The sequence below is a fragment of the Vicia villosa genome, linkage group LG3 (genome assembly GCF_029867415.1).
Source record: "Vicia villosa cultivar HV-30 ecotype Madison, WI linkage group LG3, Vvil1.0, whole genome shotgun sequence".
Taxonomy (NCBI): domain Eukaryota; kingdom Viridiplantae; phylum Streptophyta; class Magnoliopsida; order Fabales; family Fabaceae; genus Vicia; species Vicia villosa.
Genome location: NC_081182.1, coordinates 53,946,204 through 54,004,511, shown reverse-complemented (window position 1 = coordinate 54,004,511; position 58,308 = coordinate 53,946,204). Strand labels below are relative to the sequence as shown.

General features: G+C 33.5%; 5 protein-coding genes across 7 annotated transcripts; 4 read left to right on the top strand and 1 right to left on the bottom strand.

The window, feature by feature from the left end:
* The first annotated feature begins 8,670 nt into the window (after nucleotides 1-8,670).
* Nucleotides 8,671-10,239, top strand: LOC131661460 (calcium-dependent lipid-binding protein-like). Of its 2 annotated transcripts, XM_058931006.1 has the most exons (4): nucleotides 8,671-9,005; nucleotides 9,202-9,282; nucleotides 9,379-9,464; nucleotides 9,681-10,239. In XM_058931006.1, exons 1-4 carry the CDS (start codon nucleotides 8,913-8,915, stop codon nucleotides 9,685-9,687), a joined length of 267 nt encoding a protein of 88 aa, XP_058786989.1. In that variant the 5' UTR covers nucleotides 8,671-8,912; the 3' UTR covers nucleotides 9,688-10,239. The 2 variants fall into 2 exon arrangements, 1 of the variants encoding a protein (XP_058786989.1); XR_009301185.1 differs by lacking the exon at nucleotides 9,681-10,239 and having other exon boundaries at nucleotides 9,202-9,296; nucleotides 9,379-9,671.
* A 1,185-nt stretch (nucleotides 10,240-11,424) lies between these two features.
* Nucleotides 11,425-12,933, top strand: LOC131661459 (uncharacterized). The gene is made up of 3 exons (XM_058931005.1): nucleotides 11,425-12,221; nucleotides 12,286-12,396; nucleotides 12,548-12,933. The coding sequence occupies exons 1-3, from the start codon at nucleotides 11,697-11,699 to the stop codon at nucleotides 12,701-12,703; spliced, it is 792 nt and encodes a 263-aa protein (XP_058786988.1). The 5' UTR covers nucleotides 11,425-11,696; the 3' UTR covers nucleotides 12,704-12,933.
* Nucleotides 12,934-15,658: 2,725 nt separating this feature from the next.
* On the top strand, nucleotides 15,659-21,544 carry LOC131661457 (uncharacterized). Its single transcript, XM_058931004.1, has 14 exons — nucleotides 15,659-15,955; nucleotides 16,041-16,101; nucleotides 16,512-16,654; nucleotides 17,485-17,586; nucleotides 18,546-18,596; nucleotides 18,680-18,771; nucleotides 18,863-18,944; nucleotides 19,027-19,119; nucleotides 19,240-19,304; nucleotides 19,590-19,602; nucleotides 19,685-19,765; nucleotides 20,052-20,160; nucleotides 20,237-20,369; nucleotides 20,878-21,544. The coding sequence occupies exons 1-13, from the start codon at nucleotides 15,764-15,766 to the stop codon at nucleotides 20,335-20,337; spliced, it is 1,185 nt and encodes a 394-aa protein (XP_058786987.1). The 5' UTR covers nucleotides 15,659-15,763; the 3' UTR covers nucleotides 20,338-20,369; nucleotides 20,878-21,544.
* Nucleotides 21,545-31,419: 9,875 nt separating this feature from the next.
* Nucleotides 31,420-32,651, top strand: LOC131655753 (EPIDERMAL PATTERNING FACTOR-like protein 1). The gene is made up of 2 exons (XM_058925561.1): nucleotides 31,420-32,031; nucleotides 32,205-32,651. Exons 1-2 carry the CDS (start codon nucleotides 31,888-31,890, stop codon nucleotides 32,460-32,462), a joined length of 402 nt encoding a protein of 133 aa, XP_058781544.1. The 5' UTR covers nucleotides 31,420-31,887; the 3' UTR covers nucleotides 32,463-32,651.
* Nucleotides 32,652-45,586: 12,935 nt separating this feature from the next.
* LOC131661456 (chaperone protein dnaJ A6, chloroplastic-like) lies at nucleotides 45,587-51,519 on the bottom strand. 2 transcript variants are annotated; one of them, XM_058931003.1, is made up of 8 exons: nucleotides 51,355-51,519; nucleotides 50,930-51,069; nucleotides 48,822-48,957; nucleotides 48,610-48,667; nucleotides 47,226-47,268; nucleotides 46,856-46,904; nucleotides 46,688-46,771; nucleotides 45,587-46,600 (listed from the first exon to the last, which is right to left on the bottom strand). In XM_058931003.1, the coding sequence occupies exons 2-8, from the start codon at nucleotides 51,034-51,036 to the stop codon at nucleotides 45,758-45,760; spliced, it is 1,320 nt and encodes a 439-aa protein (XP_058786986.1). In that variant the 5' UTR covers nucleotides 51,037-51,069; nucleotides 51,355-51,519; the 3' UTR covers nucleotides 45,587-45,757. The 2 variants fall into 2 exon arrangements, with proteins under 2 accessions (XP_058786986.1, XP_058786985.1); XM_058931002.1 differs by having other exon boundaries at nucleotides 50,930-51,073; nucleotides 51,355-51,518.
* Nucleotides 51,520-58,308: the final 6,789 nt, after the last annotated feature.

Below are 58,308 nucleotides of genomic sequence, written 5' to 3'. Positions count from 1 at the left end.
AAAGAGCACCAAAGGAGGGAAGACATAACTCCGTATAAATTTTCTCTAGTTTTTCTCCATCCTACCATCTTTTTATAAACTATTTCTCAATATACCATTCTTTCCCCACATTTTTCTAACCTACCATATTTTCAAAAAAAAAAAAATTATAAGAGAAGGTCCGTCCAATGCTTTGGCGGACCTATTTTATTTTTAATTTTTTGTTTAATACCTGCGGAATTTCCTGTGGATTTTACCTGTAGATTTTTCTGCGAAATTTCATGCAAAAATGTACTCTTATAGAATTACCTGCGGATTTTGCAAAAAATATAATTTTTCTAATTGAGTTTTAAAAATATTCGTATGTAAATTTGCAGGAAATTCCAAAAAAAAAAAATTCTGTAGAAAAATCTGCAGAAAAATAAAGTATAATAGAAAGATATAAAATAGGTGGGTCCACCTTTATAATATTATTTTTTTTATTTGAAAAGATGGCATTTTGGTATTTATGGGGAAATGAATGGTAGTTTGGTATTTAAATTAAAAAAAATGGTATATTTGAGAAAGCTCCAAATTTTCTCTCCCTCATCTATCTTTCTTCTCACTTATTTTATTGATACCAAACATAGTGTTAGTGTCACATTTTGTATAGTCCAAAATATAAATGTGTTTTGTGTTCTGAATAACACAATTGCATTTGGAAATACAAGTTTTATTTTAAATAATGTTTTAATTTGACATTTCAGACTAAGACATTACAAACTCTAGAGCTTCTCATATTATTCTTCATATGTAAAATAAATATTTGAGCAACTAAAATTTATGTGAGTTTGTAATTCTTGTTGTTTAGGTTAATTACATATGTTGCATGCACGTTTATTCAAAATTATTCATCTCCTTTTTGAAATAAAGCATATTAATTTGTTGAGTCCTTCTCTTACTTTTTTTTAGTCGTAGATACTCTTACTATATAGTTTTAGTTTTAGTTGATGCTTTTAATAAATACATTTGGATTTATTTTTTAAAATAAAATTATGATGTTATATTTGTCTAAGTAGAAGGTCCCACGTCATCCTACGATCAGTCAATTTGGCGAACATTTATTTAGTTATAAAGTTTGTCGCCGCCACACTACCATAACTAATTTGGTTCCTTCGTAATTTCAATTTTGTTAGAAAGTGGTAGGCATTGAGATAAGCATGTAGGGTACGCAGGGGTCTTGTGATGAATTCGGGGTAAATTATTGTGACTGGTAAAAAGAGATTCGTGGTTGGGTGTTTGGTAGTTGTATTATTGTTGGGTAGCTTGTGTGAATGAGTGTTGGTTATAGTGGGTGGTGAATGGTGTTTGTAGTTGTGTGTATGATGTAGATGGGATAAATTTTGGATTTTGTTCTTGGATGTTGTAGGGGGTTGTGTTAAAGATGGGTTTTGTTGATGATATTGTTGGCTTGGGGTATAAGGGGGTGTGTTGGGATGAAAGGTTGTTGGGTGTTAAAGTCATGTTGTTAGGTGTTAAGGTTATGTTGTTAGGTGATAAGAATATGTTGTTGAGTGTAAGTGCTTGTTGATGGTCGGGTGTGTTGGAAGTTTGAAGGTGTTAAGGTTATGTCGTTAGGTGTTAAGGTTATGTTGTTTAGCGGAAGCATACAAAATACAATGCCTCTTGTAAACAATGATCCTTCAACCAAGGTGAGCGTTTTGTATTCTTTCTGAATACAAATTCACTCTATCACACAAAAAACATGAATTGTAAGGAATAAAGTAATTGAACAAGTATACAGTAGTTGGGAGAATTCTTACAATGAACTTCCACATTACTTGTTAGCACTTAAGAAATTTGTTCTCGGTACAGTGGTAGAAATGCAAACACTACCCATATATACAGATGACGACACTATTATTGATGGGAAACAAATATTCCACCGGCTTTCGGCATCTAAACATGCATTAAAGGCTTTGCATACTACAAATATATACTTCAAATTGATGGAGCCTGGTTATACGGTAAGTAGAGGGGGGCTACTCATAGCGGTAACACAAGATGACAACAATAATATTTTCCCAGTTGTGTTTGCCCTTGTGGAAGGTGAGACGACTCATGTGTTAGGGAGTTTGGGAGAGTCGGAAGCACCAATGGGACTAAAGTCCCAGGACCACAAGAGAGGCAGACACGACATCTCAACCCAAAACCTTAAGGTGATAGGTAACTGGGTCATCTATCTTATAAATCCAATATTCCACCCATTCATAAGCAATGTGGAACTCTAATCACTGACTTTTGCACCCAACATTCCCCCCAAAGTGTGAGTTCCCCACATCCTATAATAGGACTCTACATAGGATCCAAATCCCGCATCCTCATAAAGCCGAACTACGACTCTGATACCACTGTTGGAGAGTCCGGGTGAGTCAAAAGCACCAACGGTGTCTACCTCTCTTGTGGTCCTAGAGCATTAGTCCTATTGGTGCTTCCGACTCTCCCAGACTCCCGAACAATCGTATCAGAGCCTTGGTGTGGTGGGGTATAAATTTTAGTATGCTATGTGGTTGCAATTTTGTCTAATCTTCCACATTAAAAAAGAAATTTTATACTCTATGTTGGTTGGGAAAATTTTGGTTTGCTGCAGGAAATGTTTTTGTTGCAATGTCAAGTTTTTCAAGTGTAGTGAAGATTGACTTAGAGAAATTTAAGGAAGAATTATTTTTGCCTTGTGGAAAGTTCAAGTCAAATATGTGTTAACACAATCAATATTATACAAGTTGCAAGATTATGTTGGTGGTCGAAGAGCTTCCTGCTAACAAGGAAGTTGCACCAAAAGATTTCAACCTAGTTTTTGACATGTGAAATTCTGGGAGTGGTTTAGCTTTAAGTGATATTTGTTCTTCATGATAAAGTATATGATTGTCTGTGATGACAATGTAAAATTATTGAAGTGGTTTATCTTCAAGTGAAATATATTCTTCATGAGAGAGTATGATAGTTTTTAAAACTATGATTGTCGGTGAAGACAATGTGAAAATTCTTGAAGTGATGTAGCTTCAAGTGACTATACTCTTTATAGTGGAGTATGATTGTTAGTGAAGACAATGAAATTTAATGTAATATTTCCAATCAAAGTAGAGATTGTTGCATTGAAGAAGTCCCATATTGCTTAGTTTTGTGAAGGAAGAGGGAGTCTAAGGCTATATATACTATTCAAGTTTTTTCTTACAAGATGTACCGGTCAAAAGCACTTTAAGATTATATTTGACTTTCTTTGTTATTTTATGCTCTTGTATTAGAGTATTGTGAGATGTAGTTAAATATTTTTTGGAGGGTACGGGTGTATTGGGGCCTTGGGGTAGTTGAGGGTAGTCTATGTGTTGTAACAATTTTCACATAGGGTTATTCTCTGGTTGTCATTTGACAACGGTCGTGGTTTTTTCTCCAGTTTTGGATTTTCCACGTTAATTTCTTGTGTTGCTATTTTATTTTACTCCCTATGTTTGTTATTTTCCCAACATGATGGTTAGGGGTTCTTTCTACAGAACTTGAAAAGGCACGTTGCTTCTCAACTTGACCTATGTTTGATTTCAAACAGGCTTACATCAATTAAAAGTGCATACAATAATCCATATAATGGTTGGCATAATCCACCATTTATGCATGTCTACTGTATCAGACACATTGCGCAAAAATTCATGAGAGAAATCAAGGGCAGAAACCTCTGAAGAAAAGTTATTGACATGGGTAAGTTTTTGTATGCTAACATTATATCTTAGTCAATAACATATTATTACATTAATCCATTTTTTTTATTAAATATAGGATATGCTTTAAACCGACCAACATTTTACCATCACCAAAATGAAATTGGCTTGGCTAATGGTGATGCTTTAAAGTGGTTAGATAATATTCTAATACAAAAACGGACGAGGGCATTTGACGAGGTCGGCATTGGGGTCACATGACAACGAACCTCGTCGAGTCAATGAAACCAGTCTTAAAAGGCACTCATAATCCATCTATTTCAGCATTGGGAAGTGCAACATATAATATGATGTGATCACTATTTAAATAAAAGAGTTCACAATGGAGTACAGTGTTGAAATCTGGGCAAACTTTTACAAAAAATTACATGAAGATGATGAAAGAAAAAACAACAAAATCCAACACACATGAGGTATCAATATTTGACTACGAGCATAACATTTTCAGTGTGAAGGAGACGATGGACCACAATGAGGGGACACCTATGGCACGTTACAAGGTCAACCTATTAAATGGTTTGTGCAACGGCGAATATTTTCAAGCATATTGTATTCCTTGTTCACATGTTATTGTTGCATGTTCCACGGTGCGCCAAGATGCCTATGCTCTTTTGTCAAACGTTTACAAGGTCGTAAATCTATTTGGGATTTACAACACAAGCTTTCCAGTGCTACCATACGATGAATATTTGCCATAATCCAATAATACGATGGAATAAGAAAGACCACCCAGTGAGCACACAAATTAGAACAGAAATGGGCGCGAGTGATAAGTTGAAGAGAAAATGTGGATTATGTCATCTTCCTGATCACAACTGACCCCGGTGTCCCATTGCTAGAAGTAGTAATAATGAAGTTTTTATTTTATTGTTAAGTATAAATATCAGATTACCATCAAGCTTTTCATTTCTTTGAAACATTTCTAGTTAGTTATTTTTCTCGTCAATAAATGTCATTTTTATAAACACAAAGATCTTTTGCATTTGATATAAATAACAAGAATTTAGATAACACAAAATGAACAACAACAAGTCTAAAAAAATAACACATACAACATATAGCAAAACAGATAAAAAATACTTAACCACAACATTCTAATTGATTATAACAATCAAACTAATATCATTTGGTCCAAACATCATTTACCTAACATCCTTATCATTTCTAACTCGCATTCTCCCACACTGGGCATCATATCTTTCAATACTTCTAATTTTTGTGCCATCATGTATCTCTCCGTCTAAACAACGAATCAAGTTCATTTGTAGTTGCTCCAAACTTTGGATGTTCCAAAAAAAACATCTCCATTAGAGGATCGTCTCTCAAATAAATTGCATTCCCTTTGCGGCGGTGAATCATGTTAGAACGAGTGAAGAAAAAATATTAGAAGAAATTGAGAAGAGATGTGAAAAAATGGATCACATTCATACCTCTATTTGTATCAGATTCATCACGTGAGAGTGAGTATATTATTATTCCAATGTTAATTACCACAACTAATATGTATATATGTTAATAATTTTTTTGTTTGTTTAAGCATTGTGAACAATAAAATAAATGGAAAAGAAATTAATCAAGTGAAGATCAATACTGACAAAAAGATTGGAATTGTCCCGTTGAAACAAAACAATTGGTATGGATATATAGATTAAAATTAATTTTTTCAAAATTAATAACTGCCTTAAAAAAAATTAATCACCGTTTATGATACGAATACAAATGATAAAAATAAAAAATATGCGTTCTTGTTTTTGCCCGTAATAACATTTTAATATTATTTTTTTTTACAATTGAAATTTAAAAGATGAGATTTAATAAAAAGGTAAGTATTTTTATATGATATAAATTATATATCCTAATATTATTTTTATTGATTGATTCTAAGATTATAATTTAGTAAAATTAAGTAAATAAAGAGATTATGAAACGCTATTTATCAATCTGACATATAAACAAATTCACATATCTTACTATAACTAACTGCAAGAAAGTAATATAAAATTGGTAGATAAATGAAATGAGGGTAGAAAATTAAGTTTGATATCAATTTCATTAAATGCTTGATATTTGACCACTTAAAACATGATGACACTCCATTGCACATTTCCTTGCTTAAAGATTTCTTCACATTTATCCGTTTATGTTCTCAAAAAATTCAATGTAATTAAATGGTTGAAAAATACACTTTATTATTATATTCTTACACCAGACCAACGCATCTAAATAATCAATGACATATTTATATTCTTCCCAAAAAATATTAATAAACCCTATTTATATTTTAATGTATTTAGTTGATAATTTTTATTAATTAATTAATTAATTTGTGAAAATATATTTTTCATGTTTAATTTCTTCAAACCCAAGTTATATGGTTTCAGCTCCTATAGGTTCAGAGACTATAGATTCATCCATCACATAAAGTATTGTGCATCAGTTCCATTAATTTCATTAGATAAGATGATTGATTTATTTATTTATGATGACAAAGGCACACACCTTACATTCGTCTTCCAAAAGCCATTCATGAGATATAAATGTTGCTGCATTTTGTTACTAATAACAAAAAGTCAGTTTCACACAACACAAACTGTATAACAAAAACTACAAAAAAAATTAATATAAACTTAGAAACAGTCCTACATAAATATACTTTATACCACCTATACAACATAATTAAGTCCTTCATATTCAAAAGCTTCTTGGCTTTTATTCAACAATACTCTCTTAAAAGTTATTTATTTGCCAACAAGTTCTTCATATGGGAATATGGGTAACTTTTTGTTAAGATCAAAACACAATTGCGCATACATAATGTTGGTTCAAGCACTACCTTTTTATATATGAGTGAAATAACTCCCTGCAATTGCAATGAAAAAACTTTATCAAATATTAGTGAAATAACTCCATGAAATTACAAATAAAAATAGTTTAGAATACAACTAATAGGTCATATTCCTGCAAGTATTCTTCCCTGAAGTCCAGCAGCTAAACCCATTTTGGGCATTAAGTGCAATCCTTTTGATGTGCCTATAGCTAAAAGGGTTCCATATTCTTTATCATGGAAATTTAATGTGAATACGCTGAATGCAACCTTATTATCCTGAAGTTCGAAAAGACAAGTTGTATTTCTTGTTCTTGGATCAAGAACACTAAATTCTTAAAATTCTACGAAACCAGTAATTATTTACTACCTTTCTAATATCACACCAAAAATATTCCAGCAGACTCATAAAAACTTTCAAATAGGCCCTATTAACTTCGTGAATTAAACTAAAATTGCAAGCCAAATTGAAAAACTTTCAAATATGCGACTTTTAGGTACACTTACAAAATCACTGCAGACACAAAATAAGTTGGTGTTATTGTTGTTGTTATCGTTGCCGAAATTGTCGCTGCCACTCGCTATTATATGCATCCATCAGACCAACTGTTAGCCAGCAGCCAGTGTTGTTATTGTCGCTGCCGAAGTTATCGCTTCCATCACTTGAACCTCCGACGATTTCATTGAATAGAAAACTGGACACTACAGTGTGAAAAATTAAAATGCCACGGAAAATAATGGAGAGTATTAAGTCCTACATAATAAAAAAGATTAATCATAACAATAATGTGCTTTTGATGTTACTCCCAACTATATGAAGATTATTTCTCAACTTCTAGTTGGAATTCTCTCCAAATTTCGTAACAACAAATGACTCTTGAATAACCTAAAAATAAAACCATAAATCATTAAAATCAAACACATAGAGTCCAATCTAAAAGAAGCAAGAATGAAAAGTAGAGTTGCAGCAAACTTCATAAAAGAACATTATCGTTCATTAGTTTTACTACATTCACATTTATAACAGAAAATCAATCTAAAAACATAAATTCTCACATAGGATAGCTTGATGAAGCAGATCCACTTGTTTCTTCTCATAAACATCATTTCTTCTGCGTTATCACAAAACAAAACCAATAAATCAAAAATAAAACAGCATATTCCATCATATTCTCTAAAACCCTAACTATACGAAACTTCATACCAAATGTCCAAAACCCTTACGAAAAATGACTCAAACACCAACGTCTGAAGATGAAACCCTAAAATTGAAGTTAAAACCCAAAAACAACAAACATACCTCTTTGTCGTGCATAATCATCTCGAAGTGCTCTTTGGTCTTCGATAAAACTGTCTATTTGTGATGGATTTTGATAGCAATTTTCTAGAGTTTCTTGGTTTCATTGATTTCCTTCAATTTCTCAAAAGGTCTAGCCATAGTGAAGTTAAAAGCAGAATATTTTTGGAAGAGAAGTTTGTTGTGGGATGGAAAAGTCAAGCAGTTATGGACAGAAACTGAGATCTATAAAACAAGTTGAGAGAGATGATAGGATTGTGTGGGAAGGAACAGAAAATTGGAAATGACAAGAGAGGGTGACGTGTAAAATCGTTCATGTCTGCAGAAAAGCAGACTTTTGGCAAAAAAAAAATTAGGGTTTTAAAAAATATTGGGGAAGAGAAGAAAAATGGTAGCAGTAACAATACCTATTTGGATGCAATTTGTCTTGAAGAGATGAAAAGTGACATGCGAAAAAGAAAATAGTATTTTACAAGGGAATTGAATTTTATTTAATATTTGATTGGAAGAAATTAGTAAAAAACATTATTTATCTCTAAAATATTAATTTAGACTTAGATAAAGAAAATTATTACTAGTTAATCGGCATTGTTGAAAACAGGTCAACAAGGCATCTACTATCTACCCATTAATAAGAGATTGCCCAAACTGTCTATTTTGCCCTTTTCTTATAATTTCTTTACCCATACAAAAGGTTATTCATGTAATTAACAAAATAAAAAATAGCACATGCCAAATGTTGTGTTCTCATTGGTCAGTTATTTCAATTGTTGTACTTGCATAACCCATTTCACTCCAACCTCTTCGACACCATTTTCATCTGTCACTACATTTTCATTCTCTCTCTTCCATTTTCTCTCGTCTCCCCTCTCTTCTCCATTAAACCCTAGCCGCCGTCGGCCCTTTCTCCGGCCACCACCACCTTAATGAAAATATTAAGCCCATTTTCATATTCCCCATCTCACGGGTGTCACAAGGAAGCAGTTGGATTCTTATTTCGAGCGATCTCGCCGTTGACCGTCGCCTCTCCTTCTCTGATACTCGCAAAACAACCGCATCAATGGCAAAGCAGATCCACGAGATCAAGGAATTTCTTTTGACGGCGCGTAGAAAGGACGCGAGATCTGTGAAAATCAAGAGGAATAAGGATGTGGTACTGAAGTTAAAGATTCATTGCTCGAAGTATTTGTACACGATGTGTGTGTTTAATACTAATATACTTGAGTTTCTTAATCTGCTGCTTATAGTTTTGTTTGTGAAATCTTTGAATTGAATTATGAATTACTTGGGACACTACTATTTGATTATCAGTCTTGGACTTACTGACTTTCCCATTAACATTTATTCAGCCAAAGCCTCGGGTTGATTACACTCTGAAGGAAGTTTGTGGAAGTTTGCCGGCACTTCCTAGAATTTCATATATGATTGATGTAGGTTCTAATCTGTAAGTTGGCCTCTTTTGAACTAATACTCATTTTTTTACTAATACTCATAATCCACACTAAGATTTACCCATCATTTAATAGGATACTATGAACTCAATTGTTACTGATATGCTCCAATGGCCTCAAAGGATTGTTGTGCCACTTGGTGGTATTCTTGTGAAAACTAGGTAATGTGAATTTTAATTTGTCTCTTAGTTATATATCTTCTTGAATCTAGATCAAAACATATCTAAGTTTTTTAAGTTGTTCCAATGGCCTCATAGGATTGTTGTTCCATTTTTTTTGTCACTAACTTGCAGATCTACGATTGTTAGAGACATGGACATGAGTTTACTTATTTCATGTTACTAAAAGTTTGTTAATTTATTTTTGTTATTTTGTAGGTTGTAAAAGTTTCATATCTGCTGAGCTATTTACAGGTTCAATGGCAGAACCCTTTAGGTAGTTTAAGTTTTGTGATATTTCGAGAACTTTATTATACACACAGAAGCGGCTTATATGGATTGATTTTTGTTTTTCTTAATCTTCTGTTTTTCTAATACACTCATTTATTTGTGTTCAATGCATTAATCCCTTAACTTTTCAACATTGCTTTGTTGGTTCTAGAAGTTGTTCTCGCCATTTGGAGCACAACAAACAAACATAATCGTTACAAAAGGTTATGGCTTTTCCTTGCACCCGAAGTTCCTCTGTTAATATATAATAATTTATAAAAAAAACAATTTACACTTCTGTTGTTCATGTCTTTATTTAAACATATTCTGCAGGTGTTTATTGTGGCTTTTCCTTATATCTCAAACACATTCACTTATATCTCAATATGATTGAATATAACAATATAATTTTTTAAAACTTATGTTTTATACTTTACTCTTTCTTCTCATTATATGGGTTATTAACATTTCTGTAGTGTCCAAGGGTTGTTTTATACTTTACTCTTTCTTCTTACTATATGATTTTTTAACATTTTTGCATTGTCTAAAGAAATATATTAAAGCAATTCGTTGAATATAAAGTTTCCATTGGATAACTTGGATGCTAAAGCAATTCATTTTTAGAATCATACTGTAGGAATATGAAGTATATTAAAGCAATTCGTTGAATATGAAATATGAATAATTTTTTAGTTTGGTTTGTATTAAATGACAATTGCTGCAAAACCGATGTTTAACATTTTGGTGAAACTCTGCGCATTGTACAGTTCTTTATCAACTTGCATTAACTTGATGTGCTTTCTTACTGATGCAGAAGTTCCTACTTGCACCTACTAACTTAAGGTCTTCACAAAAGCTGCTTTTCAAATAGATATTATCCGATTAAATTAGATGAGTTGGTAGTTGTGTAACATCACTTTTAACCACTAGGAAGATCTTGGTCCCCGTCCCTGTAACATCACTTTTAACCATAGAAAACAACTACTTAATTTATTAACTGGTTTGCAAAATTTCTACCTTTTAACTGTGCATTTTATTTAGATATCAATATAGGCACCACACATTGTTTAACTTGCAAAATTTATACCTTTTAAATGTGCACTTTATATAGATATTAATATAGGTACCAGTTTAACTTCTTGAAATTTTGGGAGGGCAGAGAAAAAAGGCTGCACTGCACCGCAGGTACCAGTTTAACTTCAATTCAGTGTTAGGATATCTAAATTAATTGTTTAGGTAAACATAAAAAAATGTAGCAATGGCATTTTCTGTCATATCAAACTTTTTTAAATTTAAGTTGAAGCTATTAAAAGAATATTATATCATATCAATTGCATGTATTTTTATTTAAATTTTTTTTTTAATAACATTAAAAATCTATTTATCTCACGGGTCACTAACAAGATAATATTTATTTTAGTTTAATCAATCATTATTTTAATTTAAGAAACAAAACGAGTAAAACTCCATTAAAAAAAATAAATTATTTAATCTCTAACAAGACAATATTTATTTTAGTTTAATCAATCTAATTGTAATCAATCAATCATTATTTTTCTATATGATTACTCTTTATTTTTTTTAAAAATAAATCATTTCAAATTTTATATTTGTATTTGATATTATCTAAGTGTTATAACATTAAAACACATTTATGTGTTATCACATTAACAAATATTTTATTTTTTTATTTCATGACTATTATTTAAAGATTTTAAATTACGACATATTTTTTAATTATTTACACTATGATAATTCTATTACCCGTGCGGGAGCACGGGTCTCTTACTAGTTGATTGAATATAAGTTCCTATTTAGTTTATTATTCATCCTATTTTTCATCGCCATTGCTTCTTCGAGCTACCTAACCCAACAAGCAACTAATCTATCCTTTTGTACCAAATCTACAAATAAACCTACCAAAATGCACTCTCACTTTCCACAACTAACTTAAACTCCAATACAATGACGCTTCTCCTCCCACAATCTCTCTTCTTCACCGCACCCACCATTCCTCCCGCCACATACTTCCAAACTCCGATCCGACTTCAGACCTTCGGCTCCTTCACGATCCGATGTACCAACCAGTTTCATCTCCAACTCCGCCAACCCGAATGCGACATCCAGAAACGCGTGGTCAGCAGTGATCTCAACTTCGACTCTATCCTTTCAGCGGTGGAGCTTTCCTGCCTGGTTTCGTCAGCGATTTTTTCTGCTGCTCTGACGGTAAATGGATCGAAGAATTGGTTGATGAAGGTGAGTGGTAACAGAGTGAATGCTGTGTGGGGGATTTTGATATTGGTCGGTGGTGTTGCGGCTGGGGTGTTGCTTCGGAGGCGGCAATGGAAGAGTATGGAAGGTGGATTGATGGAGAGGGTTGAGAAATTGGAGGATGATTTGAGGAAGACGGTGAGAGTTATTAGGATATTGTCCAGACATGTTGAGAAATTGGGGAATAGGTTTGGGTTTACTAAGGAACCCATCACTCAGGTATTAATAATCTTTATCTTTTTGGTAAATAAGTATTTGTATTAACATAATGAATTTCTTGAAGTCTGCAGATCTAGCACAGAAGAACTCTGAGGCCACAAGAGCTGTAGCGGTAAAATATGAAATTTTGGAGAAAGAGATTCATGAAATTCAAAAAGTTTTACTAGCGTTACAGGTAGTTATTTATCCCTCCACAAAATGATATTTAGCCTCTGCATAGATGACAGTGTTTAAAACTGAATGGAATACAATCATATGTTATTGCTATTTAGACTTCAAAGCTATGCCTATGTGTTCTTGCTGACTTGGTCCTTACATTCATGTAGGAACAACAACAAAAACAATTTGATCTGATTCTCTCGCTTAAGCCGTGGGAAAGCACACGCAAAACTCCCAAAGAGCAAGATATATTACAAACTACTAACTCAGCTGAGAATGAGGTGAAGACCGCCAAATCTGAATTAAGAGAAGATAATTTATGAAAATTTGAAGGGGCAAGTCTTGGTACCTTATTCTTCCGTTCTTTATGTACACATTGAATTGTTGATTACTCGTTTATAGGTTAGGAGACAGTACACTATCGGAAACAATTAGCCAGGATAGTATCAATTGGTTCTTTTTATTACTTGGGCATGTACTTTTTATTCATGTTTTGTATATTTCATCCTCAAAATTCATAATGCTCATGTTGTGGCTGACTCCGTTAATGTCACCCGCCATTGCACTATTTGTAATCCTGTTTATGAAGAAAACATCTTATTCAACTAACCTTCTACTACATTCATTCTTGTTTTGAGGCACTTTAACCACATTTATTTTTCTTCACAAAACTTCTACTACTTTAAAAAATGTTCAAGAAATTATTTTACATACATAATTTTATTCTGTTATTTTACTACTTTAAATTAATTTTTACTAAAAATATTGGCATCCAACCAAAATTCATGGATAACAAATTTTATGTTTTTCTTAAAAGGATATATCCGCGGAAAGTCGTGTTTTTCGTAATCATACTTTAAAATTTAATTATCTATTTGGTTAATAGGATAAAAGACAATAAAAAATATATCTCATATTATGTTTTAATTTAATAGTTGATGTAATATCTTCAAAAATTTATTTTATTATATTTTTTTTTAACAAACATCATGTATTAAGAAAATACAAAAGAAAATTTACAAAATAGAAAAGGGGACAAGACCAAAACCTCAACTAAAGGGTAGTTTGGAAGTTGGTATTTGGAGGGAAAGACTTTGGAGGGTTGCACTTATATCTTTAAATGTATGTGATATTTTAAAAAAGTTTAAAAAACAATATACTACAATAGCATATAAAATCATATTGTTTTTTAAATTTAAAAAAAATATCAACTACATTTTAAGATATAGACGTAACCCTCCAAAGTCTTCTCCTCCAAAACCCTCCAAAAATCAACTCTCAAACAGTCCCTAGGGCTATGTTTGGGAGTTTGAAGAAGAGGGGAGGGGAAGACTTCCAAAAACAAAATTTAAAAAAAACATAGGAAAATATTTGACATTTTTTAAAAAATTGAATTTGTTTAGAATGATAAAAGAGTTATTATCATTACTAAATTTTTAATTTTTAAAATAGTATAACAACCTAAAAGATATTTGGAAAATTTATGTAAGCCCTTCAAAACCCCAATTAATACAACTTTTGAGTTCCTCCATTTTATAGGGTTTTTGGTGTTACGAATAAACTCAAACCCTCTAAAACCCTCCTACCCAAAATCTTTTTATCTTTTTCACCAAATTCCTCCTATTTTCCAAAGCCTTCCCCTCCCTTCCCCTCTAAACTCCCAAACATAGCCTAAGAGAATCAAAAGAAGCAACGCCAACAAAATTGAGAAAAACAAAAATTAGATAAGTTTAATTTGTTTCCAGCTAGATGGTGCCTAATGATGATGGGGTGACCCAACCAAGTGACAATATTGAGTGACAATCTAATGAAGGCAATATTGTTAACACAATGATTTCCTTTTTTACGAATATGTCTTATGGTACATGTCATATCCTTAATTAGAGCCTAACAATCATGTCATCTGTTGTAAATTTCCTAAAAGATTATACTTTGTGTTTTGTAGGCTAAGGTAGCAATCACAAAATTCTTTTCAATTCAAATGAACCTTTAATGTCGTTGGGGTGCACACTCTATTGCAAAAATGACCACGAGCTCAACATAGAGAAAGTTTTGTTATTCTTCTATTATAATTTTGACAAATATTATATAATTGTTTAGTACAATGACAATTCGAATAATGCTAAAAATATAAAATCTTTGATCCGTAACCTTGTTAACTTATACACAGTATCTAAGACTGAATCCTTGCGAGGTCTTTACTCGAAATGAACTTAAATCTTCCAACTCCAAGAATTCTGCTCTAAGTCTCTATTCTGCAGCGATCATTACTAATCCTATCGATATCTTGAGAAGGACTTCCACTTTGTCTATAACCTACCACACAACTTCATCAAAGTAATTCTAGAGGGAATAACCTCTTTTCAACTGGATTTGTCAATCCCATCCACAATTGTAAACCCTTGAAAATAAGAGAAAAAGTTATTTGATCCGAGTTATAAGAAAGGAGTGTAGGACGAATCAACAAATCAAGTTATTTGTGTCAATACCGAAAAATCAACTTTGTAATTCGAGTTATGCTTTCTATGATTCAAGTTATGTGATTCGAGTCATGAAAGTCTCTGATTCAAATCACATAACCAAATTCCAAAAGAGGCAAACTATGTCTGATACAAATCAGACAATATGTGCTTCAAATGAAACCTCTACGATTCGAGTTATGGATGTTATGATTCAAATCATAACAATATAATTTTTGAACATTTTGTAATTATGATTCGAGTCATGCAAACGTGTGATTGAAATCACACTTATAGGTTTTAATTTTTTTTTGCAAAATGTGAAGTGTTTTGAGAATCCGACCTTGTCATGACTTGAACCATTCTCAATTTATCTCTTGATTCAAAATTTCTACAAATTGTTTAGAAGCATATTGCTCAAATAATAACCAAACACTTTGATTTATGTATGCTTAAAAATGAATTAAAAACTCAATACTAAAATACGCAATCATGTGAAGAGACTCAAGACTGAAAGAAACAAAATAAAAAACAAAAAGACAATCAATCAAAACGTAAATCCTTAAGAGATATAGACAGTGCAACTCCATGTAATAATATTATAAAAATCATTTATATAAAATCTTTAAAAAAAAAAAAAGTTATTAGAATACAAAATAGATTTTAGAAAAATTATTCAAAATTAAATTTTAATTTTAAAATTAAAAATATTTTTTTAACAATTTTCTTTTAATCTTAAATAAACACTAATAAAAGTGATTTTTTTAATTAATAAAAACTTGATTAGTTAAAAAAATTCAATCCAAAAGGACCCTGCCACAAATCAACAAGACAAAACAAAACACTCATTTAGGTAGCATCATCGTTGTGTTATTTTTTTCATTCAATTGGTTTAAGAAAAATCACGAACGGTAAAAAACGAAAATGGAAGAGCTACGGAAACTGGAGAAAGTGCAGAGGATGGTTAAATTCATGGACTCGCGTGGCGTTTCAGTATCAAACTCCGATCACCACTGTAACCGCTTCCTGGCTAATTTCATGCTCTTTTTGTTAGAACCATGCGGAGAACTCGCCATCGCCGACAAGTGCTGCTTGATTTCTGAGCTTATACCTAGGGTTAGTAACTTCTCCACGCCCTCACTGTATTTTCATCCTGTTTTTGTTATAGCGTTTGAAAATCGATTCGAGGTTTTGTTTACAGCTTTCATCTCCGTTTGTGGAGGATGCGTATCAACACATTGTCACAGAACAAGAGAACAGTGGTAATTTCATCTGTACTTGTGAATGTCTTTAGTATTTCAAGATTTTCATTGTTTTGCTTGTGCTCAAAAGATGAAATTGAAAAACAATATGCAAGTAGGATTTTAGGGAAGGGACTAATAGTTATAAGCACTTAAGGTAACAATTAGAATGGTTTAAATATATATTTGGATGTTAAAATGGATGTGGTGTTTGGAAATCATAGAAACTGAAAGGAATGGAACGGAAGGAAGAGAACGATTAGCTATTGGTTTTCCTTCCCTACGGTAGTATGTATTCCTTCCACTCAATACCAACACCTGGCATGTATAGTTAGCTATTCCTGATTTAAAACTATTCCTAGTTTTCATTCTTATGTTTTGTTGCTTGTTTCAAATTTTAAGAATTTTCTTGAATTTTTCACTGTCCATAGGTTTTGAACCAATTCTTGTTGGAAGTTCACTGCGAAGTTGCAGTCAGATGAAAGAAAACAATTTGTTGCAAAATTGTAATAAAAACATAGCCATGATCGGGCTGGATTCCATGCAAAAGGCAAATTCTACCCTTGAAGATTTTGTAAGTATATATTCCAAGAGTAATTTTTTTGATATGCTCATGGTATACTGCTATGATACTCATTAGTATTTTTTTTATCTGAATACTTATATTTTTTTTTTAATCTTGCAACTCGTTAATCATTTAAAATGGTGGAAACTAGACTTAGGTAGTTTGAACATGTAGCGAGAAGACCTGTAGACTATGTCAGAGATAGAGAAAGACCTAGAAAATTATTAACTTATTAAGAAAGATCTTGAGATTAATGAGTTGGATAGAACCATGCTTTTTGATAGAACATTATGGCATAGTTTGGTTCATCTAACTGAACTCTACAAAGTGGGATAGTGCTGGGTTGTTATTGTTGCTCCTTAATCATTTTACTCGGTGATTAATTTGGAAAATATGCTAGTAGTAGTAGTAGTTGCACTGTGGCAGCCCAACAATGGTTGGTCGCAGTGGATGTTGGCTATGATCCCAATCAAATTTTACTTGCAAATGTAGAGGTTAGAATCCTAGAGTCGTCCCTATAGAGGAGGGGGATTTACTTGACCACCTTCAACCCAATACTTACTACCACAACTATGATTGTGAGGGTGATTGGTCAACGGTTAAAGAAAAATGCAAAAGAAAGAACGCAGCGTGGAAATCTTCAAGCTCATAAACAAACTTGATTGGTATCCTAAGAAGCCTTATTTTCCATATTGATTAAAGTATGAATACAGTGCGACTTGTTTGCTTCGTTCTACAAAAATTTACAACTAGAGTAGTTTGGTAGAAGGCTTGATACAATTGCCTAGTTACACAAAACTTGCTTTGTGATACCAATGTTGATGTGAACTTTTTTCCAGTGCAGATCATATTTTATGTTTCATGGATTGGATGTAAGCAGGCCGCAATCAGTCTTCAAATACTTACCTATTCTTTCATTCACTGAGAGCTATATTTATCAGGTACATAGATTGGTGTTATTATTCGACAACCCTTTTACTTAAGTCAAGTATTTGTGTTAAAAGTGTTGGGCTCCTAAAATGGTTCTACTGTATGTGTGCCTAGAAGGAAAAGATTGATAGAGTATCTCAAGCTAGATGGAATGGAAGACAAGGCAAGCTTTGAAACTAACTGACCTTTTTAAAGATGCACTTAATAAGTTAATATGACATCATTTATAAGGACTATCATTGTTTTAGCAATTGAAATGATGGATATGCAGTGCTAACATGCTAATAGTCAAGGCATATCTTCGAATAGAAAAGTAGTAACGGTAACTGTCTTAAGCTTTCCCAGTCTAAGGACTATCATTCTAACTGCTAAAATAACACTACTTGTCATCCCCAAATAGTTTTGTGCAATGTGCATGCATCATGCACCCCTTCTCAAATATATGTTTTCCGGGGCTTGATGTTTACCCTAGGTGGTGGTGGAGCACTGACCACACTTTACCCACACATTATTTTACCGTAAAACTCATTTCAGAAAATTCGAAGGCCAAGTAACCCTCCATGGGAAATTAGAACTAATAAACGCAAAGACTCACACACTCACACACCTCATATTTTAAAGTGAAAGCCATTACAATTCCTGGACATCACTACCATTTACAGCCTTGCAATGACTGTCTTTCCTTCAAGACACTCAAATTTCTATGCACTTGCTTCAGTAATTCAGACTGTGATTACTCGGCCTTACAGTTTGTTGAGGCCAGATTCTTGACTAAATGATGCATCTAGGTGATAGAAGAGGGTGACGTTGGCCATTTTTCCGCTCAAAAGCATATCTTTTAAAATAAAAAATGGTTCATAGTTTTAGTGTTACTGACTGCTCTACAATTTCCTGAAATATGTTTTTACAGTAAGTTTAAAATATGCAAAAGCTCTTATTTCTGCTAAAATTTGTGGCTGTTATGATGCAGCTGGATAAAATGAATGAGAATTTGCTGCAAACACCAAAAAGGAAATATGAGGTGATTGATTGCATTTACAGTGGCAATTTAAATCTTCATTTTTCAAGTAATAAATTTTAACATGATTTTTAATATGCATGTAGAAAGCATCTCAAGATTTGTTTTCTTGCTTCTCGACCGACCCATTTGGACCACTTGTGACTATTTTTGAGCAAAGGGGTCTTTTGACTGAAAGGTGTTATTCTGAACTCATTGCCATACTTTTCTTTGGATTAAGTAAGATTGAGCTTAATTTGGTTCTTTGTTCTTTTTATTATTGAGCTTAGAATATCTGAAGAGCTTAAACAAGGGGAAGAGTACTGGGCTCTTGAAAGAAAGCTCTGTCATGCACTGATAAACGAAGAAGAGGTATATTCACGTACTTTTTTCGTTCTCTTCAGAGATTCTATATACAGAGTGCTTTAAATCTAATAATTAGTTTGCTACTCAGATTCTTATTGATGATGTGATGAAGGCTATTCATTTAAAGTCGTTTGATTATCGAGTGCTTAATCTTCTTCTCTATCAACTGCAAGGAGCTAAGGTACAACAGATATTATGCAAAAAAATGCTGCCAACATAAATTTCTGCATAATGTGACATACAAATTATCATCTAAATATTGTCATTAGGATAATTATTTTTTTACAAATCTGTTTTGAAGGCTGAGGAGTTGCATATGGAGTTTCTTTCAATTTCAGAGTTCTTAGTGGAAGTTTCTGATGATCTGTAAGTACTATTTTGTTTCAGTTGGTGCTGAATACCATGGTATCTCAAACATTAAATCAAACCCGGGTATGAATTAATGTTTGAGATCACCCTTTTTGTATGTAGTTTTTAGACATCATTTCTTTGTCTGGTAAAACAAAACTCTTACTTAATTTTTCCGTCGCTACTTCACTGTTCACGTGTCATTTCTGTGACTAAACAAACACATACAGATTTCAGTATTACTGTAGCATGTTTCAATTTTGTAAATTTTATTCAACATATTTGGTTGTGAAAATTTTGCAGGTACGACTATGAGGTGAGTTCAATAATTGAAGTTTTGTAACTACCAGCAGTCAAAATGTTGTCTGAATCTTATTTGACCAAAAGCTGCCTTGCAGGATGATGTTTTAGAAAATAATTTCAATGTTTTACGCATGTTTATCAGAATATATGGAGCTTCAACTGCCCCTGCTATGTTGGTATGTCAAACTGGTTACAAGTGGTGCATCTAATTTACACCCGTGCTTATAAATATCCCGCATTCTCTAAATCTGTTGGTTAGCTTGTATCTTTCTGGTAAAAATTTCAAATGTATCAAGTGAACCATGGTTATTTTTATTAGTGGGAGATCAATATCCACCTTTTGTTAAAATCACCGAGTGAAAGTGATTTTATTATATTAGGCGATTTTCCAGCACTTTTACTATATCAGGTGATTTTCCATGGTAGTTCCCATTATTAAATGGGCCAAATTTTCAATTACAGGCGAAGTGCATTACTGAGGCTGAGAGCAAGTACACCAGTTTACTGGAATTACTGCATCCGAAGCTCTCTCTGAGCTATCAGAAAAGATGTGCAGAAGCCACTAAAGAAGGTAATTTGCTTGATCCAGTCAAGGTGTTCCAGTAGTATGAATTAGACCCTAAACTTTACTCAACCAAATTCTGCAGGTGGGAAGGTATCAGGCAACCCTCTTGGTACGTGGTGTATTCCAACCGTGATTCAAGATGAGGAATTGTATAGATCAAACTTGAAATCACATACTTCCTAAATATAAACTTAATGTGTGTCAGAGGTTCACAGGTAATCATATCGATTCAAGTGTTTTCATTTCAAGTGTCTTGGCCATGCCGATGGTAGAGAGCTAGAGTTGAATTAGATGCACGCGTTTAAATTAGATGCCCCAGATATAGGTCTTGCTAACTTGTGTCCTAAGGGCACAAGATAAAAAATTCAAAAGTAGAGTTTTATTATTGAAAAAAAAAAACAATATTTTGACTTTTAAAAGTTGAATGCTCAGTATTTAAGACAAATATTTCTATATTGAGTTGCTTAGCATTCTCAAAAAAAAATTAATCGTGAAATGGCCAATGAAAGCATGAAAGTGAAATTTTTTCGATTCAATTATGATTTTCATGGCAATTTTTATACCAAAGTATTAATTATCAACTTATATGGAAATTTAAGAATTGCATGGGAAATCTATTTTTGCCAGTACAATATTCTGCAAATCAAAGTATTAATCTGAATAATGTAGTCTGTATCAAGCTGAACCCTAAACATAATAAGCATGAATGCCCCTTGGAAACAGATCAGTTGGAACCTAATGGAGGAACAAGTTGCTTAGGAATTTCCTGTAGAGGAACAAGATGCATTAACATTGCATGTAGCTGAAGAACTCTTGCAAAATGGACTGTATAAATTTCGAGCACCATATCCGTTCAACTTCAAAACATACATTGCTGGCTGATTGCATTATTATTAGGCGGGGAGATGATGATTTTCCCAGAGCAGTTTTGTTCTCTATCTTTGTATTTTAATTATGAAATCAAAGTACTAATGAAGTTGGTTGTTCTAATTATCTTTGTAAGGGTATGATTTTGCTAATCTAAATTGTTTTAGCATAAAAAATGGTGCGAGAGGAAAGTCAACAATTAGAATGATTTTCAATTTTGGTTCCAATCTTTCATGGGATAGATAGCACAAAACCAAAATCTGCCATTTCTCTGCCATTTTGCTTCCATTCATTTGTACTCATGTTAGCTGTTACGACTTGCTTGAAGGAGATTGACTATATCAAATTGTTGAAGTTATATATCATTCATTTGGTTCTTGTAAATATTAATAAAATTATAGAATAAACAACCAATTGGTCTATTTTTTTTTTTTTTTACAAGTCAATTAGTCATAGAACTCTCATATTCGGTAGCCAAACTATAACCAAAGAATAAATGTTCATAAAGTATTCATCAATCTACCAAATTAGTCACTTTGTTGGCTAATAACGTGATTGAATGTTATCTAATTAAAATTAATTTAACACCTAACTCATTTCTTAATTTCTATTTATTACAAAAATTTAAAGTAGAATAAAAAAAAAGTAAAATTACAAGAGAGTACTCAATTTCGTCCATGTCTGTACTACGTAACAAAGTAAACAATTCATGGCTAAAATTTGAGGTAAAATTAAGAAGTGGGATATGAATAAAAAAAATTCCAAAAAAATAAATTAGAATGCATTTATTTAATTAGGATTTTACAATATTCAATTTGCTTATTCTTTTGGGTAAAAAGGTATTCAATTTGGTTTTATATATGAATTGGGGATTGCATGTGACGAGAATGTGTGAGTGACCCCATAGTACTTTCATTTTTAGTTAGAAAGGAACGTGCATGATTGTCCTTGTCTTTGGCTCGAAATTCCAATGGTAAATAATTAGACTTCCAATTTTAAAATAATAACAAAAAATTCCATGAAAGAAAAAAACATGTATACTCTTATTTTACTTTTGTTTTGATAAAGATTGTCACTATTTTGTTTTGGTGAGTGCAAGAACCGAGAAGAAAGGAGACACAATACAATAAGGGCACAAACATGGAAATACAATACAATTTTGGCATATATATCTTTTTCCTCCTCTTGTGAAAAGAATTCTTACACGTCTGGTCACTGAGTGTCACAATCCCCTCTGATTAGCTTCTCACTGCAATGTCAATAATACAATGCAATAGCAGCTTTGGCTGTAGTTGAAAGCTGTGGAATCTCAGCAAGGAATCCCCAAATTAACCTCTAAATGGAAGCTGAGAAACCAATATAGTTCCACATACTTTCAACCTTGTTTTGTGTAACTTCTCAACTATAATAAATAATAGGGCAATATCAGCTCTTCTGAAGAATTCAATAATATATTCTTACTAAATAGACTTTTTTACTCAATAAATTATTCATACTAATCCATGCACACAATACTTTTCATGATGTTGCTCTATGTTAATCATTACTTTGTTTAATGGAGATTAAAAAATGAAACATAAATAAAATATTAAACTGTCCAATTCTATTAAGCTTTGACCGAGTCTAACAACTCTCTTCCCTTTGTGGATTAGTTGATTTGAGAATGATTTGATTAACTCATATTTGAATGTAGTTGTACTCATCTATCTTTCTTTGGCTGAGGGGCAACTTGGCTGACCCTAGATTCGACTCTTAGTCGGTTTCAATAAACATGTTATATATTTTCAAGTGTAAACAAATGTCCTCGGGTTATTTTTTTACCTGGTCTTGAGTTGTAAGTTGATGCGGTGTAAAATAACAATTGTTAGTGTGTGAATAAGGTTATCATTGCAATGTAAAAGAGAAAAATAACTATTGTACACCTTGTCTCGAATTACTAATAGAAAAAATATTACTCCTTCCGTTTCTTTTTAAGTGTCATTTTAACAAAAAGTTCTTCAATCAAGATAGTGGATTATTAGAGTTGTTTTTTTTTATTATGCCCTCATTTATTTTCTCTTTCTAAATAAATTCAATAATCACTCTCTTTTTTTAATGACTAATTAAGGAATTTATTGAGAAAGTAAGAGTATAATTGACAAATTATAACATTAAACTATAAAACGACAGTTAAATAGAAACAAAAAAATTCCTCTAAGACGGCACTTAAAAAGAAACGGAAAGAGTATTATTTTATGCAAATTTGATCGCTCCAACAATAACCTTGTTATTTTCATTCTTAATGGGTGTCTTTCTATAAATAACTCTAGTTGAATTTCAAGTTCTTTACACTTGCTATGTTTTTTTTTGTTTTTTTTTTTATTTTTCCGATCTCTTTGTTGCTAAGTACTTCTTTAGAATCTTTTTGTCTGTTTTTGAATACTTTCTTCTCTCTACATAAGCCTAATATTTGAGAATCATATTTGCTTTTAAACTGCGTTGTACATTTTCTTTCTCATCTTTGGTTCAATCATCTTCATTGTTTTTGTTATCCACAACACCATTAACTTCATGTGTGGAAATAAATGTATTTTCTTTTACAATCTTCCAAATACCACGATTCATCCCCTCAATGAAGATTCTCATCTCCTCTTTCCACAAATCATATCCTTCTTCATAAAAAGATGAGTATTTATTTAGTGAATCACCATAAGTCATTTTCTTCCACTTGGAACAATTAGTCTTTAACGAGTTAGGCTATGATGTCACTTGTTGAACAAGTGACTCCAAACACAATAAATGAGGGTGAATTGTGGTATTTAAAATTCATGATTACTTTAAAATTAATTATTAAAAACAATAATTTGTGTTAGTATAGTTAAAGATAGAGATAGCAACGAAAAAATGGAATAAGAGGAAAACAAAGGAAGGTAAAAAATGGAAAGTAAATAGAGATATTTAAGAGAGATTGCACTAGGATTTATAGAGGTTCAACCGATCTCTTGGCCTAATCCTCTACTCGAGAAAAACTTCTTGAGAGATTCACTAATAATATATGTTGGCTTTTGGCCTTTTACCAGGTTATGCTCACGAACCTTATTACATTGCACTGAGAGATTTTACAAGGCTGGTCTTCAAACCAAAATTGGAGCATTTCACAGGCTAAGCTCACGTACAAAGAACGATATTTTTACCGATTGATCTCAAAAATCAAACAGAGGTTTTATCAGGATAAACTCAATAACCAACCCAACAAAACTTAAAGAGAATCACATTCTTGATAAAATAGCTAAATTCCAGTACAACTAAAACCTTAGAAATGTATTTCACTCAAAAAGACATTATGACAACTTTTAGTGAAATAAGGAATAAAAAAGAGAGAGAGGTGTTAAAATGGGAGAGAATGATTTAAAATCAAATTTCGGTGTGAGAAACAGTGAAGAGGCGTTCTCCTTATATAGGAGAAATGTAGTTTAAAAAGGAAAATGATCCATGAATTAGTTAACGTTCATAATCTATTATGCCATAGGTATAATCTTTTATGTTGTGCAAAAATGAAAAGTTTTCAAATTGCTCAGTTACTAGTCGACTATCAATTCTATTAATTGATTATGAGGTGTTATAATTGAGATAATCGACTAGGTTTATTGGATAATCGATTATTCAATATATTTTTCACTCATAATTAATTATTTGGACTTGCAATCAATTAGTTATTGGTGATTTTATCAAAGAGAGAGGGTCCTAAAAAACATTTAGTGAGTGTGTGAGAGTTTTCTTAGTAACTTATAAGCTACTATAATATTTTAACAATACTCGGGTCACTCAAACACTTTTTGAGCGCACGACCGCATCAAAACAATGTGACCTACATAATCCAGTTTTGCTCGCCTAATTATGCAAGTAGTGCATGATTTTCCCTATTAAAGGTACGCATCACCTCATATTCAGCTTGCTCTTCCCCCTTTCACAATATTTTTCGTTTCTTTAATTCACACAATATTTTCTCAAAACATGGCCTTGTGTCAAATTGTCTAATTTCCATGAGCTTTGAATGAGTTTAATTAACACTCTCTCCCTTTTATAAATTTTAATAGATTTAAAAAAGGAAATTTCTTTATTGACCCTCCTATGGGGTGACCCCCAGCGAAATTTCCAAGTTGCCCCTGCTTCAGAGATGTATCTCCGAAGTGTTTTTTTTTTTTAAGATTTTTCCAGACTTCGGAAATGCACTTCCAAAAATTCCAAATGGGGGGTGTTTTCGGAGATGCACTTCCGAAAACACCTTTTTCACATTTTCGGGGATTTTCGGAAGTGCACTTCCGAAATATGCACAAATTGTGTTTTTTTTTTATGTTTTTCTTAATAGTCCCGTATTTTTAATTAAACGAAAACGCCGAGTAAAATAAACGACATATCAACATAAAATACTAATATAATAAATACAAGCCGAATAATATATGCAAGCCGAATAAAATAGTAATAATGTGCGAAAATGTACGTGAATGTCAAGAAATACAACCAGAATACAATAAAATCCAAGAAAAATAATCTAGAACCCCTACTGTGTGCCTAACCCTAACTCCCTAGGACCTCCTCTGCCTCCTATATGCCGCCACACCGCCCGCATCACCGACCATCCTCTCCACCACGACGACTGCCTCTGGACCGCCCTGATCAATGATACTTCGCTCCAACGCGTCTCGCCCAAGCATCTCTATCCGCTGGCATATCGGCAGAAGATCAATGGCATGGTCATCCTCGGCCTGCTGGTTCTCCAGGATCTCCTCGTATGTTGGCCTAGGAGTGCCGGGAGCGTCGGGTGTCATCAGAGGATGTGACACCCGTTAGAACCATGTGACGTACCCCTCTACACAATGCCACCCCTGGGTGGCCTGCATGCGACGATACTCCTTTGGGACCAAATGATGCTCCCAGTCCTCAAATATGGCAGTGAGCTCCACTCGGGTAACTGTGTCAGGAGCAGCCTCAAACGGCGACCTCGGTATCATCTGCACATGTCCAAACTGCCACATGCACCGCTCAGGGAGATACCTCACCATGGTGTTGGTCCCGCATGCCAACCAACCAGAGTATAACGCGATGCGGTCAAAGGGGACAACAGTAGTGTAGCCACTGAATGGCCTCCTACGAATGTCATCGTGAGTTGTGCGATCGAGGTACCCGCGATATGGTCCCACTGCATTGAGCCCTCTTTGGAGAACGTATCGGGCGGCCCTGGGTATGGCGTCATCGTACGCAGGGTCAATGGCGAAGCCGTGGATGCGGGGGAAGTAGGAGATGATTCATCCCTGAAACACAAACACGATAATGTATTAAAAACAAATACGAACCATAAATAAATGTAATTAAAATTAAACGTACCGTCAGGAGTGTGACGGATCCGGTCATCTGCCTGGTCCTTCAGTTGGAGGCTTCATTCAACTTCTGGTATATGTATACCAGAATAGCTGACCCCTAGTTCCACTGGTGAATGGTAGTCACGTCCATGAAGTAACGAAGGTAGTCACGTCGACATATTTTGCACTCTTGTCCACAAAGAGTGCAGTGCCTACCAAAAACATAAACCAACACCGAAGAGCGCAGGCACGGTGATACTCCATAAATAGGTCGTTACCCGCCTCCTCGGAATCGGCCGCCGCCACCAAGTGGTGCTCATACTTATCGCTCAATGTGGAGAACCGGATATGAGGCCCATTTGTCGTCCGTCACTCATAATCAGCCATATAGGGGTCCATACCCAGATAGATCCCCATCCACTCGATCGAATCGACCCTCTGGATCCGTGAATGGTTCAGCAGCATCCCCCTAATCGGCAAGTGGAGAAGACAATGCACATCGTGCAAGGTGATCGTCATCTCCCCAACCGGTAAGTGGAAAGAAGACGTCTCCCTATGCCACCGCTCCACAAAAGCCCCCTGCATGTCGTGGCTGATGGTGGTATACCCGGTCATGCACAACCCACCTAGTCCGAAAGCAGTCACCGCATCATTAAACCACTGCGCCTCTGGTTTAAAGAGACCAAAAATATTTCGCGCGTGGTTCACCATTTTTAAAGTCGGCCTTTCCTGTTACAACAAAAACAAAAAACATTGTTAATTAGACCGTTAAGAAAATGTGGAATAAAAAGCTAAATAAAAAACAGTTAAATAATAAAGTCGGATAAATTATAAAAAATACCTCTCCTTCCCAGACACATCGAGCGACGTGCTCGTGGTAGGAAATCAGCACGGATGTGTCCCTAGGCCCTCCCGGATAGCCTTCCTCCTCCTCCTCCTCCCCGTATGGGGGATCAGCATTAGGTATCTCCTCCTCCGCCTCCTGGTATCTCACTTCCTCCTCCTCCCGTACCTCCTCCTGTCGGAAAGAAGATACCCGAGCCAGCCGACTCCTCGATCCAGACGAGGAACCAGGCTCATCTATCTGGACGGGTGCTCGTACTCCACCCCGTCCCCGCGTCGATGCAAGCTGCGTCGCCCGCTCGCGTCTAGCCGACGCTGTCTTTGTCTCTCTCTCCTGTCTAATTCAAGCTGGGTTGCCTGCCATTTTCCTGAAACAATTGAAATCCATAAGCGAACAGGTTAGAAGGCTAAACAATCAACAAAATTAAAAAAAAAAACATTTGGGTCAACTTCGAAAGTGCATTTCCGAAACTGGTCAAGGAGGTGTTTTCGAAGATGCACTTCCGAAAACACCTGCGACACCAATTTTGCAGAAAACCTAAAAGCTTGCACTAAACAGCAAAAACGCGCATTATTTCGGAAATGCATTTCCGAAATATTGTTTTCGGAAATGCTTTTTCGAAATTTTTTTTTACGTAAAAAAAAGGTGATTTCGAAATGCATTTCCGAAATAAAGGGGCAATTACGGAATTTTGCTGAGAATCACCAAGAAAATAGGGAGGTGGATAAATAAATTCGGCTTAATTACACTTTTGGTCTTCCTATTTTCGACTTTTTGAAGTATTAGTCCCTCCATTTTAAAAGCCAGGTTTTTAGTCCCTAAACTTTGCTCCACTTGGGATTTTCAAGGTCCCCCTCCACTTGGGTGCTTCATTAATGACGTGGCATACACAATACACTGCCAGGTCACATTTTTTCCATTTTTTCCTGAAATCTATTTTTAAATTATGGATGATTTTTTTGTTTATTTAAAAAATATTTATTTGTTTTATTGTTTAATTTCCCATTAATTAAACCCTTCAAACTCATTCATCCATTCATCTTCTTCACCAAATCTTGTCTCAACTCACCGATCTACAATTTACAAACACAACAAAAACCTGCAATTTACAAACACAACCTCATACCACCGGAAACCTGCAATTCTGCTTCAACACCGAGCTCGATCTATTCACGTGTCCGTTTCCACAACACATCACCACACCTCACCATTGTTCATATTTATCCAATGCATCCCTTCACTATTCTCACCAAACTCTCGGCTTCCCTCAAAACAAAACTCAATAATCCTTCAACTTCACTCAAAACCCAACATATAAACAAACTTCATCACAACAATACAAATTCAATCCTTCACAATCTTCTTCAACGTAACACTGATTCACAACAAATAAACACCTTCAGCTTACTCAAACCGATTCCATGATTTCTCACCATCACCTTCTTTCAGCCTTCAACATACATAATCAACAAACACAACTCCCTGCATCAATCGAATCGTAACATCATATTTCACCCTCGTAACAACTTCGCGGATTCGAAATGCATCACGCAACCACAACAATTTTCGCTCTCTGCTTCAGAATAAATTCAATAATCTACAACAGAACAACATCACGGTTTCAACAAACACAACAGTGGAATCGAAATCGCAAAGAAGAAGTCAAATCTGAAAAACATTGTTGAATCGGAGATGGAGCAGAGAAATTGAGAGAGGAATCGAGATGAGGAATAGAGATGAGAACGAAAGAGAAGATGAGAAGGCTCGCCGGAGAGAGACGAGAAAAGCTCGCCAGAGATGGAGAAGGAAGTTGCGCCGTTAGAATACTAGAAGGAGAAGAAGAACGTGCAACAACTCCAAACCCTATTTTATTTAATTTCCCAATTCCTATTTTAATTAATGGGAAATTAAACAATAAAACAAATAAATGTTTTTTAAATAAACAAAAAAAATTATCTATAATTAAAAAATAGATTTCAGAAAAAAAAAAGGAAAAAAATGTGACCTGGCAGTGTATTGTGTATGCCACGTCATTAATGAAGCAGCCAAGTGGAGGGGGACCTTGAAAATCCCAAGTGGAGCAAAGTTTAGGGACTAAAAACTTGGATTTTAAAATGGAGGGACTAATACTTCAAAAAGTCGAAAATAGGGGGACCAAAAGTGTAATTAAGCCAATAAATTCTCTTAAAAAATAATAAAATTGAGTAACTCCATTTGAATTTGATAGTTTTTTACTCTGTTTAACATTTTTTCAAGTAAGAGGGCACTCACCTAGTTTTAAATTCAAATGTTTGCCAATTTCAATCAACAAAGTTTTTCATTCTCATGCCTAAAAATACAAACTTCAAATTTCATCTTGCAAGATTCTGTAGACCCGAACAGTAAATAATGATTCTTAAAAACACTAAACCTCAAAAATCAGTTATTTGTCTCTATGCATAAAGAAAGGCAATAATCGTTATGACATGTACTAACAGATCACATGATATTAAGTACAATCTCACATGAGAGTATTAGATGATCTGCAGGAGTTCCATATATGAAGTAATAAATACTTGTCGGCATGTATCACTCTCTGCATAAAGTAGTTGTTAAACTTTTCCATAAATATAGCTTTGTTGGATGAATCTTGTTTTTAGGCTAATAAACAAACAAGACAGCATTTCATAATTCATTTTCTACACCAGTTTTGTACTACCCTTTGCATCAGCAACCATAATCACATACACAACTCTCATAATTGTTAAATGCACTTCTTTTTTTAGAGTCATTTTTGTCTCTTTTGGTTTAAATCACATTCAAATGTTTGGTTATAACTAACAATATATATAGTATAATATATATAATTTTAAAAAAACTAATTCTTTTTTTCTTAAGGATAGACTGAATAACAAAAATATTACCAATTGTTTGACAAATATGATACTATCACCACATTTTTATATTTCCATTTTAATGATATATGTTCTCTTGGAACCCTTTGCAACTTTTGCAAATTTCTTGCGGTATTTAGTATTTATTTGTAAATATATTTTTCATTAATATTATGCACATGATAATTAATTAATAATGTCATATAGATTATATATTTACATATATTAATTACAATAACAAATTTTACACAATCAAACGGACGCTTTGAAGCCATGATATTATCATCTAAAAGAGATTTTTTTGAAATGATTGTAAACAACTTAGTTTTGCTATATGTTGATTTGATTATGATTTTTAATATTTTATAGACAAAAATTGTACATGACACGATAAAAGTGTTCATCTCTTTTCGCCGAAACAAATCTCAAATGTCATAGAATTATTTAGGATAGACGTCATTCGTCTAATATGACCTACCATAGCCGTATCAAGCACAAGTTTATATGTAGTTTCTTCCCCACCAAACTCATATCATATCTCAATCTCGCAGGATCTCAATTTCGATCCCATGTCAAATCTCTCTCTCTCTCTCTCTCTCTCTCTCTCTCTCTCTCTCTCTCTCTCTCTCTCTCTCTCTCTCTCTCTCTCTCTCTCTCTCTCTCTCTCTCTCTCTCTCTCTCTCTCTCTCTCTCTCTCTCTCTCTCTCTCTCTCTCTCTCTCTCTCTCTCTCTCTCTCTCTCTCTCTCCCTCCCTCCCTCCCTCCCTCTAAGATATTAGTACTCAAAATGGCTAAGATACACCCACTCAAAGGTATTTGTTATTTCATCTTGTGCTATTAATAAGAGAAAATTGACTTTTTAAATTCATTGAATAATGAATGTATCTAGTCCATGATACAGTTCAAATTTATTTATTATTCAATAAATCTAAAAAACAAATTTTTTCTTATAAATAAAATCAGAGGTAGTAGTACTCAAAATGGCTAGCCTGTGACCATATTTTTACCATCGTATTTATCATTGTGTGTATTAAGCACATATTGATTGTACGACAAAATATAATTTTTGAATAAAATATTAAGATTTTGAAGAGTTTGAGAAAATTTTAAAATCAAATTTAAATAAGATTTGAAAATTCGAAAACAAATGTGTCGAAAATGATTTGTTGAAAATGAACATTATTAAAATTTTGGGAGTTTCAAGAATATATGGGAGGTGAAGAATAATTTTCCCAATAAATTATATTTTCAATAAAAAATATTACTAGAAACATGTTTCCTATAAAATACCGCATTTTAGGACATTGTTTGAACAATCACCTCCAATAAATTCTAGTTTTAACAACATCTTGTCATTTAGTGATGTTGCATTTTATTTACCCCAACTCATACATACAAATAATCCTTTCACTCTCAAACTACTAATGCAACCAAAGAGTCCTTCATACTGCTTTGGATTCTCCCTATTTGTTTACCTTTATTGAATCGTTCCTTTCACTTTTCTGCCAACACTCTGCACTCTCTCTCCTTCTCTCTCTCCACCATTATCCCTCCATAACTAGAAAAAATAAAACCATTCATTACTCAGAACTAGAAATAATGACAAACTTTTCATTCTTGGTCTACTTTGACAACAAGAACAAAAAATTTATTCAATTTTGACTTCTTTTATTTATTTATTTATTTATTTATTTATTTATTATCTGTATAATTCTTTTGAAATTTTTGTCACATTACAACTGGCATGAGGAATATATCTTAGTTAAGTTGCATTTAATTTTCCAACTTATTTTTTTTGAGTTAGATGGGGAATGACTTCAACAACTGACATGATATATGCTTCCATGGCTTCACTTATTTCATATCAAAACTCAACCACTATCCTATTTTTACTTCACCTTCTGCTTCTTCCAGTTTCTTGCTTCTACCAATCACAATCTGCAATTCCTCCAAGGGTACGCTCTTCTACATGTTTTTGGCAGAATATCAGTAATCTGTCACCGCGATACTTTAATTTCTGTCAATATTGCGGTGACGTTCTGATATTCTGCCAAAACTATCAGATATTATATATGTTACAAGAGTAATTGTGATTTCGTCAAACTCACAAGATATATTATGTGTGCAGGGGTTATTATTTGAGGAGAAAAACAGATTAGGTTCAGCTCCACCTACATGTCACAACAAGTGTAACCAATGTCATCCATGCATGGCAGTGCAAGTTCCAAGCCATGAACATGCTCAACCAGGCCATACTCATAGTGCTGCTTCAAGTCCTGCTATGGAAGGTGGATTCTTTCTACAAGATAGTGGTAATAACAGGTACTCAAATTACAAGCCATTGAGTTGGAAGTGCCATTGTGGTGGCCACTTTTTCAATCCTTAGAAGAACTGCTTGCTTATCTTTGATTTCATGATTGGAAAATACTATTGTAAAATTGAAAATCTTCCTTTTTTTTTTCTTCTTTTGATTTTGTTTATTTTTAATTTATTGGACTAAATTATTGCGTCAGTATATTGGTTGTATACATTGGAGTTTGATAGAATTTGTACAAAGTTTGTTACGGACCTGAAATATTATCTCTTTCATGAAGTGTTATTAGAAAATATTAATTTGATAGTTTATGAATTTTGATGGGAAATTTTCTGGTGATATGATTATTTTTTCTGGTCTGTCATGATGTTGAACTCATCATCTTCATGGATATTTGCTTGGTTCGCATGTCGAAGTTTTCATGGACCACCACTTACATATAAGTGTGAAAAACTTTTACAGATCAATAATAATTGTTTGTTTGTTTGTTTCTATCTGAAAACTTGGACCGGACCATTTAATGTATCTAACATATTTAAATTGTATTTTATGAATATTTTTTTAAAGATTCTCCAACATAATAATCCAAACAATGCATTAAATTGTTTAAAGACATTGAAATATTAAAAAAGTAAGGGTAGATTTAGAATAGTAACATTAAATGTAATATTTATAAAAGATTTGTGTTTATATTTAAGTCGATTGTTTTTTTTCTTCCTTATATATGGAATGAAATCGGAGGGAGTATGTCACCAATTGGATTGATGCCCACACCATGGTAAATTTCTTGAACAAGAGCATATTTCCTAAGTTTAGAGTCCATAATGTTTTGAGTAGCAATAGAGTGAAACATTTTATAACAAGTATTTGGATAATCTCTTGACCAAATACAATGTTAAGGATAAGGTTGTCCCTCCTTACCATCCTCAAACAAGTGAGAAAGTGAAAGTGTTAAATAGACAATTGAATCAAATACTTGAAAGGGGGTGGATGAGGTAGCTCAATTGGCACTTGCTAGTTGAGTTAAGGAATCAACAACTTTTTGAAAAAACAAAAATACAAGGACTGGTACTACTTCAAGGAAGGATTGATTAAAAAAAACTCAATGATGCATTGTAGGAATATAGGACAACTATCAAAACTCATATTGGTTTGTCTTCATATAAATTTGGTTATGGTAAAGCGTGACATCTCTTAGTTGGGTTAGAACACAAATTTTATTGGATAGTAAAGTTACTTAACTTTGATGCAAACAATCTTTGAGAGTGTGCTCCTCTCAAGGTTCTGGGTTAGAATTCTACTAGATGCTAACAATTCTTGTGTTGGGACAGTCCATATAGAGTTTTGCTCTGGCTTTAAATGGGCTCCCGCTAATGGACAATGGAATTGGTCCTCTTGGATTAGATGGTCGCAAGGTCGAATACCAAGATTTCAAAAAACAACAAGATTTTGTTAAAGTTGCATGACTTATAAGAGATGAAATTTATGGCTTATGAAAATGTGATAACTCATAAGGATGAGACAAATAAGTATCATGATAAGCACATAGTGAGAGTTTTATCCAAGAAAACAAGTGTTGTTTTTCAATTCAAGATTGAAATTCTTCACTAAAAAACTAAAGTCCGAGTAGTTTGGTCTGTTTGTTGTAAAGAAAGTCTCTCTTCATGAATCGGTTGAATTACAAGAGTTTAGAAGTAGCAACACTTTTAAGGTAAATGGGCAAAGATTTTAAGTTTTTCATGGATCGGTTGAATTACAAGAGTTTAAAAGTAGCAATACTCAGATTAGTTTGGGACTCATATTTCTTCTAAGACTTATATTTTTTAGTATGGGAAATCATAAAGCAATTGCCTAAAACTCCACTTATATGCTTGGGTTGAAATTTTATGTAGGGGAGAAGTCCCAACAGAAATAGAAGTATCAAACCTTGACCTTATTAAGGCTTCAAATCAAAGCATATAAGTGGATATTTCGAAAAATGCTTCTTGATTTCTTAAAGAAAGAGAAAATCACTCGTCATTTTTAGAGGAAAAAGATATATATTTTTTTCTGTCACGATCAATCGTATGTTTGAGTTGAGCTAACCTCATGACGTTATGTTGAAAAGAAGACAAAATACACTTCAATCAATAGATGAAGAAAATGTAGGGTGAATCAAAAGTCAATTTATATCAAGAAGGTGCATTATGACTGGATTAATGCTCGAATATCTGCCCTAAACATCCAATAAATTGGATATGAAACCAGATCTAAGGGATTTGAGGGATTTCTTGTGGTTCAATGTGATGTGAAGGTTATGGTGTTACTATTTGTGATTTTGATGATGCCAAAAGAACAAAGTTAAAATAATCATAAGTATCATTAAAGTGGAAATTATCAAAAAGTAAAGCTAAAGAAGGTTCTGATGTCATAAAGCAAAGATGGGAACTTTGGATCATATGAAGAACCGATTCTTCTCCACTTTTCCAACTAAAGCATCAAAAGATGTGAACTCATCTATGAAGACTAGCTCTTCTATGGGATCAATGGATTCCAACAACTTTGATTGTTTAGTAGGAGAAGCCCAAACGGATGACCCCGCTGCTGAAGATTTCTAGGATGCAATGATTCAATCCATGGCTCAGAAAGCAAAAGACAAAGCAAAGAGATAATAAAGAATCTTAGAATCTCAAGACAAAGAGATAAAGACAAGAGAGAATCTTCTCTTGGAAGAAAAACAATACAAAAGACAAATGCAAAGATAAGAAGGAATCTTATCTTGAAAGAATGCACAGGCAAAGATAAGAATCTTATCTTGGAGAAAGGAAGGAATCTTTTCTGCTTTTTGTGTTGTTAGTGAATTATTGTTGTGTCGATGGGGCCCAGAGTGTACCCGACTTTAATAATTCATCTTTATTTGTTGTAACCAGCTATCATAGGTAGCTCTTATCGGCTTAAATAGTAAGCCTTTGTATCCCTATATAAAGGAAAATTATTTCCTTTTGTAAGCACGCAAGTTATAATACAACAAAGTTTTTATATATGCTATGTCTTCTATCTACCATCTATCACTAAAATACTTAAAATTCCGATCCTTATACCGCTGAATTACATTTCTGGTATCATCACTTGGTTCAAAACTAGGGTATATTTCTAAATCCAACTATTTGTCTATGACAATTAGTGGCTACAATTTTTGTTGTGGAAGGTTAGATAACTTAGAAGAAACTAAGTATGTAGGTTCTTCTCTTGATATTAGTATATTTATATCATGGCAACAAGTTATAAGGGTTTTTTCAAAACTAAGGATGTTTTTTAGTGTTTTCTTATATTCATCGTTTTTCTCAGAGAAGGGAGTGTCAAGATGATTTTGAAAAGAAAATTTTTGCTAAAAAACATTAGACATATTTGATTTAGGAGAGATACTTCTATCCCTTAGGGTTGATAGTTAAACAACGTTTTTGTTTGCAAAGATGACTTATCAGTTGTTGCGTAGATATATTTTTACTAAGATCGAGAGTTATATTTACCTACTTAGTTTTACCTAAGGTAGCTAATCATCCACAACATCTTTAGCCTGACATATTTATGGATTCTGATGATGATAATCATCAAAATAATTTAATTAAACATGAAGAACTTATGGAATATCCAAAAAATTTGGATAAACTTAATAAGTGGACTATTATCACACCGGGGATTGTATAAATCAAGTAATTCTTTGGGTAATATTTCCAAAGACGGACCAATTTTAGTCCAACATTCGTAAAACAAATTTGGTATGGGTTTATTAACCATTACTGGATTAATAGAGAAAAACCAAGAATGCTTGTTCTTAGGATTTTGATAATAAAAAGCTTGAGTAAAAGCTTGGACATAGTCCCAGTAATTAAAGTAGATATACTTTCCTTCATCAATCCTTATTGCCTTTTCACCATTTGGGTTGAGACCCCATTATCTTGGTAACAAGATTTTATTAATATGGCATTTACTGAAGTTTATAAAACTTTCAGGATTATTGTTCTGATAGTGGTGAGTAATCGTTACCAATTCGGTAACAATCAAAAGAATCTCTAGGTGAGGCCTAGATTTTCCATGAAGACTTGGATATCCTCTTGATTCGAGGTATCAGGTTTTGATAGACCATCCATCATTTGGATTTATCTTAATATCTTCTTCATCAATATACATGATTTTTTCAGTCACTGGATTTTCAAAATAATCCATTTGTTCTTGAGATGGGTTATTAACCACAACTTCCTTGTAGGATATATTTTTATTAGAAGAGGAGGAGGCAATATCTTCCTTTTTTGATGAAGATGTAGGTAATTGCTGCATTTTTCTTCCTTTGTAAATTGTAGTCCAATCCCCTATTAGAGGAATGTTTGATTCTGGTTGGGGTAACATATTGTTACTCCCTCTTCCACCACGGTCATAACCGCGACCTCTTCCCCTATACGGGGTCATCATTTTTTCCCTGCAAAAATTCACGAGTTAGGTAGTCAGCAAGTGAATTATTTTCTCCTTTAATGTGTTGAATGTCAAATTCAAACATAGATAATTGAGATTTCCAGCTAACAAAGATTTGCTTAGCAACAAGATTTTTAACATCTTTTTCAATAATTGATTTAGTTGAGCTGCAATCAATTTTTAATAAGAATTTCTTATTAAGAAGATCATCTTGAAATTTTGAAATATATTTTATAATAGAAAGCATTTCTTTCTTGATAGTAGAATATTTAGATTGAGTAGGATTCCATTTTCCAGAAGTAAATCTGACCAAAACTTCTTTTGATGTATCAGGTATAACCTATTTAAGGATTCCTCCATAGCCTAAGTCTGAAGCATCAGTTTCAACAATTTTGAAATACTTAGGGTTAGCAAGAGATAAACAAGGCAAACATTTAACCTTATTTTTAATTCTTTGGACTGCCTGAGAATGTTCATTAGTCCAAGGGCCAGGATTTTTTCTAAGCCTAGCATGTAATATGGCAGTATCTTTAGCAAGATTTTCATAATAATCTGCTATGTAATTAAGACTACCAAGAAATCTTTGTAATTGTTTCTTATCTGTAATAATATTGGGGAATTTTGAAGCAAATTCAATACTTCTTTGTATAGGAATTATTGTTCCTTGGTCAATTTCATGACCTAAAAATCTAACATTTGTTTGAAAAAGTTTCATTTTAGGAGTAGATATAACTAATCCATTATGTTTAACTAATCCTTTAAATATTTTTAAATGTTTAACATGTTGATCTATAGTTTTAGAAAAAACTAAGACATCATCAATATAAACAATTATAAATTATGTATAAGGATTAAAAATATCATTCATAATATTTTGAAATTCATAAGGGGCATTTTTAAGGCCAAAAGGAAGGACATTCCATTCATAATGTCCAAAAGGCATAGTAAAGGTTGTCTTATACTTATCAGATTCATTAATATGAATTTGCCAATAACCAGATTTCATATCAAATTTAGAGAAGATTAAAGCATTGTTTAATCTATCTAAAAGGTCTTTTTTATTAGGAATAGGATATCTAATCCATGTTAACACCTTATTAAGAGGCTTGTAATTAATAACAAGTCTAGGGACCCAACGTTCTTTTTCAGCAGCATTATTGACATAAAAAGTTGTGCAACTCCAAAGAGATTTGAGTTTTCTTATCAATTTTTTCTCTAAAAGAGATTCTATCTCTTTTTTGCATAACTCCAAATACTCATGGTTCATTTGAGCAGGCCTAGCTTTGGTGGGAATCTGACTTTCATTAAAGTCACCAAGATAAGGTAAAGAAATAACATGTTTCTTTCTATCCCAAAAAGCATTTGGTAAATTATTGTACACTTCATCTTTAAATTGTTTCTCAATCAATTTAATTTGTTCTCTTATCTCATTTTTATTAAGTTGTTCATCAATATTTAATAAATTAACTTCCTCTTTAAGAAAACCTATTTTTTCTTTATTTAAGAGAATACTTTTAACTTCATTAAGCATTTTAATATGAGGGTCAGTAATAAATTCCAAAGTGACAGTTTTACCATTAATCATGGTAGTAATGCCTTTAGTGTCAACATTAATTAAAGGCATAATGCTATTTAAAAAAGGAGTTACAATAATAACTCTATGAGTCATGTTTTTAACTAAGATGAAATGGGTAGGTAAACAAATATCTTGATTACAAACATATGTATTAGGTAATATATAATTAACCGTTAATTTGTCACCACTAGCTTGAGCAAGGGTTTGAGTAGTTTTGGTATAATACTTGGTAGGAACCATAGATGTCATTCCCGACCGCTATGGCCGCTATAGCGGCACTCCGGAGCGGATTGCCCCCGCCCCCCCCCCCCCCCCCCCACCCCCACCCCCGCGCGGGATACAAGGTATGGTGGCGGAGATGCTGTAGCGGGCGCTACAGCCGCGAAACCGGGTCGCGGATTGTTCCCGGGCAGAGCGGATTCGGATCCTTTCTTCTTTTTTTTCTTTTTTTCTGGTGAAAATTATAGTTTTACCTTTGTTTTAAAACGTAAAACTGTTTTCTCTCCTTCTTTCTACGTTTTCTACCACTCTCTGTCGTGCTTCCCACTCGCTCTCAGCTTCTCACTCTCTCTCGTGCCCTAATTCCATCCGTCTCAGCCTCTCACTCTCGCCACCAGCCACCATCCCTCTCGCTCTCAGCTTCTCACTCTCTCTCGTGCCCTAATTCCAATCGTCTCGGCCTCTCACTCTCGCCACCAGCCACCATCCCTCCCACTCTTGGTAATCTTCCTCTCTCATCTTCTTTCTACTTCTATACTTCTATTTCTACATCTTCTTCTCCTCAGCCTCCTCAGCCTCTCCCTTGTGGTAGTGTGGCTACTTATTTATTCTTTTACTGTTTTATTCTTCTACTTATTTATTCCCTCACTGTTTTATTAAATTTATACTTCACCATTTTTTGTCGATTCTAGAACAATATGGCAACATCTTCTTCAACACCGAATTCTGCATCGGTTGCTTCGTGTGCTCTAATGTTCAAACTGACCAATAGTAAAGACATAGGATGAAAATATAATCGTTTGAAGGATTTGAATAACCGGAAGAAGGTGACATGTGATTTATGTAATATGACAAGCAGTGGGGGAATAAGTAGAGCAAAAAGGCATCAAGCAAGAATTCAAGGTGATGTAGTTCCTTGTTTGAAAACACCCGAGGATGTTAAGGCTATATTACGTGCTGACATTTTTGAGAAAGAGAAAATTAAGAAAGGAATACAAGAAATTGCGGTGCAAATAGATGCGGATGATACCATTGATATCGAGGAAATAAGTAGGATTCAAACCGGAAAGAGGCTTGCTGAGAGTGAGACCTCTTCAATAGTCGTCAAGAGGACTAAAGGGCCATTAGATTTGGGGTATAAGAAGGCTAAGGACACAAGCATCAATGATGCTTGTGATAAAGAAGCGAGGGCAAGAACCATCCAATATGTTGATCGCTTTTTTTATACGTGTGGAGTTTCTTTTAATGTAGCAAATGCAAGAGCTTTTAAGTTGATGTTGGAAGCCGTTGGGAGCTATGGTCCTCATTTGAAGCCGCCAAGCTATCATGAACTTAGGGTTCCACTTCTTAAAAATGAGTTGGAATATACGAAAGTTTTGTTGAAGAACCAAGAGGTGCAAAGGCACAAATACGATTGTTCAATTATGTCGGATGGTTGGACACATAGAAAAGGTAGAACATTGATCAATTTCTTGGTCAAATTCCCGACAGAGACCATGTTTGTGAAGAGTGTGGATGCTTTTGACTATGCAAAGACGGAGGAAAAGCTAGCCGAGTTGTTGGACACATTTGTTGAGGAAATGGGTGAAAAAATGTTGTCCAATTGATCACCGATAATGGAAGTAACTATGTAGTGGCGGGTAAAGTATTGTGTGACAAGAGGAAACACATGTTTTGGACTCCATGTGCTACCCATTGTATATACCTTATGTTAGAAGATATAAGCAAAATTCCAAAGGTGAAAAAGGTTATACAAAAAGGGATTAAGGTTGTGGGCTACATTTATAACCACACTTTTGCTTTGAATTTAATGAGAAAGACTACCGGCAATGTTTAATTGGTTAAACAAGGAGTGACAAGGTTTGCTACCCATTTCCTTTGTCTACAAAGGATGCAAGAACTAAAAGGAAAGCTTAGAGAGATGTTCCTTTGTGAAGAATGGACAAGTTCCAAATGTGCCAAAGATGCTAAAGGACAAAGGGAAGCTACTACTATTCTTAATGTATCATTTTGGAATGATGTTCTCTACACTCTTAAGTACACGGTGCCTCTTGTAGATGTGCTAAGAATGGTAGACAATGAAAGGAAACCCGGATGTGAGCGTAACTGGAGCATCTTTGAGCATGTGAGTATTAATTTTATTCTAGGATATTAAAGTATCTTACATGCAAGTATTATTAAATTAATACTTCAAATTATTGTATTTTAGATTCATTCCAAGAAGAGAAATAAATTGGAACATCAAAGATTGCAAGACTTGGTGTTTACCAAGTATAATCAAGCTTTGGTAGAGAAGTTTGAAATTCGGGATAAAATTGATCCTATGTTTAGCGAAATTAATTTCCACACCGAATGGTTGGTGGGAGAGATGGAAAAGGTAGGAGATGATGGTGAAGAATTGGTTGATCCAAATCATGATTTAACTTGGACTCAAGTTGTCGATGCTATTAGGGATAATGAGCCTTTAATCTACACTAGGAGGTCAATGGCACGACCACAAACATCAAGGCCACCAAGAGAAACAATTGCACAACAAGTGGTGGTAGAAGAGGTTGAAGAAGATGTTGAAGATGAAGAATCGGAGGAAGATGTTGAAGAAGATTTTGAAGATGAAAAGTTGGAGGAAAATGTTGAAGAAGATGAAGATGAAGATGTTGAGGAATATTTTGATGATGCTACATGATTTTTTATGTTTACTTGAATTTTCATATCATAGTACTAAGTTTGAATTTGAATCTATATGTTTTGAATCTTTATGTTTGGAATGATTAAGCATTGTTCTTTGTTTGACATTAGTTTTATAAATATTTTAGGAGTGTTGTGAAATTAGTTTAGTATTACATGACATATGTTTTATAGTTTTTTATATAATTATTTGTATACAAAAATTTATCCCGCTATTCGGGATACCGCTATTCCTACTATTCCTATTCCCAGAGGTCGGCCGCTCCGCTCCGTTATCTGGGATTAACAACTCTGGTAAGAATAATTCCTTCATGCAGACAATTAAGGTCAGCGCCACTATCAATAAGGGCAACTTCATTTTCTAAAATAAAATTTATGTTAATAACTAAAGTTATTCTAACAAACAATTTTTGAGAAATTACTCTATCAATAAGAGTGAGAAACCTATCATTAGTAGAAGGACTGCTAGTAAAAGATATTTCTTCAACTTTAAGGTTACATGTTTCAAGTAAGGAGACCCTTTGAGATAATTTTTTATTATCTTTCTTTATCTGAGTAATTTCATATTTCAACAGATTAATTTCTCTATGTAAATCAGTAAGGGAAACACGAGTTTCACGGATATTAGATTGTTGAAATCTGGATAAAACCTCACTTAATTGGTAAGGGGCTTCAATAATAATAGGAGATTCTTTTTTAGAATTTTCTTGAATTAAAAATTCAAGCATTTTTCTTTTAAGATTAGTATCAGAGATAGACTCGGTAGCCTTTATGGCTTCATCTTGTTCTGTAGTAAGAACATTAAGACAGTTCATGTCAACAATAGACTTACAGTAATCTGTTTGATTACATTGACAATTATTATTGTCAGAATTATCAGAGGAATAATTTGATGATGATTCATAGATCATGTCAATATCTTCATTAGAAGAATTAGTCTCTGAGTCAGACTTAAGTAAACAAACATTCTCAAGTTGAGAGCGTAATTGTTCATCCTCAATTTTATTGAGAACTTTCTTGATCCAACATTGGTTTGCATAATGACCAGCTTTACCATATTTGTGGCAAGATACATCTAGCATTTTAGCTTTTCTTTTGCCTTTTATAATTAAAAGTGTTATCTTTTGGTCTACTTTTATTAAAGTGACTCCTTTTCTTATTCTTCTTATAAGAATTTTTATAAATATCCTTATTATTTTTATGAGGTTTATTCCTAAAGATTTTTCTTTTCTTCCTTTTATTCTGTGAAGATCTTCCAAGATCAAAGGCGAACTGGTCGCAGAATTCACCCATTTGGTGTTTTTCAGAAAGTTTCTGTTTCTTAAGCTGATTTCCAAGCTTAATATCACTACATAAGGTTAATCCTTCATTAACACAAGTGCTAATAATTTCACCATAAGTAATATCAGGGTCATTAATATTTATCCCATCATTTTTACTTCTTAAAGAATGCCAAACCTTTCCAGAAAAGAAATGGGTTAAACCATCAATAAATTTGGCTTTCCAGTGAATAGAATTAGAGTTGTTTAATTGGTAAACTCTGGACAAAAGGGTATCTTTATACCATCTAAAATGTGTAAGATAAGGGCATCTAAGATTCTGAAGTAGAGTTTGAAGTTTTTCTCCAATAGGGATATTGGTTCCAACAAAATGTTGAAGGATAGAGAGACACAGTGTATAAACCGCATCTTCTTCACCTATGGTGGAAATACCACTTAATCTGATTCTAGGAGCTTCGGACTTAACTATTTTCTTATGGTGAAGAATATCTTTTTTCTGACTTTCAGTGAGATAATGATCCCACTAGCCTCTCAATAGACCAACAAATCCAGTTGTTGTGAAGGAGGCAATGTCTGTCAGAATTTCCATGTTGTTTACAAACAGTTGAATACATAATTATTCTATGTATTGTATCCACGATTTGCTTGTCATTTAATCCATCAATATTCCATTCATAAATGGCTTCTCCAGAATATGAATTTTAGAAGGGTTCAGGTTCATCAAAAACTAAATCTTGAGGAGAGGAACTCTTATAATAGTATTTTCCTAAGGCTATGTTTGGGAGTTTGGAGGGGAAGGGAGGGGAGGGCTTTAAAAAATAGGAAGAATTGGGTGAAAAGGATAAAAAGATTTTGGGTAGGAGGCTTTTGGAGGGTTTGAGTTTATTCATAACACCAAAAACCCCATAAAATAGGGGAACTCAAAAATTGTATTGAAGGAGGGTTTTTAAGGGTTTTTAAGGGTTTACATAAATTTTCCAAATATCTTTTAGGTTATTATAGTATTCTGAAAATTAAAAATTTAGTAATGATAATGACTCTTTTATCAATCTAAACAAAATCATTTTTTCAAAAAATGTCAAATATTTTCTTATATTTTTTTAAAATTTCATTTTTGGAAGTCTTCCCCTCCCCTCTCCTCCAAACTCCCAAACATAGCCTAAGGGTTAGAGTTCTAAAGAGGGTTTATATCACTAGTATTTTGATTACTAATACTAATGTCTAAGTCAACAAACATATTTGCTAAATCATTAATGTCTTCTTCATTGGACGAGTCTTGATTAGACATAACAGATAAATGTAAATCTTTAAGTTTTTTCTCAAGAATACGGACAAACTCATCACCGTTGGTTTCCATTTTAAATCCTTCTATAGGAATAGGAGGTTGAATTATAGGAACATCTGAAATATTAGATGTAGAAGCTTGTTCCTGAGGTTTAGGCTTATAAGGTCAATAACAATTTTTTGACGAGCTATTTGTTTATTTAAAATGTCTTTTATGGATAAAAGTTCTTTTTCTAGAGAAATAAATTGTTCTCCTAGACAATCAAGATAGGCATTAGTATAATTATTGGATCTAATTATGGAATTTAACTCTTTAAGAGTAATCTGATTTTGTTCAACCCTTTGTAATTGAAGGGTAAGATAAGGTCTAGTTTCTGTATGAGAAGCCAAACTAACCGAACTTATTGTTAGTTTTGGGAGAAAAGGAGATACCATTTTCTCCTTGGATATTTTCCCAAGACTTTTGTAGGACTAACAGTTCGTCTTGTTTCATGAAAATCATTTCTTCTTTTTGTTTACTTATAAAGTAACTAATGAACCATTTCACAAAGGGTATAAAATCTTGGTTCATAGACACTTGAGTATAGTACTCATCTTTAAAACTTGCTAACACAAGACCCGAAAAAGTTTTAAAAAACCATTCTCTAAATTGGGTGTATCTTTCATGCTGAAACTCGTCATTGACAAGGTTTCTTAGATTACTACCTGGAGAATAATCTAACATTATAACGGGAAGTTCATATCTGAGGGAGTAGGTGATTCTACTCTAGAAGGATTTAGTTTTTGATATATACCATGGAGAATTTTATTTTCGTTGTCTTATATTTTCAACGACTTCTATTTCTTCTCTTAATTGAGAAGTTGAGGGTCTAGATAATTGACTAGGAGCGGAGTAAAATTCATTTATAGAATTCACATAATGTCTTTCAGACATAGATATAGGTATTCTAATAATTCTTTTAGAGCTAAAGTTTATCTCTAAATCTTCTTCACTAGACTGGATTATTTGATCAACATCCTTATTAAGGATAGGTTCCGGTTCAATGGCCTGAGGAAGGTTTCAGGTTTCTGGAAAATTAATTTCATCCTATTTTAACAACCTATTAATTGCAACATAAGATGTTAGCAAATTAGTTTGAACTAAAGTAGTAGTTCCTGAAAACGTATTTGTTTAGCTTTAGGGTTTAAAGTGGTAAGAACTTTGTAATAAACTCTATAGCATATAACTATAATTTCACTACTAGGTTTGAAATTGTAACCATTGGTATGAATAGTTAATTGTAGAGCATCTAATAAATTTTTAACCATTGGTATGAATAGTTAATTGTAGAGCATCTAATAAATTTTTATCAACATGGATAAGATTATATTGGAAGAGACATCAAAATAGACTGGTCCATAACAAAGACTTGTCTCAGTTAAAGCAGCTAAAGATTGCACCCACTAACTAACCTTTTATCAACTTCTTTTGGCTTCTCTAGTTCAACTCATGTCATCAAAACAACATATTTTTCTTCTCAAGCAAAACAAATAAGTCACCTTAGCATGCTCTTCATTGTCTCAAGAGACCGTAAGCAACAACACTGCTAGTGCCATAATATAACAATAATGTCCAAAATAAGTTTTTATTTTTATTTTTTTGGCTTCATAAACAACACTGACTAGGTGCATCCGATGCTGTCAAAGCCCAACATCCAACAAAATAATGAAAGTATAAAATCCAATAAAACAAGCAACAGATGTAGAAAACATGTAATCTGCCTATGTCTATAAGGAGTTATAACCTACATATACCAAGGTCAAGAATGAAGCATCCATAAAAGGAAAATAAAATTTATGGCACATACAAGTTCCATCTTCCAACAAACAAAATATCATCTCCTACCGGCCGCGGTCTTGCCTTTGCTCAACTCCGAGAGTTCTTCGATAAGTTTTCTCTCATCGCTGCTCAGTTTCTTCGGAATCTCAACTTGCACTCGAACCAATTGATCACCCCTCATGTTCTTTTTGTTCAGCAGTGGAACTCCTTTCTTAGCCATAACGAGTGTTGATCCCGGTTGTGTCCCAGCGGGGATTTTTAAATCCACCATGCCATCTACAGTTGGAACCTTGAGTGTAGTCCCCAAGATTGCATCAATATAGGACACTTTACAAGAGTATAAAATGTTGGTGTCTTCTCGTTTCAGCACGGGATCTGGAATAACTTCAAGAACAACAAAGAGGTCACCGGGAGAACCACCACGCCTTCCAGTGTTACCTTCGTTTCGGACCCTTAAACGGCTACCAGAATCCACACCGGCCGGAACCTTGAGACTTATCCGCTTTGTTTTCCTCACCCGACCATCCCCAGAACATGTACCGCAAGGTGTGCGGGTTTCTCCAGTCCCATTGCAAGATGAGCAAGTCATAGACTGCTGAAAGATACCTAACGGAGTCCTTGTCTGAGTGACAACACGACCCTGACCACCACACGTTTTACATGTGGATGATTTAGTCCCTGGTTTAGCCCCTGAACCATCGCAAGTTCCACAATTCTCAAGTCGCCTTATCTCTATCTCCTTTTCCACTCCGAAAACGGCTTCTTTGAAATTCAAAAGAAGACTGTAATACTCATCTTCGCCATCCACTGCTCCATTCCAAGAACCTCTGCTGCCCATGCCACCACCACCCATGCCCTCAAATAGCGTCTCAAACAGATCAAAAGGATTGCTGAAATCCTATCATCACAAAGATTATCAACGAATGAGAAACAATAGTACGTTATGACAAATTAAAATTCTCCAAGATCTTCATTGGTAACTTACCCCCATGCCACCCATTCCTTGACCCTTAAGCCCTGCCTCTCCATATTTGTCATATATGGATCGTTTTTCATCATCTGATAAGACCTGCAAAAGAATTATAATCACATAAGATCAATCACCACTGGCCATGCATTAGGGTTAGCTGTGTTTAATAAAATCTAGTGTTACCTCATATGCATTACTAATTTCCTTAAATTTGTCTTCTGCACCGGGCTCCCTGCAGCAAAATGCGAACGAACAAAATAATTCAATGATATGAAACAATAATAAAATGATTGACTATATGGGAAAATTATGCAACTCGAAAACATGTATGACATTTGAATTGGCGTTTGACCGAAAGATTTGATCTAATAAGCTGTTCAGGAAGTGTACAAAAACAATACTTTTAGGAATGACAAGTTAAAAGTATTATCATCTATGACACCAAAACTACTTCGTGCACGACAGTAGTGAAATCAGAGTTAAAAAAATAGAAAAGACTGGGAATAGGAAGCAAATAACTCCAACGTGAGAGAGAAGAAAAAAGAAAACTCACTTGTTCACATCTGGATGATAATTCCGGGCTAGCTTTCGATAAGCTGAAACATTCACAAAAGAAAGATTTGATAATGAGATGATATGATAGAAAAAATTGCATAACCAAGTAAATCGCACATAATATCTGGCTATAATAATAAATTCTTGATCACAACGACCTCTCTTTAACCTTAACCATTTCTGATACTATGATCACAACGGCTTGATTTGATCTGATTGGATTGTTAGTAACAAGCATAATCAAGAGACAAACCTCTTTATTAGTATTAACAGTTAGATTTGATTTGCTAATCTTGCATCCTCCAGACATTTCATCTGAATCTTTTTCAATATTAGTCTAGGTTGTTAATCTCCGATAGCGGAGCATAGCGCCGAACCCCTAAAATGCTATGGCGGATAGCGGAATGACTGTTATTGTGAAGACTAAAAAACAATGTACATAGTAAACATAAATTCCAACAACATACATTAATGCGTGAAAATAGAAATTGCAACATCACATATCCCATGAAAATGAGTTCCCATCAAAATCAATTTATAAAAGTATTCCTGCACAACGTCTCGTTGATATTAACCACATACAATAACGCATCAGTAGCAGAGGCAAACGATGAAGAACCAGAGGAGAACGGTGAAGAAATAGATGAAAATGACGAAGAATGCAGAAGGCGCATGGGGAGAAAAAAGAAGAAAAAAAAGTGGAACTAAAGAAGCATAACACGTGGGGTTAAATATTAGACCAATAACAGGGTGGGAAAGGCCAACATTCCTTTAAAAAATTTAAAATTACGTCACAAATTGTTAGGGCTTAAAATTTTGCTCAAATTGAGAATAGCGGCCATCAAACCGCGACGGCATCGCCATAGCGTCGCTAAGATAGCATTTTTAGCTGACGCTATGACCGCTATCGTCAATAGTGCTTCACAGACCAATAGTGTAGCGGTGAGGGGCCGTGCCGCAACATTATGCAGCTATAGCATGCTATTGACAACCTAGATATTAGTATTTCAATCAATCAAATGTTAGAAAGGCAGCAATATTTACATTAAAGGAGATAATCATTTAGAGTAAATAAAAACAATGAACTTGGCATCTGAACCTTTTTAGTAGTATTTTAATTAATCAATGTCGAAGAAACAGAAAGAGTTGTATAAAAGGAAACAACCGTTCGTCATTGACAGACGACAATTAATGGGGTAATTGATTTCTTCTGATAATACAGAGAATCAGAGATCACTTCTTTGCTAAACAAAACGGCAATTCATGAATTCAATTATTCAACAACTAATGAGTAAATAAAAATTATGAATTTGAACGCATCAACTAATGATGATGGAGGCATAATCATATTAAACAGATAAGAAAGGACTGCAGAAAATTACCAGTCTTAATTTCAGATTTGGTAGAATTTCTTGACACCCCAAGGACAGTGTAGTAATCCTGCACATGGGCACATATTAGATATTCAGCCATATATTGAATATTCATGAAAATAACATAACTTAAAAGAGAAATACTTTCATAAGGAACTCGTGTCCAAAAACGAGAAAGGAAATCATTGTTGCTTAGAAAAGCATGAGTAATAAAAACTTACTGTTTCAGCTCTAACTATAAACCTTGATCCCCTTCGACGATGCAAAGTTTGATATGAGCCTATGCTAAAACGCAAGGAATCCCGAGCAAAAAAGGTTGAACTTGAGGCAGCCATAAAGTTTACCCTGCTTGTAGCACTGCAAGGAAAATGATTGAATTATGTTGAAAAGCTATGTGCCTATTGAGAATGGATATGTTTGTTTTAGATTTTTGTATAACCGATTTATTATTAATTGAGGTTAAAGATATAAAATAGTGAACCACAAATCTAATATCTGAATAATGCATTGTAAATCGTATTTGTAAGCAGGGTCGTCCATGGCGGATGGTGGAGAGCCAAAATCCCACACCGTTATAGCAAATTATGGCGGAAAAACCCGCAATATCGGCCAATATTCACCATTTCAGGGAGCCCAAAAACCGCATGTATATCGGCCACGGCAGATATTTGATAACACTTTGTAAGATTCAAAATTTCAATGAAAAATAACTTCAAATATATCATATAAATGATCATTGCACTATTTAGTGCAATGATTTTACCTATGTTGTTAAACTTGGATAACGGCACGGCGCGACCATCTCAAAAAATGGAGCGAAACGGGAACGCGGAATAGAACCGGCGTTAATTTAGCGACGCGGACTCTAATGTATTTACTACTAAGAGACACATAATTGTAAAAAACTAAAATGAATTACTCAATATTCACGAAGCATTTATAATTATAAATAAAAACCATAAATCTTTAACAAACATACTTTCAAATGTCAATAAAATTCACAAAAACAAACACTTAATTAAAATCTCTAATAAAAGTTCAAACATCCTGCGGAATGTTAGCTGAGAAGATGAATGGAAGCAAGAAGGAGAAGAGGAGCAGAGAGAGAGCAAGATAGGCGTGAAGCAAAGAGAGAGGATGTGTTGTAGATTCAAAAGCTGTCGGGAGTTGTATTAGGGTTTTTTTTTAATGTTAAAATATCCAAAATAGCCCTCTCAGCATTTCAAAATCAAGGGAAAAAACAGACATGGCAGTCTTGGCTGTTCTAAGCCACGTCACCACCGTTCCGCGCCATTTCCATTACCTATTTCTTGGCCGTTCTGACCGCGTCGCCCAACAGTACTGTTTCAGCACGGTTTGACGCAATTTTGGCCATTGTGTCGTTCCGGCCGAGATTAACAACCTAGGATTTCACATGAGGAACCCACAGCACAATTGAATCATAATGTCACAAAATCATATGTTTTGTCATAAGCCAAAACAAAAACAAAAAAAAGGTATAGCCAAGAGCTCAAATTGAGAATTGCTGAAAAAAAAAGCGAGCTGAAAACACAAAATGTTTAATCGTGCAAGCAATTCATATCGGTGATAAAAAATTGTATGATTAGATTTTTTATTCTTTAAATGATGAATCCCTTGCGTGCTAAAGTGTACCAAATTGTGCAAAATAATTGATTTGTTTCAAAATGATATCCTAAAGACCTGAAGAGAAAAAATATGGCCAATGACCAATTGAATCATCTTGCATTGAAGACATCGGATCATGTCCTAGAAGCGAAGATGAGCAATAGAGCCAAGTGAATGAAAAGAAGTTTAGAAGAGTTGATTTTGCTTGGATAATAAAGTAAAATCACTTTTGAATCGCAAATGTGAATAAGTATGCAAGTCACACAGCAAGAACCATTTCTACTCAGTGGAAAAGCTAAAAACATTCACTTCAGTTGGCAACGGGTGATTCCACGTACTCACCGACAATCCAAAATGTAGTTTTTGCATGGCACACGGTGATTCCACGTGCTCACCGTCAATCCAAACACAACTTCAACTCACCACAATATATATTTATTTCCCATTGCAAATATTCACTGAACGCAATTCAAATTATTCAAACCCGTTTTTCTAACTTCAGTAAAAGCTTAGGGTTTAACCAAACAGACAATAAACCCTCAGTTTCTGAGAATTAGGGTAACAAAATCACATTTTCATACACAGTTTTATGGCTATAGCAAGTGACAACAATATGATATAAAAAAAAACACAACCTTAAAAACAACGTAGCTCTTTCCAACATACAAAAACATGAAAATTAAGAATTAAACATAGGACTCACTTGTGGCTTGCGGACGCAAACTTGGGCATAGTGCTGGATCTGGCGATAAGCTGAGGACGAATTCCCCATTGAGTAGCTGAAGTATTACCAAAAGGTGTAACCGCCATCTAATAAATATTAAAATTCTTCAAGAAATTCCACTGCCTAAAAAAAAAAAAATATAATTAAGAAAACAAAAACAATAAGATAAACCAACAAAAATCACTTCTAGAGCAGAAGCTAAAAAAATGAACCAAGTACAGTGAAATTGAAAAGAACGATGAAACAGAAATTCGTAATTTAACGAGCACAAATAAACAACAGTAGTTAATTAAGATAAGAAGCAGAAAAAAAAAACATAACGACGGTTTTTCGCGTAATTGTAAGAGATGAGACGAGGATGTTTTGTTTGGAATTGAGAGAGAAAGAGAAAGAGAAAGAGAAACCTAGTGGTGGTAGGAGGTGGTGGTTCGCGGAGTGTCTGGAGTGTGCGAGAGAAGTTGGAATGAGAGGATGAGGAACTGTTTTGTTGTGTTCCAACACTCTCTCTCTAACTCTTTCTCTCTCTAAATGGTTTGGTCGTGGCTTTTATATGGAGGGAGGGTTGGATGAAATGAATGAAAAGGAACTTGGTGGTCGAGTATTGTTTTATTATTACACTTATACAACCCTACAAATTTTAAGGTTAAGACAATTCAAGGTAACAAGAGAAAAAAATTAACTTTTTATATTTTTAAATTATAAGTTTAATAGAGGTTATGTGTAATTTTATTTTAAGGATTGTAAAAGTGAAAGGGAGTCTTATATTTGATACAAAGAAAATATTCTTTTGATTGTTTTGTATGACTATTTTATAAATAAAAAATTATAAAAATAATTTATAATATTGTTTTGAATGTCAATGGTTACAAATTCAGTGGTGGTGGTGGAGAAACTCATATATTTTAATTTAATTATATTTATAAATTCGAAAGTGTTGTTTATTATTAATTTGATGAATCGCGCGGGAAGCGAGTGAGAAGTTTTTATACTTATGATATTTTTTTATGTTAACTTGTGCGATGCGACGGAAGCGAAGTTTTTATATTTATGATATTTTTTTGGTATTGTACATTATTAACTTGATGACTTGTGGGTTATACGGAAAGCGTGCGAAATGAAAAAGAGGTTTTTATATTTATGGTATCTTTTTGGGCAGGAAGTTACCAGAGTTTTTTTTATATTTGTGATATTTTTTTGACGTTGTACCTTATTAATTAGATGTTTGACTCGCATAATGCGCTGAGAGTGAGGGAAAGATTTTTAACATTTGTGATATTTAATATTTTACTACATCAATTAAAATTAACATATAGAGAGAAATATTTTTTTGAATGTTTTGTATATTTTATATATATATATATATATATAAAAGTCATAAAAACGATTTATGAAATTCTTTTGAATGTCATGGTTACAAATTTCGCAAAAAATTTCACTTCTTCCATCCTTCCCTCTCCTTCAAATAAATCGCATAAATCACATGTTATTAAACAGAAAAAAAATAAGAAAATATAATAAAATGGAAGAAAATAGAAAAATGATAGAGAGAAAGACACAAAAATGTGAAGGAGATGGTTGGAGAGAAAATATTGAAGGAGATGATTCAAACCCTATAAATTTGATAGAGAAACTCAAATACTTTTATGTGATTATATTTGTAAATATGTTGTTATTAATGTATATTATTATTTATTTGATGACCTGTATGGAAAGAAGAAATTTTTTACATTTATGATATCTTTTGATGTTGCAAATTATTAATTTTTGACTCGCGCAAATGCGCGGGAAACAAGGGTGAGATTTTTTATATTTTTTATATATTTTTGATATTATACATTATTAATTTGATGACTCATGCGCTGCGTTGGAAGCATGCGAAGCTAGGGAGAGGTTTATTTCCGTCTATAACATCTTTTTGGTGTTGAATATTATTAACTTGATGCCTCGCACTTTGCATAAGAATCAAGGGGAGATTTTTATATTTGTGATATCTTTTTAGCATTGTACATTATTAATTAGATGTTAACTCGCACAATGCATAAGAAGCGGGGGGAAGATTTTTTATATTTTTTATATTTAATCTTTAATGACAATATTTAAGTGAATTTTATTAAAAAATGAATTTGTTTTTTTTTCCTGAATGAAAGAATTTGACGTGTCAAAATAAATATTATAAAATTAGTATGAATAATTTCAATAGTATAATATTAATATTAATAATTTGTAATTAAGATGTTATATCATCTTTGAGATAAGTTGACTTGGACATTGACATGTTATCTTTGAAGTCACTAAAATGACGTGTTTTACCTTTATATATCAATAGCGATTAAAATCACTCGCGCGTGATGCGGGGTGTTATGCGAACAAATGTCAAATTTAATCGAATTATGATAGATGTGCTAGAGGATGAAATTGTCTATTTCTAGTTAGAATGAATATATACATGTTTTTTACATTTTTTAATTTGTGGTTCGCTCTTGGGCCCTTTTCAACGAGTCTTGCGAATGGTCTAGAACAGTTGTCCCTTAAACCCTTGTTTCTATCATGTATAATAAGGGTTTTTCCATGTACATATTTAAGTCGTCTATTGATAGAAGTAAGTGAGGAGTCTTTATGGGATGTCATTAGCATTGGGAACATATACATTAGATATCTTTTTTCTTGATAAACAATGTTTCACAAGGAAGTCCTGACACATGTCCCTATGTATGATGATAATGATGTCCTCTCTATCTTAGGATCATTAAGTGCTCTAAAAAGTTCCCGATGAGATTTTGACTATTTGTGAAGAGGTTCACACTTTCCAATGTCGTAGATTGCAGGATTCACTATTATGGAAATGCATATAAGAAGTTCTTAGACTACTAATATTCTTTTTTTTTTCTGCTTGTGGGTTTGATAAATTATCCTTCTTCGTTTGTGATTTCTCTCATTGTTGCTATCTTTCTTGCACTTGTCTTCGTCCCTAACTAGTTCATGCTCATTCTTCTAGTGTGTGAGCTATCAAATTACCTCTTTTAAGGTTGCACTCGTATATCCTTTTATTCCAATATTTACGGGGTTTGATGGAGGAAATTTATGTTGGTTGATGGCTTATGTTGTGTGTATTTTAGCAAGAACACCAAACTTAGGTTTGAACTCGCCTCGCGATGCTATTAACATTCATTTTTTCACGTGTTGTCAAAATCCCTCACAATGGACGACCTTCAAGTTGAAGTTTCGAAGCCCATGGGGAACAACTCATCAATGTCGATGGACCAAGAAACATTGGATATCGTCTTTGCCTTTCCTGGTGATGGTGACTTAGGTCATGCCTTCACATTAGTGTGTCCTTCTAAAGATTAGGGGGTGGTTTCCTTTGAAGAATACAAAAAGATATGAAATAAATAAGACAGTCGCAGTGTTCCCCTTCATGAATGCTTATTATCCTTGATAGGTTTTCACCTTCCCTTCAACAATGGTGAGGTCAATGTATTTAACCATCTATTAATCTTCCCTTCACAATTATAATCGGTGAGCCAGGTTTACATCAAAGCCTTTTAGGATTGGTGTGAATACAAGAAGGATGCACCAACCACGCCGCTCTTTTTACATCTCTTTAAAGCCCAATGAATCTTTGTTGATTCACAACAAGAAAAATGTTTGATAACTTTTTGTTACTCTATCAAAATGTTTGAAGTCTACTTTGAGAGAGTGAAACATTTAAAAGATTGGTATTGGTTGATTACCCCCCATCAATGAGGTGGCTCATGCCAATATATATACCATAAAGCACAAGGTGCCTTACAAATGTTCAAACAGATTCTCTAAGTTTTGGCATCAAAGTTATTTATTGGAAAATTTTAAATCCTATGTTTATGAAATGGAGATTTATCCTAGTAAGAGGTTTACCCGAAAAGGCGTTTGGTATCTTTCTTTGAGGGTATAGACTTTGTCGGTGGTGTTGTTCATTTTAATGTGGTGATGAGGAAAAAGGGGATGTAGTACATAAAAAGACTCCTAGGGTTATACCTCTCATGGATAATGCTAACAATTCTCTGACTACTATATGGTTCTGATCTACGGTCGCTCACAAATCAAAACGAGTAGTTTGTAAAACTGTAGTTAGCGACAATGGCTCGAGTCGTATCACGAGGATTCTCGTAAACTTTCTAAACAATAAAGTATATCAAATGGGGTTTTAAGTTTGATTAAGAAAACACGGAAAATAAGTGATTATAAAATAAGGGATTATGAAAGAAACAGATCTACTAACTCGGTTTCTACTTATCATTGACTATTATAACTGCAATTCCCTAAGCGGATTTTTTTATATTATTTGATCATAACATAAATAAAAAATGATGATTGATATTATTAAAAATATGTTCTTGTTGTCGGATTAAGCATACGATTATAGATAGCACAAATTAACAGTTAAGCAGAGTTAACTGCGATTAAAATCGAGAACATATGTCAAACAAATTAAATCAACAATGTTGCATGATAATCGAATTAAGCAAACAACAATCACATAACATAATTGAAAGGAATCAAAATTGAATTGCAATGTTATAACAATCTCAAAGTTTTGGAACCTAAATACAGCAGATCAGTCCCGAAAGTGTTAGTTCTCCATGAATCGTACAAAGCGTATATTTTCTTCAAAATGTGAATAGTAATTTCGAGAGAGGGCAAACAATAGTCGCGGATCCTATGGTAAATTAAAAACATGAAATTAAGGTTCTAACCCAACCGGGTCGGAAAACATTAAAAAAAACTCGGCCCAAAAGATGGCCCAAAACAAAATATTTTTTAAGTTTGGAACTTTAACAAATTATTTGAGACTTCTGCACTCTGGATCAAATTTTGGCTTCAACACAAACGTGTAGCTCTTTCTCTTAGCTTTCTAACGCATGTCAGAACACGTAAAATGGTATTCCGCAGCTCAAGTTATGGTCTCAACAGTGAACATGTATCAAATAACCGCTAATGCTGAAAATAAAATAAAGACAAAAATAAACAAAAATAGTAAAAGTAATAAAACAAACTAAATAAATGCCTAAGTAAAATAGTAGAAGAATGTGCATCAAAATGCACTGATCAGGTTCAGACTGTGGGTGACCCAGTTGGGTTTGTTACTCTTTACTCACTTACCTCAGTGTACGAAGAGGTTTATAATTCTCCCAACTAGTCATAGGGGAAGATGTTCAACGCTTATCACCACTACTTTTTTAGGGGACTCTGGTTATTATTCTTGAGCTTGAGGTGCCCCGGGAGGGAAGGTCGTCCGTTCACTATCGTCAAATATGATGGCCCTACCCCTTTGTGCCTTGCATCTCCTAATCCATGAATGAACACAAAGTTCTGAACTTCTATTTTTCAATAGGATTACACATATTTTTCGAGCTAGGTTGAAGCTAGTCGCCATAAAAAGTTAGCAAATCTTGTGTATCATACTCATTGGGCACCATCTGTCTTGGTGTTTGGTGCTGCCAAGAGGGGAAAAGTTGTCTTGCATGACCATCTTTGAAAGGAAAAGGAAGTGGTTCAATAATGTGGCAGTGTTTTCATAATAGGGTAAGATTGGTACTTATAAAAGCTATGTGGGAAGCCTATCTTGCTTTCGGGAATATGGTCCATTATATAACCTTTCGAGTATCACAACACACGTGCTGAGAAGGTGTAGTCGCTTGTACATGTGGCAAAGAATGATAAAGCTCTAGCTCTTACACAAGTATCTTTGACCCAGGTCGGTGCCACTCTTTCCAAGACCAACAAGGAGTTGGACTCTTCTCGTAAGACGCTAGAAGAGTTGGAGTAGTCTTTGAAAGAAACTCAGGAAAAGTTTGAAGAAAACTGAGGATGACCTTCAGGATATTCATATTGAAAAATATTTTCATAGCTAAGGAGTATGAGAATGGAAAATTTTGTTTGATCAGTGACAAGATGTCTAACACAAAGATGAAATGATGTGTGAGAAAATATTACTTGAAAATAATTGATGAACAATAGAGCGAATAAAAAGTAAGAAACACAAAGATTTGGTAACCCAATTCAGTATAATCGTCACATACGTCTGGAGGATTGTAGCTCATAAATAATAAAATACTCAAATTATGAATAGAGTCAATAGTATACAAAGATCTTATATAAACTCTCCTGGCCCAGTGTCTTATTCCTATTACTACATGTGACTTTTAACCCAGACTTTTCCTGAATCTGAGATCCCCTCACTTTCACTCAAATACTCTTCCAAGCCTATGTAAGAACCAATTGTTTATGGTGTGAAACTATTTACAAATATAAACCAAAAACTCTATCTCTCTTGTAAATAGGAACGACTAACAAAGACAGAGTTTTACACAACATAATACAAAATAATCAACTAAAAAAAATGTATTGCCTATAAATTTTCTCTCAAAATGTATCTTAAAATAAGGAGGATGGTCTCTTGTCTCGATCCATCCAAAAGTCCCAATATGGTAAAAGCAAATTCAGATCAAATTAAATCTTCAACAAACCAAATTTTTTATTGAGAGAAAATTAAATTAAACCTTTTATTGAATACAAATTCAATTAAATATTTTGTTGAATGCAAATCCAATTAAATATTTTCAAAACACATTTGTGCTTTTTCTATCCTTAGCATTGCTTGCCCAGTCGAACACATAATATCCTATAATTTGTCACAAAAGAGTAAATAAATATTATTTTAAGGTAATTGCATTTGATATATTGTTGAATATTAAATATTAAGCTAAATTACAGTTTTGGTTTCTCTATTTTATCTTATTCACAAAATTAATTCTTCTATTTAAGAATCAAACAATTTTGGGTTCCTCTTACTTTTTTATATTAAAATCGGTTAAGTGTTATTTTTTAAAATTATAATTTTTTATTTATAATGTTTCACAAAAGGTTATGATATGATGGTTTGTCAAGTTTCACAAGTGACAAATTATTTAAAAATAGATAAATCATCAATTTTAAGTAAAAAATATGAGAAAAAAATTAAAACTGTTTGATTTTAAAATAGATGGACTGATTCTGTAAATCAGAGGCAAAAATTATAACTAAACCTAAATATTAAATAAACAGTAACTTATTAGTTTAGAGTTAAATTTTGATTTGTCACATTATTAAAGTTTAATCCATTTTGTTAGAATCAAGAGCTATTTGAATTGATATATTTGTAATCTTAATTTAATGGATAGAAATTTAAATAGTTAATCTGGGATCACACTTCTTAACTCTATGATACTGTCATGTAAGAAACGCTTGATAACGATTAACAAACTGTAACTTTTTTCTGCATATATAAATTATAACAAACAGTTGTTAATTTTGAAGGACCCGTGATAATTAATGAGTGG

What these genes read in the sequence shown, in the direction of transcription:
- LOC131661457 (XM_058931004.1), top strand. Translation starts at nt 15,764, where the DNA reads ATGGAAGAGCTACGGAAACTGGAGAAAGTGCAGAGGATGGTTAAATTC. An exon ending in CAACTGCCCCTGCTATGTTG is followed by an intron (nt 19,766 to 20,051) that starts GTATGTCAAACT and finishes TTTCAATTACAG; the next exon opens with GCGAAGTGCATTACTGAGGC. An exon ending in TGCAGAAGCCACTAAAGAAG is followed by an intron (nt 20,161 to 20,236) that starts GTAATTTGCTTG and finishes CAAATTCTGCAG; the next exon opens with GTGGGAAGGTATCAGGCAAC.
- LOC131655753 (XM_058925561.1), top strand. Translation starts at nt 31,888, where the DNA reads ATGACTTCAACAACTGACATGATATATGCTTCCATGGCTTCACTTATT. An exon ending in AATCTGCAATTCCTCCAAGG is followed by an intron (nt 32,032 to 32,204) that starts GTACGCTCTTCT and finishes TTATGTGTGCAG; the next exon opens with GGGTTATTATTTGAGGAGAA.
- LOC131661456 (XM_058931003.1), bottom strand. Translation starts at nt 51,036, where the DNA reads ATGGCGGTTACACCTTTTGGTAATACTTCAGCTACTCAATGGGGAATT. An exon ending in TTTGCGTCCGCAAGCCACAA is followed by an intron (nt 48,958 to 50,929) that starts GTGAGTCCTATG and finishes TTTTCCTTGCAG; the next exon opens with TGCTACAAGCAGGGTAAACT. An exon ending in AAGGAATGGGTGGCATGGGG is followed by an intron (nt 46,601 to 46,687) that starts GTAAGTTACCAA and finishes TTGTGATGATAG; the next exon opens with GATTTCAGCAATCCTTTTGA.
- LOC131661460 (XM_058931006.1), top strand. Translation starts at nt 8,913, where the DNA reads ATGGCAAAGCAGATCCACGAGATCAAGGAATTTCTTTTGACGGCGCGT. An exon ending in TCAAGAGGAATAAGGATGTG is followed by an intron (nt 9,006 to 9,201) that starts GTACTGAAGTTA and finishes ACATTTATTCAG; the next exon opens with CCAAAGCCTCGGGTTGATTA. An exon ending in GAATTTCATATATGATTGAT is followed by an intron (nt 9,283 to 9,378) that starts GTAGGTTCTAAT and finishes ATCATTTAATAG; the next exon opens with GATACTATGAACTCAATTGT.
- LOC131661459 (XM_058931005.1), top strand. Translation starts at nt 11,697, where the DNA reads ATGACGCTTCTCCTCCCACAATCTCTCTTCTTCACCGCACCCACCATT. An exon ending in CTAAGGAACCCATCACTCAG is followed by an intron (nt 12,222 to 12,285) that starts GTATTAATAATC and finishes AATTTCTTGAAG; the next exon opens with TCTGCAGATCTAGCACAGAA. An exon ending in AAGTTTTACTAGCGTTACAG is followed by an intron (nt 12,397 to 12,547) that starts GTAGTTATTTAT and finishes ACATTCATGTAG; the next exon opens with GAACAACAACAAAAACAATT.